Source organism: Emys orbicularis, chromosome 16 (assembly GCF_028017835.1).
Source record: "Emys orbicularis isolate rEmyOrb1 chromosome 16, rEmyOrb1.hap1, whole genome shotgun sequence".
In the NCBI taxonomy this organism is placed as follows: domain Eukaryota; kingdom Metazoa; phylum Chordata; order Testudines; family Emydidae; genus Emys; species Emys orbicularis.
This window is the reverse complement of record NC_088698.1, coordinates 16,385,786-16,456,327: the sequence shown is the minus strand read 5'-3', so window position 1 is coordinate 16,456,327 and position 70,542 is coordinate 16,385,786. Positions and strand designations below refer to the sequence as shown.

General features: G+C 52.0%; 2 protein-coding genes across 3 annotated transcripts; both read right to left on the bottom strand.

Moving 5' to 3' along the window:
• Positions 1-29,796: 29,796 nt before the first annotated feature.
• Positions 29,797-32,638, bottom strand: GP1BB (glycoprotein Ib platelet subunit beta). The gene is made up of 2 exons (XM_065417562.1): positions 32,416-32,638; positions 29,797-31,415 (listed from the first exon to the last, which is right to left on the bottom strand). The coding sequence occupies exon 2, from the start codon at positions 31,405-31,407 to the stop codon at positions 30,793-30,795; it is 615 nt and encodes a 204-aa protein (XP_065273634.1). The 5' UTR covers positions 31,408-31,415; positions 32,416-32,638; the 3' UTR covers positions 29,797-30,792.
• A 6,593-nt stretch (positions 32,639-39,231) lies between these two features.
• Positions 39,232-63,355, bottom strand: SEPTIN5 (septin 5). 2 transcript variants are annotated; one of them, XM_065417794.1, is made up of 11 exons: positions 63,266-63,355; positions 55,287-55,383; positions 54,280-54,366; positions 49,959-50,082; positions 49,333-49,467; positions 48,151-48,268; positions 47,038-47,139; positions 45,725-45,821; positions 43,058-43,193; positions 40,900-41,002; positions 39,232-39,391 (listed from the first exon to the last, which is right to left on the bottom strand). In XM_065417794.1, exons 1-11 carry the CDS (start codon positions 63,353-63,355, stop codon positions 39,335-39,337), a joined length of 1,146 nt encoding a protein of 381 aa, XP_065273866.1. In that variant the 3' UTR covers positions 39,232-39,334. The 2 variants fall into 2 exon arrangements, with proteins under 2 accessions (XP_065273866.1, XP_065273867.1); XM_065417795.1 differs by lacking the exon at positions 63,266-63,355 and having other exon boundaries at positions 43,007-43,193; positions 55,287-55,311.
• Between the last annotated feature and the right edge of the window lie 7,187 nt (positions 63,356-70,542).

The window sequence follows — 70,542 nt, the reverse complement described above, 5'->3', positions numbered from 1 at the left end:
AGGTGAGACAAAGGGTGGAAGGGAAAACAGAGGCATGGAGCAGTGAAGTGACCTGTCCAAGGCTTGTGGCAAAGGCAGCTTTCAAATCCAGGTCTCCCAGCCCAGAGCCTTATCCACTGGTCCATGCAGTAGGCTACAGGGTTGCCAGCTGGACCCACCTACATGGCAGGCAATATCCATCCAGCTTCATCTTCACATACAGCGAAATGTACACAGTACTCCAATGCCTTCCGCCTGCACCCCTGTGTTAACCACCACTTGAATTAACAATCAACACAAACTGCACAGGTAAAATCTTCCTTACCAGGTGGCCAATTTTTGCTCCTCTGCTGCCTGGTGCTTAGACATATGGCACAGCATGTTGTCAGACAAGTGATCAAACGTGAGCTAGGTGTGGGGAAGGGACGTTAGAACTACCCAGTGCCTCTGGCATGGTGACCTTGAAGGAAGTTGCTGTCATTTAACGGAGGACGTGTTAAACACAGTCCTCTCTATCTTATACTGGCTTTGCATTTATGTCTTTCCACTGACTTACTCCCACCTGACACCAGGGTAAGCGAGAGGATAATCAGACTCTGTGAAACTCCCTGGATACAATGGAAGGTCACCAATAGTGAAACACCCGCACTGGATCTGAGCTGCAGCACTGGCAAGTGGACACTTGTCTTCTCGCTGCCTCATCACATGTGGTGGCTCTGTTGCTGCATTGGTGTTGGCCACGAAATTAAGCCAACGTGACTGACTGCATAGTCACTGGTGTCCTGAGTCACATCTTAACCCAGCCCTGGCAAATGGTGCTTCTCAGCCTGTCTCCATGTGTTCAAAACGCCGAAGATTTTCTTACTCTGCTATTACATGCAGGTTCCCTACCTCCAAGTGCTAGGAATTCACTGGTTTCTTTCATAATATAGTGAATGCTGTCTGCAACAATATCACCAACGTATTTTACTTCATGCCAATCTACCACCTCCTGTCATTATGACTGGGTTATTCTTATTCCTTTCCTCCAGTCACTTCTAGTGTCCTCACTGATTTCATCCTTTCCACAAAGGACAACATTTTATGCCTTGGTCCTATTCACCTCTTGCCTTGCCTCATTCTTTACCCCCAACATCACAGTCTCACCATCCAGTGCCTCATCTCCAATTTTCTTTCACCTAGAAAAAACTTGGGAAAGGAGGTCTCTTATCTCTCTCTCAAAATTACCTCTTTGATCATTTCTAGTGTAGCTTTGGTCCCCTTTCACAACACTGAAACTTCCCATCTACGTGTGGCCATAGACTCCTTTCATCTGATCAGGACTCATTTTGGGTCTCATCTTTGACCTCAGTACTGATTATTTGCGACTATCCACCCTGACATCCTCCTGGGTTGCCCAGCACAGCTGTGAGGAGTCTCAGGTTAGATGTAGTGAAACTGGAACAGCAAAATGCCTCCATTTTTTTGACTAGAAATAGTGACTCTTCTGTCACTAGACCCCCCCCCATCATCACTATGGTGACTCCCAAGGTGCCATCTGTGGACCCCTTTTCTTTACATCTCAGTCACATTTGTGAACTCAAAAGAGTTTCACTCCTGTGCAGGTGATATTCAAATCTGTAGGCCCTTCATTGGTTCACTTCTATCTCCACTCATTAAGGAACCTGTTCCTTTCCGTCTACGTTCTCCTTAAATCCCATCTCTCCACACTTCAGACTATGGTAGCGAATCTTCTCTCAGCACACCCAGAGGCAGGGAGACACCATCTTCATTCTCAGAAATCATTGAAGGCTCCCTGAAAACAGTACAAATCCTCCATCTTTAAGGGCTCTATTAGCCTTGGACACCTCCCCTTACATTTCTGACATTGTCTCTTCCTACTGTTCAGCCCACCCCCTCTACTCCTGGAATGGCAGATGGACTTTTCTCTCTTCCTGTCTCTCCACACTGGGGAATAGATCTTTCCTCCAGGTTCTGCCAACTAGGTGATACAGCATCCCTGCCTTTTTGGTCCTAATGCCTATCATAACTCCAGACACTGTACGTATGATGCCAAATACTGTCACCGCCAGACCACTCAGAGGACTGGAAGTTATTTTATGATAACAAAAGACAATGTTAAAAAAATACATAGTGTTGTCTTAGATCTGCTGGTTATTAAATACCCTTTAGGCTCTGCTGATTACTAAATACCCCTTAGGTTCTGAGGAAATAAAGTATTTTCACGTGGAGTCTGAACAGACTCTGGAAGTATAATACTGTGTTCCTGGCTAGGCTGTCAGCAGCAGGCACCACACTTTAGGTCTCACGTTGTGAACTTCTATTCCAAGCTAAAGGGTGCAGATCTGCTAACCACGGCTGGAGCAAGCTCACCAACCTCTCATCACTAGTTAAGGGAGACAGAGTGCAACCCTGAGACAATGTGGGTTACAGAAAGGACCTGGGCCAAGGGGATCAAATCCAACTCCCCCCAAAATCTCAGCTCTCCCCGAGACCCTCAGCTGGTGTAAATCAGCATCACTCCGCTGCAGCCACTGGAGTTACATCCATTTACATCAACCGAGGATCTGACACGTACGAAAACCCCCATGGGAAAACGTTCCAGCAAGTGGGGGTGAGAGGGGTTAAAACCCTTTTCAGCATCTCTCCCCTGGTGACTCTTCTGCTGTGTTGATTGCGGGTTTGCAAATGAAGGCTCATTTCAGAGGCTCAGGCTCACTGGAGGCATTGAAAAATATAGAAAAAGGTTGGGGGGAAGGGGGGAGATGATCTTCCTCTGAGCCTTTGTCTGCCCTGTATAGAAGGGGCACTGTAACAATGCTCTTGTGTTTGTCCAGTTAATTACGGAACAATGTAAGGCCCGGCTGACTGTGATGGATTGTTGATTTACAAGATAGGCGTGTGATAGCCAAAGAATAGTAATTACATGAGTGCTTCCACACTGCCTATACAGCCAACTGTTTGGCCAAGGAAAAGAAGGCTTCGTATCTGCCTTCCCCTACTAGATAAGAGCAGAATGCCACATAGTCCTGGGTAAACAAGGCAGCTCAGTCTCACTCGTCTTGAGTGGATGCCAGCCCTCCTTCCCCCGCCTGTGTGCTGGGGGTTCTTCTCTGGAGCAGGTACAATAGGCTGGAGGTAATGGACTCTCAGCCAGTGGTCACCTTTGCTAAAGGGAGGGCATCTTCAGTGGGGAGATAAGGATCGCCAGAAGTGAGGGCCACAGGCCAAGTGGACAATGGCAGGGCTTAGGCCACAAAGCCATTCATCATATGGGAACAAAGCAGTTGTCAGCTGGGACGGCTGCATCCTCCAGGCATGTCAGCCGGGGAGCGAGTTTGATGACAAGCCAGTCAAGGGCTGAGGAAGCCTCAAGGAAGATGCACTTTCAAGAGAAGAAGAAAGGAAAAGCAACAGTGGAGGGAGCGCTGCAAATCCCCCCACAGAAGGGCCAACCTGCCTCTCAAATGTCTTTCAGGTGAAGGAAACTTAAATGCCTCTTAATATGGGGGTGGGGGGATTTAATGACTTTCTGCCTTGGCCTAGGAGGTAGGCAGGAGTTTGGTTTAGCCCAAGACTCTGCCAATGCTCGTGAATTGCCGTTCAAATACTTGGCAGAGTTGGACTAAAAATTCAGGATCAGAAAATTTGAGGAAGAGCAAAGCTGGATTTGTTTCTCTTCGTTTTAAAAGGAGAGATCCTTCCTCATAGCTGTAGCTTCATGGCTCTGCATGTTCGGACAACAAGCATCCGTAGCAACCCGCCTTTCCATTCCCTGCTTCTCCACAGCTTCGGTTCCCACACTCTGATCATGGCACCTGGAAGAAGTGGACTAGCCACCAATTCGCACTCTGTTCCATTAATAAATGAGAGCAAGGGGGTACTTCATTCCACAGAACTACTTCAAAGCAGGGGGAGCAACTGGAAATTTGGTCAGACACATGGGCCAATCTTTACCCCTCCCCAGCCTGCCAGAATCTCCCCCTTTATCCGCAGTGCAATCACCCTGCAAACCCTTACTCACATGAGTAGTCTTTGACTTCAGTGGGGCTACACCTGTGAATAATCTTGCAGGAGCAGGGGCCTTTCCGGTGGCTTCTGGATAAAAATGCTGCAGGAAGCATCTTTCTGATTCGAATACTGGCCAAAAAGCAGACGTGAAAACCCACCTAGCTGAGCATTTCGAAATCTCCAAGAGCTGTCGGTTGTGAGGAAGGGCGACAGTTTGGAGGGGGGGGGGGGCAGTGCATGTTCTGTTGGAAGTCTGGCTCAAGTCAAACAAGAGCTGACACTCCATCTCCCCCATCCCTGTGTGCAAAAAGGCTTCGTGCATTATGTTACATGGAGACAAGGGCTCAAGGTGCAGAATTTTGGATCAGGATTTTCGACACCCCATCATTTTGGGACTGTCTGGATCTGGGGTTTCTTGCTTAGGCGCATTATGAAGGAAGCGACCGTTCACAGAATGAGAATGCAGATTCAAACCCAAATTTGTGAATCCCCCAGATCTCCAGGACATTTGGATCCAGGGCTCTCCTTGGGGCCCATCTCAAGTTATAAACGGCTCTCTCTTCATTCTTCTCTTTACAGCGCCTGGGACTTTCCTTCTCTGCGTCCTGTTTGGTGACCTTTTTGCTTATTTTTCTGCAGTCGGGAGAGATGCCACGAAGCTGGAGCTGGGCCCTTCCACCTATTAATCAAAAGCTACAAGCACTCTGCAGGGAGACAAAACCTTGGTGTGTTTTCTCCAATATTCCTGGAGCAAGGCAAGGAGGGTAGGGGCAGCTGGGCCAAGGAGCCCCATTTAGATTAACATTTTATTCAGAGGCCTATTAATCAAAGTCAGAAGTAGCGTGAAGCGGCACCAGGGGAGAAAAACGGCTGGACAACCAAGGCTTTTTTTTTTTAAAGGAAAAAAAAGCTCAACTTGTCCTGATTTATTGCAACTCTGTCACACCGCGGGATAGATCCAGGCTGCTGAATTCGCACCCTCCCCCCAGCTTTGGCCATCCAGGTAAACTCTGGCTTTTCTCATGTCAAGCAAACACTGGGGCAGGGAGGTGGAGGGCTGCAATCAAAAAGGTCCCTGTCTATTTCTCCAGAGCGTTTTGCATTTTAATGCAGGCCCATATTTTTTAATTATTAATGTGAGTAACCAGAGCTACTGGATTCTTTCTTTGCATGAAAAGCGATACTCAGCTAACGGTACTGCCCCGTCTCACAAGAGTCTTTTGGAGAGGAGTGACCTGCCCCGTGGAAGAGATAAATGGCCCTGTACAGATGAAGAGATCTGCATGGCACAGAAAGGAATCGGGGATGTACAGGCCTGGGCTGGAACAATCCAGCACTTGTTCGCTCCCAGACTTCAGTGCTCCAGTCCCGAACAGCGAGCAAAAGTCTGTGGCCATGATCCAAGCATGGGGGCTCCGGTTTTACTAACCTGAGAATATGGGAATGCACCGGGCTGGGAGCAATTTAAGAGATCGTTTTTTAAAGACTTTAGACTAGACACGGTGAGGGGAGGAATCAGTCCCCCTCTCTCCATCTGGGCCAGGCCGAGAGCTCAGCCATAGCCACACTGTACGAGATACGGAGTGAGAGTCTAGAACACGACATCCCTCAGCCGTTCCCCAGACAGAGAGTCCAGATGTGGCTCGTGAGGAGACCTCTGAACCTGCAGGGACAGGAAGGGATTTGGGCCTCTGCTCTCAAAGAAGGATAACGCCATGGAGAATATGGTCTCTGTGCTTCTGGCCAGCAGTGCTGTGAAAACCTAACTGAGCCAAGAAGAAAACCTCCTGCTCCTCAGTCTCCCGCTGAAGGCCATTGTCTCAGCTGGAAGGCCAATGCTCTGACTGGTCATGCATGCCTGTTCCCTAAATGGCTATGGGAGGGAGGGGACTGCTGCCTTTCACAAAGACACGTGGCAAAGCCTTCCACTGCCAGGGTTCACGTTGGGGCAGTGTCTCTGTTTGTCCCAGAAGAGCCCGACTGCCAGGAGCGCCTACCCTTACAACACAAAGCAGGCGCAGCGAGTCAGGGTGGCAGGCCAGGAGCCAGAGAGGGAGTCAAGAAGGATCAAGCAAGTCAGCCGGCAGCATGAACCTTGCAGGTGGTAAATGCCCTCGCGAGAGGACATCGGGGCCTCTCCCCTGGGGGAACGTGACCCTCAAAATGGGCAATATGCCGAGATAATTACGGCGAGTCCGTCTCCATGGGACCATCAGGTCTGAGGGTGGGAAGCCATACTCCTGCGGAACAGATTGTGCAGGTTCTCGCAAGGGGGCTCCCCCTTTCTCGGCAGCGTCGGGGTGGCCAGTCTTCCAAGTCTCAGCCTCCGTGGCTGTGCAGGGGCAAGGGCATTGGTGGAACTCAATCCTCCCCGTCCTCTCCGACCCCATCATACAAAGACATGGGGGAAGAGCTGGGTTTGTCCTGTATGGATACATGAGGCGCCAGAAAAACAAAGTGGCCTGTGGAATGGATCTAGTTTCCCATAAAGAATGGCCAGGCCCTAGCAGGAGGTTAATTAAGTCTGGCAGCTGAGGGCAGGAGAAATCTCAGCTTCAGCCATTGGACCCCCTGGCCGTGGTTGGGGAGGGGGAGGGGCAAACCGCAGGAGCAAAGGTCCTTCTGCAAACACATGTGAAAAGCTTGGCTGGGCTTGTGTCATGGTCCCGCAGGAGGAACGTGAGACCGAGTCAGCGCCACGGCGTCCCTCGGGGAGAGAACGACACAGACACAGAGGAGCTAGCAAAATGCAGCCGCACCACATCCCACAGCACAATGGTGTCACTAGGCAAAGGGGAGTCCCGATAAAGCCTGCTCTCCTGCCAGTGCCAGCACTGGGAGTGCCCTTCCTGTCCAGCCTCCAGGGTGGGGAGAGGAGAGGGCCAGGGAGAGGCAAGAGGCACAAAGAAAGGGAGGGCCAAGGAACGAGCAGAGAAGGGCAGAGGGGCACGAGAACAGAAGGGAGGTAGGGAGAGCAGAAAGGAACCAGAGGAGGAAAGATGGCTGAGGGGGCCATGCATGGAGCCCTTAAGGCAGCACTCCTAGCAGGTGGCAGAGGTGGAACGGAGAGCGTTGGGTTATGCCACACTGTGGCCCCAGAGGCAGAACGCAGAGCAGGAGGATGGGCTCTTTGCTCTTCGATGGCATGAATGCAGCACACCTCAGCCTGAAGAACTTGGGACAGATTTTCCCCACTCTAGTTTTGCCGCCCACTGGGAGTGCCAACCTCCTGGTCCTTGCTCCCGTGCTGCTTTGGGATAGGGGCAATGTCAGGGCCGTAGCCCCAATGTCCGGTGCACCTGTACCTACTGCAATTAACTCTGCGTAGTGACCGTTCTGGGGGCAGCATTTCAACTGGGATGAGGCCCAGATGCCCTTTGCAGGTTCGTTGTGGGCGTCGGAGACCAGGCGGAGAGTTATAGACATCCACACCCCTGAACAATTCACAAGCCATTTCGTGCTCAGTGACGCTACAGCTAGAAAGACCCTCCCCACGTCCAATGGCCAGCTCGGCAGTGTGCCACACAGTGTGCAGAGAGAAAGCCCAGCCCCCCAACCTTAGACAACACTTTAATGTTTGTCGGGGGGATGACTGATGGAAAGTGACCTACAGCAGAAACCTGAGTCCCCAAAACATCAGTGAGATGAACTCCACCGGCAACGCCGGTGCTGCAAAGTTGCTACGCGTCTCGGTGACCCAGCATGCTGCAGCCTTATCACACGGCCGCCAAGGTCATGGTGTCGCCCCACGACGACAGCTCGGCGACGTGTCAGGTGACGTTGACACCTCCAGCCAGCCCACCAATGCCACACAAACCGGGGGTGATCGCAGGCACTGGACACCGCTGCTCCTGGGGAAAGCCAAAGGCTGAGCCTCTAATGCCCAGTCACCAAAGAGACCTGGTGAAGTGCAGAGCCTGGCATCCCCTTCGTAAGCCAGCTTTGTAAAGACAGCGGCGAGAAGGAAAGTGCTATAGGAATAACCAAGTGTGGTGGTCTTCCACTATTCCCTCGTGTTGCAGGGAGGGTGGACTAATGGGTAGAGCACTGCACTGTGACTCAGGAGACCTGGGTGCTATTCCTGGCTAAGCTGCTGGCTGACCGGAGGCAAGTCACGCCCCCTCTCTGTGCCTCAGTTTCCCCACTTGTAAAATGAGGATAACGATCCTGACTTCCTTTGTAAAGCACTGTAAGATCTATGTCCTAGGTGTTGTATTATCCTGTGCCCTGCCTGGTTCCCTTAAACAGCAGAGTTATCACAGGGTAGGTAGACAACACATGCTCACAGTATCAGCTCAGCCAACGGCACCTTCCTCATAACCGATGCCCCAGGTGCCTGTAGTAAGCTGTAAAGTATGGGACCACTCAAGAAGTAAATTGGACAAAAATACATTGAGCTCATGTTAGGAAATGATAAAAAAAAAAAGCAGGCAGATGAATGTGTGTGACTCTGATATGGGAAACTTTTGTGCAATGAAAGGAAGGGGAGACGGTAACGAATGGAACTTGTCAATGATTCCTTGCCTCACAGATTAAGTCTGTTAAATATGTGAGGGAGATACTAGAGTAAAACTATTTAAACACCGTGCACAGGGTTCGAATTGAATAGGCTGAATAGAGTAGGGAGGCGAGGGGGAAGGAATAAAGGCAGGCGTCTGCAGCTGGGCCCCCGGAACACATTTTGAGAATACTCTGCCATTCAAAGCAACCAGATACCTTTCAAAAGCCAAGAAATCACTCTTCAGATGAATCTTCAAGAGCCGAGATGTAAGCAGGTGGCATTTCCGCCCGGCTTTGAACAGTCTAAACACAATTGTCACCACACTGAGTTCTTCCACAGGGCATTTCAGCCAGAGATCTCAAAGCACTGAGTCCAAACGTGGCCCATTCCCGAGGCTGGCTTTGTTGGCAACTCAGCTCATTACAACAAAACAAACTTCAGACTCAGCTTTCTCCTAGGCCTTCCCTGCAGGATCTGCTCTGTCCCGCCCATAATTCCCTCTGCCTCTGGATACCCTGATGTCTCTTATAACCAAGGCTGTTGGTATCCTACTACCATGGAATTTGACCCTTTCTCTCCCCCTCTTTCCTTGCTGCAAATTTTGTTCCAGGAACTAAGTTTTCATTTTAAAAGATTATGCATCTAGCCCTAATGGGTGTGAAGATAACCTGGAAAATGTGACAAGTGTAAACCAAAGGTGTTGCCTTCTGGAGTCTGCAAACAGCCTGAAACAACAGCTCTGAGAAATCGGAATTGCCTCCATTCGTCCCAACAATGGGGTTGTTAATTCTGAAACCTAACGATGACAGTATACATGTCCACATTGTTAGAGGTGACACTTCTGATCATGTAAGCAGGAACATCTTAGCTCGTGTGCTTATCTCACAATCCTTAACAGCCATCCATACTTCAACAGGTGCCCCCTCCTAGTTTCCTAAACCCCCAGCTGAGCCACTGACAACTTCATGTGTGTTGTCAGCACAAAACTCTCTGGCATACCAAAACCCCATAATCTGCGGACAACATAAAAGAAATGGAATTTACTATCAGCTGCAACAACATGGGGCTAATGATCTGATTTCATTACCTGTTTTCTTATTTAATTGAAAACCATCATTTTAAAATTGAAATGAAGTTGCCTCTGAATTTCCAGCCTGCTGCACCAGAATCCAGGGCCCTTGCCTCAGACCGTTGGTCCCGTTTGTCGTCAAGCCCAGGGTGCCCTGGTGAGATTCTGATTGGAGCTAACAAGATCCACCTGCCAACAGTAATTATCCCACATCTTTACATGGGCTTCCAGCATCTAAGGGCAGTGTGACTATACAGAGGAGCCCTGCATTGCTGTGCAGGGTTCTGAACCTGCCCCACAAGGCCAAGAATCAGCCCTGGTTTAGCTTTATCCAGAGAGGTGAATGAGCTCCAGCGGAGACAGGAACATCCGGACATCCCCCCTTCAAGTCAAGCGAAGTCCTTTTACCCTTATCAGTCTGGCCACTCCCCTTCCCTCTATAGGAATTGCTCAGTGAATAGCAAACCCTTCCTCATGTGAACAACGTTCAGTATGGAGCTGGTCAAACTACTCATTGCCAATACGTCACCCATCGCATTTAGCCCTCTCTTGGGCTTACCACTGATGCCAATGCCTGCAAATCCATAAAGGTTTGCCCAAAAGCCCACGTGAACACACGTCAGCCTAAGGGGTGTTGCACACTGTGTGCTTTGACTATTGGAGGTGGGGAACTGGACACCCCAGTCTAGGGTGACCAGACAGCAAATGTGAAAAATCGGGACAGGGGGTGGGGGGTAATAGGAGCCTATATAAGAAAAAGACCCAAAAATCGGGACTGTCCCTATAAAATCGAGACATCTGGTCACCCTACACCAGTCACATGATATTGTTTCTGCTCCTTAATTGGGTGATGGAACCTTTTCCAAACAGCAGAACGACTAGTAACAATGGCTGGACAGCAAACAGCGAATGCTCTTGTTTCGGAACCACGTGACTCTAGGGGTATGTCTACACCCAGCCGCTAGTTTGGCGGCTGGCAATCGAAGTTCTGGGTTCGACTTATCGCGTCTTGTCTGGACGCGATAAGTCGAACCAGGAAGTGCTCGCCGTCGACTGCGGTACTCCAGCTAGATGAGAGGAGTACCGCGGAGTCGACGGGGGAGCCTGCCTGCCGCGTGTGGACCGAGGTAAGTTCGAACTCATAGACTCATAGACTCATAGACTTTAAGGTCAGAAGGGACCATTATGGTCATCTAGTCTGACCTCCTGCATGATGCAGGCCACAAAAGCTGACCCACCCACTTTCCCTTAACTCAGCTGTTGAAGTCTCCAGATCGTGATTTAAAGACTTCAAGTCGCAGAGAATCCTCCAGCTTGCGACCCCTGCCCCATGCTGCGGAGGAAGGCGAAAAACCTCCAGGGCCTCTGCCAATCTACCCTGGAGGAAAATTCCTTCCCGACCCCAAATATGGCGATCAGTAGAACCCCGAGCATACAGGCAAGATTCTCCAGCCGGACCCTCATTTTACCAGTGATGACATGTTATTGCCTAATTGACTAAAATCATGTTATCCCATCAAACCATTCCCTCCATAAACTTATCTAGCCTAATCTTGAAGCCAGAGAGGTCTTTTGCCCCCACCGTTTCCCTCGGAAGGCTGTTCCAAAATTTCACCCCTCTGACGGTTAGAAACCTTCGTCTGATTTCAAGCCTAAACTTCCCCACGGCCAGTTTATATCCATTTGTTCTCGTGTCCACATTGGTACTGAGCTGAAATAATTCCTCTCCCTCCCTGGTATTTATCCCTCTGATATATTTAAAGAGAGCAATCATATCTCCCCTCAGCCTTCTTTTGGTTAGGCTAAACAAACCGAGCTCCTCGAGTCTCCTTTCATAGGAAAGGTTTTCCATTCCTCGGATCATCCTAGTGGCCCTTCTCTGTACCCGTTCCAGTTTGAGTTCATCCTTTTTAAACATAGGAGACCAGAACTGCACACAGTACTCCAAATGAGGTCTCACCAGCGCCTTGTATAACGGAAGCAGCACCTCCTTGTCCCTACTAGAAATACCTCGCCTAATGCATCCCAAGATCGCATTAGCTTTTTTCACAGCCATGTCACATTGCCGACTCAGTCATCCTGCGGTCAACCAGGACTCCGAGGTCCTTCTCCTCCTCCGTCACTTCCAACCGATGCGTCCCCAGCATATAACTAAAATTCTTGTTAGTCATCCCTAAATGCATCACCTTACACTTCTCACTATTAAATTTCATCCTATTACTATTACTCCAATTTACAAGGTCATCCAAGTCTCCCTGCAGGATATCCCGATCCTTCTCCGAATTGGCAATACCTCCCAACTTTGTGTCATCCGCAAACTTTATCAGCCCACTCCTACATTCGGTTCCGAGGTCAGTAATAAATAGATTAAATAAAATCGGACCCAAAACCGAACCTTGAGGAACCCCACTGGTGACCTCCCTCCAACCTGACAGTTCACCTTTCAGTACTACCCGCTGCAGTCTGCCCTTTAACCAGTTCTTTATCCACCTCTGGATTTTCATATCGATCCCCATCCTTTCCAATTTAACCAATAATTCCTCATGCGGTACCGTATCAAACGCTTTACTAAAATCGAGGTATATTAGATCCACCGCATTTCCTTTATCTAGAAAGTCTGTTACTTTCTCAAAGAAGGAGATCAGGTTGGTTTGGCACGATCTCCCTTTCGTAAACCCATGTTGTAATTTGTCCCAATTGCCATTCACCTCAAGGTCCTTAACTACTTTCTCCTTCAAAATTTTTTCCAAGACCTTGCATACTACAGATGTTAAACTAACAGGCCTGTAGTTACCCGGGTCACTTTTTTTCCCTTTCTTGAAAATAGGAACCACATTAGCTATCCTCCAGTCCAACGGTACCACCCCCGAGTTTACAGATTCATTAAAAATTATCGTTAAGGGGCTTGCAATTTCTGGCGCCAGTTCCTTCAATATTCTCGGATGAAGATCATCCGGTCCGCCCGATTTAGTCCCGTTTAGCTGTTCAAGTTTGGCTTCCACCTCCGATACGGTAATGTCAACCCCCCCTCCTTTATTCCCCTCTGTCCTGCTCCCTCTATTCCTAAGCCCTTCATTAGCCTTATTAAAGACCGATGCAAAATATTCATTTAGATATTGTGCCATGCCTAGATTATCCTTAATCTCCACTCCATCTACATTCTTCAGCGGTCCCACTTCCTCTTTCTTTGTTTTTTTTCCTATTTATATGGCTATAAAACCTCTTGCTATTGGTTTTAATTCCCCTCGCAAGGTCCAACTCTACACGGCTTTTGGCCTTTCTCACTGCATCTCTACATGCTCTGACCTCAATAAGGTAGGTTTCCTTGCTGATCCCTCCCCTCTTCCATTCTTTGTACGCTTTCTGTTTTTTCTTAATCGCCCCTTTGAGACGCTCGCTCATCCAGCTAGGTCTAAATTTCCTGCCTACTAACCGTTTTCCCTTTCTGGGGATACAGGCCTCGGACAGCTCGTGCAACTTCAACTTGAAATAATCCCAGGCGCCATCTGCCTTTAGATCCCTAAGTATGTTAGCCCAATCCACTTCCCTAAGTAGTTGCCTTAATTTATTAAAGTTGGCCTTTTTGAAATCGTAAACCTTAGTCACAGTTTTAATTCTGTTAATCCTTCCATTTAGTTTAAACTGAATTAGCTCATGGTCACTCGAGCCAAGGTTGTCCCCTACAACCATTTCCTCAACGAGGTCCTCACTACTCACCAGCACCAAATCTAAAATGGCATCCCCCCTCGTCGGTTCAGTTACTAGCATTTGTTCCCCAATCTATATCTGGGAAGTTAAAGTCCCCCATGATTACACAGCTCTTATTAGTTTTTACTTCCCTAAAAACATTAAATAGTTCTCTGTCCGCATCCAGGCTAGATCCTGGCGGTCTATAGCACACCCCAAGCACTATCCCGGGGGAGGCTCTACTAGTTCTTTTACCCAGTGTAATTATTGCCCAGACAGACTCTGTCTTATCCATTCCATCAGTTACTATTTCTTTACAGTTTACCTCATTATTGACATACAATGCCACTCCCCCACCTTTACCTTTTTTTCGGTCATTCCTAAACAGCACATACCCTTCCATACCTGTCCTCCAGTCATGACTACCGTTCCACCATGTTTCGGTTATTCCTACGATATCCGGTTTCATTTCTCGGACCAGGAGCTCCAATTCCTCCATTTTGTTACCTAGGCTTCTCGCATTGGTGTATAAACATCTTACTGTATGCTGTTTATCCTTTCTCCCATTAGTTATGCAATTTGGTACGGACCCCGTACTGTCCATCCGCCCCCTCCTTCTTATGTCCAATCCCTTTCCCCTACCTATATCTGTGCTTATCTCTTCACCCTCCTTTTCAGTTTTGGAATCTGGCGTGGAGATTAACTGGACATCTACCAACCGTCTCCCCCAAATTCCTAGTTTAAAGCCCTTTTGATGAGATGAGCCAGCCTCCCTCCCAGAAGTCTATTTCCTTCCCTACTCAGGTGAAGTCCATCCCATGAGAACAGCTGTCTGTCCCCGAAAGCCTCCCAGTGGCCATACATCCCAAAGCCCTCCTTATAGCACCACTCCCTTAGCCAGCTATTTATCCTCACTATTCTGTCAGCCCTTTGCTGTCCTTCTCTAGGAACAGGCAGAATCCCACTGAAGATAATCTGAGCCTCGACTTCCTTAAGCGTCTTCCCCAGCCTGGCATAATCTCCCTTGATTCTCTCTAGCGAGAACCTAGCCGTGTCATTCGTTCCTACGTGAAGGATGATCAAGGGGTTCTTACCTGCTCCTTTTAGGATCCTTTTCAACCGCAGGTCCACATCCCGTATCTTAGCGCCCGGTAGACAGCACGTAGCTGAAGTTGCGTACCTTAGTTCGATTTGGGGGTTTAGTGTAGACCAAGCCTAGGTCTCTGTGCATTGTCGCCCTGCAAACATTCCTGCCAACTCAAAACTCCTGCCCGAGAATAACAAACAACAGGCTCGGACATGATCGAACCCAGCCATAGTGCAGAATTCGAACCAGCATCTGTGACCGTTGTGTTTGCAGCATTCTGCTGGCTCTGGCTGCATACAAACCCTTCCCACCCACCAGGAGAGGAGGCAGGAAAGGGCACGGAATGACTGAACGGCTCCCCGCTTTAGAACAGCTGGTGGGTTTAACTAACTTGGGTTTCCCAACCATTGCACCCACCTTTGTTGGCCACTGTTATGCTACAGCAGCAGCCCAAACCCTGAAATAGCCCAACGCAGGGTGAATGGAGCCCTTCACTTGCGTACTGATCAACAAGGGGGACTTTGGTGATCGAAGACTGGCGCCCAGCGATTCAGCACCAGGGCAGCAGCAAGGAGAAACAGCTGGCGAGAGTGGACAGCGAGGATCATGGGATTCCCCGTTCCCCCGGTATTTGCTAAGAAGAGGAAATAACGCAAATGCCCTGGGAAATGGACCCACTCCGGGTGGGCAGTGCCCAGCTTTTAACGGCACCCGCTGCACGGCTGTTCGCTCAGGCAAGTCTCCTGGCATCTCTTCTCAAAAGCAGGCCCCCAGTACAGCAGCAAGGGTGAGGCTGATCCGCGGCGACCATTCCGCTTGACGTACGTGTTAGTCTGAGCAGTGACGTCCCCACTCGGAGCCGATTCCCATTCGGTGTCGATAACAAACGCCCCCAGGCACTTGCACACCACGCGAGAGAGCACGTTATCCCCAGTGGGGCTCAGCTCAGTCCCGCTAACACCCCCCCAACACAGGGGTTCAATGAGAATTCGCCTTCCCACCCTCAGACTCACCCTGCAGGGCTCTCCCTGGGGTTGGGGGAACTGGGATAGGGCTCTCCTCTTTATACACTGGATTGGGCTCCTTCTGTCCCAGACCATCCTCCCCAGCGTGGGGGGGAGGACGAGGGGATTCTTGCCACTGTCTGATGTGCCTCCCCCCCCCCCCATCCCAGAGGGACACTCCTGTTTGATGTGCACTCAAGTTGTTTCCTGGCTGGGGAGATGCCCCCTCCCCAGCTGACATTTCCTTTGAAAGGAGAGAGACGCAGCTGGGCCGTGGACACCCAATGTGTCGACATGTGGAACTCAACACCTCCCAGAGCACTGGGAGTGCTTCCAGGAGAGCTCCTGGTTACCCCTACGGTAAACAAGTCCCCTGTGGCTGAGTGACACGAGGCCTCTGCTTTCCAGGGGAGCAGCCCAGGTTGTCGCTGGTCCTGCTGTGGCCCAGATGCACTTAACACCACCCTTCCAAAGGCGAAGGGGACTACAAAAAATAGCCCTGACTTAGGCCAGACACAGCCCCTCTGGGGGATCTATATGCAGCAGGGACATAGCTCCCATGTGGGCCTGTAAGTCCCCTCTGCCATAAGGCCTACACATGGCCAGGCAATGGGGTGCTGGCACTTCTGCTGATTCAGCTAATCAGGGTTATTTCACTGTTTGCCTTCTCCTTCCCCCTATTTGTTCCAGCCACCCCCTGGCGTCTCATCCTATGCACAGACTGTTCCCTGCTCTTTGCAGCAAGGACTGACTTTTTATTATACAGCATATACAGCTGGTTGGAAGTTATTCATCAGAAAATGCCAGCTCATCAAAACCAAGCCTGTCTCTAGGAAGAGGTCGGTGTTGACAAATTTCCCATTTTGGGGGGGAGAAATGTCCTGCTTTGACATTTGCCAAACTAAAAACCTTCATTTTTCCAGCTGAAGCAACTTTTCGTTTAAAAATTTAAGTTAATCGATCGTTCTAAAATGTGTTTAAAAGGTCAAAATCAAAACGAAAAGTTTAAAAATGATCAAAACCAAAACATTGCAATTGATCTGATCCCCAAAAAAATTTGGATTTTTGGTTTGTGAAAATAGTCAAGATTTCTACTTGTCATCCTGATTCAGCCTGGGAAACATGTTCAGGGTCTTGAAAACTCTCATGAGACAGGAAAACTATTCCCCACCCAGCTCTATCTGTAGGAGTGTACAGTGCCTAGGACACAGAGCCCCTGAAGATTTCTGATCATAGACAGCTCTTTAAAGTAGCAGACAAAGGCATAACAAGATCTAATTGCTGGCCACTGAAGCTACACAAATTTGGACTAGAAATTAGGCACAGTTTTTTTCCACAGGGAAGGTAATTAACACTGGAACAACTTACCTACGGAAGTGGTGGACTCTCCGTCACTTGAAGCCTTTTCATCAAGACAGGATGCCTTTCTAGAAGAAATGCTCTAGCTCAACCAGACGTTATGGGTTTGATGAAGGAATCACGGGTGAAATTCTAAAGCCTGCATTACTCTGGAAACCAGGCAAGATGATCACAATGGTCCCTGTAGGTGCTTCTGACACACAAATAATAAATGCTAAGAACAATAAGTAGTAACATACACAAGCTCGATATCTGATAAAACAATAGAGACTGGCAGAGTCTGGATCTGCATCCATGTCTCCTCAAAGCTTGGGTCCTTGGGCTTTGATTCAGGCCCATTGCTACTGAATGGGTTTTGATGCTGTTTGAATCGAAGGGATTGGATGGCTCAAGGGCTTGGATAGCTCTAGACTAATTATTTGAATCCAGCCCAAGTTGGTAGCATCCAGAAAGTCTTACTAGGAGATTAGGGCTGTCGAGTGGAATGAATTCAGTGGTCTCAGTTCAGTATGTAATGGACAAAGACAGATATAAAAAAAAAAACAAGCCATCCTCACAAACCAGGACAGCTGCTGGTCTCAGCAAACCGGCCCAAGGGCTAGCCAGGCCGTGCACATTGAAATGGTCTCTCGGGTTGTCTCCAGGTTTCTTTGGAGGCATTAAGAAAAATCAGCAATGAGTGTAGGAGAGGAGAGGGACACTTCTTGTCCCACTCCCCAGAATAGATACCAGCCCCCAGACTGGCACCGAGATGGGTGCAGGCATTGAGTCAGAACATCCCCCCGGCGCGTGACACTCACTCACCCCATCTGTGCTCCTCTTCCCGGCGCGGGCCCCAGGCAGAGCGCAGGCCTCGGTGCAGCTTGGTCTGTCTCCTTCAGTCAGGGCATGTTTCACATCCCTACCTAGAACGAAGATCCTCGTGGAGTTATTAAAAACCCCGCCCTGCCTTTTGGGACTGGAGCAAAGTGCAGGCCCCTGCTGTTGGGGTGTCGGGGGGGGGGGGCAGCTCCAGATAATAAAATCTGCACCTGCCTGGGCTGGGTTCCCTTCCTGAGGCCCTGTCCTGCAATCCCTATGTAGGCAAAGTGAACGGGCATTAAGCAGGACAGCAGGGTTGGGCTCCTCGTGCCATCTGCCCATGCTCCCATATCCACATTTCCTCCCCTCACCCCCTGCCAGGCAGCGGGCAGTGGGGAGCAAACTTCCAACGTCAAACCTCAGTCCCTCCTGTGGAAAAACCAGTCTGTGCTCCTGGAATTGAAGCCTGTGTCATAACACGGTGCACAAGGGGGCCACGTTAAGGACATTTAGGAAACCTTAACTCTGGCATTTCCAAAAACTTTGGAAGACTGGATTTTGCATTATTCTTTTCACCCAGGTTTTCGGGTAGAGTATATCAGAAGCACACCCCCCCCACACACACACACACACACCAATTTGCTCAGAGCACGATGATAAGGAGAAGCATTTCTCCCCCAGGCCTGGGCCATGATGTTTGAACCCCTATCTGAATCTGACCCTCCTCTCAGACTCAGGGTTCCAGCCTAGGCCACTCGCTAGTCACTAGCATTGAGAGCTCCCAGCTCTTCAGCCGGAGCGAGAAATAGCCCCCAAAGCATGACCATTGCCATCAAGGTTCAGATCAACAAATGCCAACAGCCCAGATATGAAGCCTCCACCGGAGAGAGCAAGAGTGCGCAGTGACTCCCTTTGCACCTGAGCTGAAATACAAAATGGCAGCTCCCCTGCCAGCAGGTAGAGAGAGTCCCCTGCATTTAAAGGTGCAGTGCACAGCCAACAGAATGACGCCTTTTGCATTCTCTGTGCAAAGGGGGAACTGAAGATTAATGAAGGGTGTGTTTGACAAATGGGGACAGAAGGAGCAAACGGGTGCATCAGCGTTTCACCTGCCTTCAAAGCTGGATTTTTGGTCTCAAGGGTAATGAATTTGAAGGTCTCACTCTAGCTTGCTAGCAGTCTCGGTTCAGGAGACGCCCAGGGCTGCAATAACAGGGTATGTTTTAGATAAGAATTGAGGATCACTGGCAGAACTTATGGGGGCAGGGACAAAAGGCTGCAGCTGCGGTGGTGCCGGGAAGGAGGGCGGTCCATTCGCAGGGCTGGGGGTGGGAGGAGAGATTGGAATAGTGCGGTTGAAGTGCACCGGTAGACCTGTTTGGAGGGTCTAGGACTGGAACAGCAGGAGGGCTGTTACAGGTCAGGAGAAGCATGCAAAGCTGTGTGGACGAGTTGTCCACATTAGGCCAGATTTTAATCAGGGCTGTCAGCATCTCACTGAAATGTTTGGGTTTTAAAAAAACCATATAACTGTACCTAATGCCCCGTTCCCTCTGACTGTCATATTATCTCGTGCATCAGTGGAATGTAAAGATTTTGTAATTTATCTCCTCTCTTGCGCGCGCTGCAGGAATCCAGACAGCTGATAAAATATAAAGATTATCATGAGAAAGGTACAAACCGGCCTAGGGAAGTGCCCTCATTTCACTGGCGGGTTCGTACAAAGGGATCATGACATGGCACATAAGGGAGCCATTGTCTTTGGAATAAAATCTCCATTTCAGCTTTCTTCTCTGGCCACGATCAATAGGAGGAAATTAAAGTCCCATCCTGGGAAAAAAATTAGTTTGCTAACACAGTGTTGAAAGATCAGGTAATGGAGAAGCAGAGCTTCTACTGGGTTGCTGGCGCCATCTCTTGAACAGTGCAAGGAGCTGCACTAACCCAGCTCACCCTGCCGAAGTTCAAATGGACAGCACAGCACGGCAGACAAGCCCAGCGCGCTGCACAGAAGGGAGCTAAGGACAGGCACCATCCCAGGAAGCTGGAGTAATTTCTTTCAGGCAAACAGCAGGGGGGCCAAATTCACCCTCAATGTAAATCCTTTGTCTTCAGTGCAGTCCCACCAGAGATGAATGGAACCCCTGGCCTTTAGCTTTTGCCGCCAATACCGCAGCCGGATGGAGCTAAGGCCCAGTAACCAAAGCGAGAGCAAGCCCGACATGCGTGGGACAGGGGGACATGATGCCTAGTGCAAGCTCTGGTGGGTGCTGTGGGCCAAGTGAGCAGCCTGGCTCAGTCCCCCACCTCTCCGGATGGAAATGAGAACAGAAGAGCCACTCTGAAGTGGGCAAGACCAGCCTGTCCGGCTCCTTAATTAAACTGGCAGCACCTGTTGTTGGTACAGTGCCAAACGAGGAGCCTATTGCCTCCAATAGGTGTGAACACAGCATCTCCCTGCTTGGCTGCTAGTCACTTCAGTGCTTGGTTCCCCCCATAACAGCCAGGAAGATGTAGGGTTGTACCCAGAAAGCCAGTCTTGATTTTTGCCATTGACTCCGTTGACTGGGTCCTATTGCACCCATCCCTGATTGGCTTGATAATTGAACAGGGCCAATTTTAATAACATCATTTTCCTCTACACAGGCTTGGTCCTTTGGCTTGGCCATGAAGGTGGCAGAATATCTCAGGCTCAGGTGATCTCTACTGTTGTGGCATCAGATGGGCAGAGAGACAGCCTCTAACAGAGAGCAGGGATTCTTGGGGCTAGGGAAAGGGGTCACAGGGCTCTCAGCTGTGAAATGAGATGGTCTGAGGCCTTAGCGCTAGGTTAGTTTCAAGGGGGTCCACGCTTCCCCGGCAGGCCTCCACAATGCCAGGGGAAAAGGCCTCGCAATTTGTTCAGCAGCTGCCATGGGGCAGATTTTAGCCCTTTGAATCAACACATACATAGAGAATTACCAGCTTGGCTGAATGAGACTCCATGTCTATATAGAACGAATGGAGAGGAGGCCTGGTCCTGGCTCAGTTTGTTCAGTGCTCTGAGATACTTAGAGACAAGGTGCTATATATTTTTGTAGTCAGAAAAAAAAATCTTCCATGTAGCAAGTAAGTTTCAAGAGCTGGCGTCCGCGCGTCTGCCCAGATCAGCCTGGGCAGCTGTCAGGCCCCTTCTTCTGTGTCCACACCAAGCTCTAGCTGGTTAGATGAGCCGTTCGCCAGTGCCCTAGATAAGAGGAGTATCCAGGAGCTTTGGCTCTCTGCTGCCCTCTGCTGAGCACAGATTATATTTCAAGTAGGGACAACAACTACTTTTTGAAATACGATTATTGTTTATTCAAGGATCAGGGCCCCACTACAACGGCAAGTCGGTGCTTATAGAGCACCTTACAGCTGTTAAAGAGTGTGACAGAAACAATAACCAGATACGATGGATGGAATCACTGCTATACAATACAAAGTATTGGTTGTCTGCCAATGACATTCTAGGAACTTCGGCTTCATAACCCTGCATTTGACTTTTCTTCCATTTACAAATAAATATTTAAGCACATTCCATTCTCAGTGTTCCAACTAAACCCATGTATGTATCTGAGCAGCCTCAGGTCATAAAAAAGGTAAAGGGAAGAAAAATTGGCTCTCAGTGTGTTTAGGTAATTTGGCTAATACCAGTTTAAATCTGTGATGGCCTTTAACAGAGGCCGTATCTTTGCAGGGATTGTAGGCCTAGATCCTCAAAGATATTTAGGAGCCTAACTTTCATTGAAGTCAATGTGAGTTAGGCTCTCTCTCTCTCTCTCTATACACACACACACACACACCACCTATGATACACGCAAACCTTAACACTGCAACAAGATGCATTCCAGAAGAGAGATGGCAGATAATATAACAGGTTTCTGGAAATGATTAGAATAAAAGTAGTTCTGAGCCATGTACAATTGGGCTCACAGCCCCCAAGGATCCTGGTGTTGCAGGTGCAGACAGAAAATGGGACCAGGCAATGATTTTAAGCCATGCTAAAACATTTCTCAAATAGTTCTGCTGTGACAAAGAGAATACCTTATGGCGTGGGCTAAAGGCTTTGTTTTTCCTGGCACTCACGTAGGATACCCTGCATAGCTCAGTCATGACTTTGCTGTTCACAAGCAATGCGGCAAGCCCAATCTTAGGCCAACAAAGCCATTACACTACAACAGTGGTTTTCAACCTGTTTTCATTTGTGGACCCCGAAAATTTTTTGAATGGAGGTGTGGACCCCTTTGGAAATCTTAGATATAGTCTGCAAACCCCCAGAGGGCCACAGACCACAGATTGAAAACCACTGCACTACATTAATAATATCTGGCCCGTACATAGTGCTTTTCATCAGTCGATCTCCAAGCACTTTACAGAAGAGCTCAGTATTGGTATCCCCATTTTACAGATGGGGAAACTGAGGCACGGGGACGGCCCTGACTTTCCCAAGCCCAGCAGGGGCAGAGATGAGAGAATAAATAGGATGCAGGTGGCTCATCTGCAGATCAGAATAGTTTGAAATCATTTCCACAGGCCTCTCAGAGCCAGTCCTATGGTCAGTGGGGCTGTAATGGTGTGTCTACATTGCAGCTGGACGGGTGCTTCCCAGAGTGGGCAGACACACTCGTTAGCTCTGCTGGAGCTAGTGCACTAAAAATAGCAGTGTGGCTACAGCAGCCCAGGTGGTGGCTCAGGCTAGCCCCCCCAGAACAAACCCGCCTCGGGTACGGACTTGGCCAAGCCGCCCGAGCTGCCGCCTGTGCTGCCACAGCCAGATTGCTATTTTTAGCGTAATCGCTCAAGCAGAGCTAGCGTGTGTCTGTCTCCATCCCGTGCTGGGAAGGACACTCCAGCTGCAGTGTGGACATCCCCTTAGCTGCTAGATGGGGAGGAGTATGTGGTGTGGGGAAGCATCAAGCCAGGAATTCCACCCCCCTGCTCCACATACACTGTGGCCTGCTTCCAGCAAGGGAAAGAGGTCTGCTTCATGGCCATGTGGCCGACTGGTTTGCTTGTGTGTCTGGCCAATCATTTCACGCCTAGATTTTGCGAGCTGGGTTTGGGAAGCTGCAGTCACGTTGGGGTTAGGGTGATCAGCTAGCCAGTGTGAAAAATCAGGACCGGGGTGGGGGGTAATAGGCGCCTATATAAGACAAAGCCTCAAATACTGAGACTGTCCCTATAAAAATCAAGACATCTGGTCACCCTAACTGGGGTTTGGTTTCATGGGGTTTCTAAACCCAGCCAGCCAGCCCCCACGTTCAGTGACAGAGTCTGGCGAGAAAGAGCGACTCAGGAGCTCTGTGAACCGCTGGCTGGGGGGTGTTTATCAAGCAGACCCAGCTGTCTGGCCATTACAGGTTCAGGTGTTTATCCTCTTATGGCCTTGACACTGGGAACTGATTTGCAAAGGAGCTCTGACCTCTTGCCTATGCCTCTTTTCACAGCCTCCCTGCTTCCCAAGCCCTAACCACCAGCCTTCCCTCGCCCAGGTCACCAAACGGCCCAGGCAAAATCCCTCCCACCAGACTGAAGGCCCATTCTCATCACGGCAGCCCCCGACACAGACCAAAAGCCTCTGTGATGGGACGCCAGGCTCTAGATTTATAGACTAGACGTGCTGTCACGGCCTACGCATTATTCTGGGCTCAGCACAATTCATCATCATGTCACTAGGGCTGGTTACGCTCGTCACAGAAGCAAAAGATGCCAAGAAGGTTTTTTACCGTGAATGTGCCAAGTCTTAACGACACGGAGGGAACCCCTCCTGCCTCCCCAGAGAACTGAAACCTAAGGCAGCAGTTGTCCTCTGTCTACCTGGACATGCTAAGTCGACAAACTTTCTTGGCTCACCAGGGCAGTGCTGACAGGCAGGCAGCCGGGCAGGCGATCATGGGCCTGGGATCATGCCTTCGAAGTCACATGGCTGCTTCCTGGCCAGCCTCTGCCAGTGAGTGACCCTGGGCCTGCTGCCCTGTTTGTGTATGTTCGGATGGATCAGTGACATCCTGAGGTTCCAATGAGCCCCTTCAAGTTGGCTCGTTGGTGCCTTGCAAAGTGAGGAAAAGTAAAAGTCTCCAGCTGACAAGGTTTTGTTCATTTTGCTGCATTATAACGCACTCTGTGATGGTGTTAGGGGAAGAGGGGGACTCTGCATACTTACCAGGGGGCTGCAGCGCACAGAGAGACATCAGCAAGGCACAGACCAGGCTCCTGCCAGCAGGGTACAATAGGAGGGAGACAACTAACAAAAATTAACCAGCCTTAAGAAAAAAGCAGGGAAGGTTAAAGAGAAGGAAAGAAAGCAGAAGAGAACGGGCTGCCTGCTCCTGTTCCCTGGGTCTTAGGCAGCCTGGTTCCGACAGGTTAGACTGAAGGGGCGAGGGAATAAGGACTTTCTTCCATGGCAAATTTCAACTTTTCAGCAACAAAATCAAAATCCAAATATTTTGATTTGGAAATGCTGCCCTGGTGCCTCACAGGAGTTGAAGTTTGGGTGCCTCTTGCTCCAAATAAGGTTGGGCTCCCTGGTCAGACTACATCTCCCATGATGCCCTATGTCTCCTCATGGTGGAGCAAGGCAGTTGTATCATGGAAGTCCCGGTTCATGGGATGTAGCCTGAGAGACGTATGGAGCCCGACCCATAGAGGAGAATGGGGTCGTGAGGAATATGAGGCGCCATGGTGGAATATCCAAATCAAAATATTTCAGGTTTCGGGTATCCAATTTTGCATTGAAAGCAGACACTTTTCATGCAAAATGCCGTTTAGTTGAAAATCCAATTCCTATTAAAACTCAGTACTACCCTTTTTGAGCCAAGTGGCTAACCAAAGATGTGAGGGCTAGTAGGTTGTTCCAGTTAGGCGGAGGAATTGGTCGAGTATTTCTTGGATGCAGTTTTGTTTATTTCCAAAGAATGTACAAAGTCCTGTGCCTCTGAACACAGAAGAAATCAAATGGCAGGAAGCAGCTTCTTTTGCTCACAGCCCCAGGGGCACGCTTTTCAGCCTGCACCTTCGCCCCAAAAATCTCTCCCCAGGTTTCGCCCAGGGTCAGAGTCCATGCGTTCAGCTATTCCTTCAGGCTGTCTTCCTCTGAGTTCAGCCTTTTTCTCCCTCTCATCCAAAACAATATTCAGCAAAGCTCTTCCGCCCACAGAGTCCAAACCCCCTGGGCGGGTTCACGTTACCCTTTGGCTTTAGGTGAGGGCTTGTGATTCATTTAGCCCTACATTATGTTAACTGAAGGGCCCATTCACACAAGCTTTTTAACGCGACCAATAACAAGGTTTCACCCAACTCAAAAAAAAAACAACCAGTTTTGAGGGAAATTTTTCGACCAGCCCTTTTCCTGGGTTCATTTCGCTCTTCTCTCTCCGGGCGTTGAATAAAGCAGTCTAGCTCCATGTCTTAGTGCCACCATCTGTGAAACAACTACAAACATACACACTTGTGAGCATGCTCCTTATTCCTTGGGGGTGGGAGACCAGGGGGTGGGAGAATTACTTAGAGCTAATCAAACTATTATTTCAAGTACAATTCATCATGAATTTAGCCCCTTCCTTGGCTGGAGACCCATTCGCAATCTGACCTCAGTTGCTGAGAATGTCTTTGTTACAATATTCTTCAAATAATTTCCCTTACTAATAGCTCTGTAATTTAACGTCTCGCTGTCCCTAGTTGTGTTGCTGCTCTCTGATTGGCTGCCTGAAGCCAGTTAAAACAGGAGAACAGATAATGAAATTCCAGTTTGAATTTTCAGGCAAACACTTGCAATAAAATGAGGGGAAATGTTGGGATTCGCAAACTTTTGGCTGAATCTCACTGAGGCCGTCCAGATACAACAGAAACTCCCCTGCGAGCCAGCAAACAGAATTCAGGCCAATTCTTCACTAAGCTAGTTGTGACACACACTCTTTGACTATCTAGCCTCACCCTAGAATTCATGTGGGTAAAGATCCAGGCTGACCACAGGCCTCCCCCGCTCCCCGATCTCTCCCTGCCCCTGGCACTCTGGGTTGGGTGAAGTCTGGGTGGGTGAGACCCGCTTTCACCAGCTCTCTCTACTGTGGCTGCATGAAGCCAGCTGCTTTCAGTCTCTGGAGCGTTTGCTGCCATCTAGCAGCCCGGGGCAGCATCACACCAGGCTCCCTAGAGACCGTCCGCCTTTGTTCAGCGCAGGCTTCACACAGCTGCTGGGGGGGATAGAAAAGGGGGGAAACCGCCAGACAGAATGAAGTGGAAAACAGGACTTCTCCACCTCCTTCCCCCCATCCTGAGTCACTGGCACAGCTAGGAACAGCACCTCGGATTCCTGACTCCCAGCCCTGTGCTCTCCCCACTTCTCCTGTGACCGCTGTTATTTCCTGTTCCACCCTTCTCCACAGCCTCTCTGCTGCCTGCTTTGGGCCAGGGCCCATCTGAGACATCACGACAGGGTGTTCTGGTGGCAGCACTGCTCTGCAGTGACATGCAGCTGCCTCAAGTCTATCCCAGAGCCCGTAACCTTCTCTCCTTTACTCACGAGCTCCTATTTCTATTGGCTTCCCGGGCCGTCTGCATTGGGGAAGCATGAAATACAAATGATGGGGGTGGAGGGGCAGGCGGCACCGAGGAGAGAACCCCTCTCTGGCTAATGTTGATTCTGCAGTGAGTTCATCTCACTCCCCAGCCCGTGCCGCGTGGCTCTGTGCTTTCCCGAGGTGTGGCCGGCGGCCCCAGGCAGCCCTGCCTTTCACAAGAGCTGCATTGTGCTGGGTTGAGTTTTACACTGGCAGGCTGAATGCAGGAGCCAACAGGCCCATCACTGTTCGGGACCTAGCAGCACTTGGTAATGTCTGTCAAGAAGGGCGGAGGAGTGGGGTGGCATTTCCACGGTTAACTCCTTTTTGAATGGATCCAAGGGCTTGAGAGAGACAGTGTGACCTCCGATCGCTGCGGACATCGGGCATGACAGTGGCTTGGCCCGAGATGACAATGTTACACCCCTTCTCCAGCACCCCAGTTTGGCCAGGCTTTTAAAAACCTCAGCTGAGTAAGGGAGAGGGACAGTCTCTGTTCACCCATCGAACGGGGCACAGGCTGCAGCAAAGCCAGCTACCCCCACCCTGTGCCCAATGCCAAGGTGCCTCCGGTGTGCTGGATGGACCGCTTCTAGGCTGGAGAGCTGCCAAGACCCAGTCAGTCCCTGGCCGCTCTGCTGACGCAGCCAGCAAGGGGGTTGCAATTTATTTATACATGCATATTGTCACCCTGCAACCCAGCCACCTTCCTGCCCCGCCCCCACACACAACCAATCAGCCTACACTTACAAATAAAACTATCCTCCTGCCCCCCCACCAAGAAACCCTCCCTAGTAGTGAGAACTGGGGCCTAGCAGACCCACGCCACTTGGGAGCCGAACTCTGGGAAAGTGGGTAAAAATGTATAAAGTGTCACAATAATCCATAGCAATAAACGTTGATGGGGAAAGATGCGAAAGGGAGACAGACAGACAGACTTAGTCCAAACCAAAAGGCCTCCTGACCTAATCCCAGGACTGGGTTAAGATCATGCCTGGTGGTAAACGAGAGAAGTGTGGGCCCGGAAAGCAACAAACCAAACCTGGTGTGTTGAGAATTAGGACTATTGGTGAACAAAATAATGAGGGGATGGGATCCGACACTCAGCCCGTCCTTTTGGGGTCCTAAAACAAAGCGACTTTGGGAAGAAACTTGGCAAAGGTAGACGCTGGCTGACTGAGAGACAGGAGAATGGGAAGGAGTGAGCTTTACCATCACGGCTGTCTCCTGAGACCCTCCCTGTCTCCTGGGACCCCCACTGTAACCCCACTGGGCCTGCATCGTCCTAATCCCGTGAGCTGTCCTGAGAAACTGGGCCAGAAACAGGGCCAGCTCCAGGGTTTTGGCCGCCCCAAGCAGCCCAAAAAAAACCAAAAAAAAAAGCCACGATCGCGATCTGCGGCGGCAATTCGGTGGGAGGTCCTTCGCTCCGAGCCGGAGTGAGGGACCGTCCGCCAAATTGCCACCGAATAGCTGGACGTGCTGCCCTTCTCCGGAGTGGCCGCCCCAAGCACCTGCTTGACAAGCTGGTGCCTGGAGCCGGCCCTGGCCAGAAAGATGGGCCACCAGATGACACCACCACCTCCACCAGAATCCCAACCACCACCAGGGCTGTGAGACTTTGTCGCTTCACCTCCACTCCGTGTGTCGTTTTCCTGCCCTACCTTATTTCTTCTCTTTCCCAGCCCTCTCCTTTTGCCTTCTGTCCAGTAAAAGTGTCTGGCTTTGCCAGCCCAAGACTATAGTTTGTAACATCGCTGTAAGCCTGTAAATGCAAAAGGGCAGCTAAAAGCCATGCCCCAAATTAGACCAACCCTGTTACAAGTTTACCTGGCCTCAGAGTGGTTAAGAAGACCGTGTGCTGGGCCTGTTGTTTTTTTTTCCAGCAGGGAGGTTGCAAGAGAGAGTCTGCACCAGAGACAGAAGTTGCATTGTCTGTCTTTGCTGTTGTCTTCTTTCCCTCTTGTGTGTGTTTGTCTTGTTCTGTCTTTTAGGAAACGGCCCTGGACTTTAACTACAACAGTAACAACTGCAGCCTCTCCCACCGACCTTTTCTCTTCTCCCTCCCCACAAGGGCAGTTACTACTTTATATCTTTAACACCATCTACAACTCCCTGAAACAGGAGGGGTTCCTTCTAAAGGCTCTCCAGCTACAGGGAAAGAGAACAAGGGACATTGTTCAAATAAAAGCCTCATGTGATACTTTACATTTCAAATGCTTTAGCTGGCTTTCTTTCTGTTCTGTGTCTTAAAAAGATTGAAGAGGGTTTTAAAAAAAGTTGTTGTTTTTTGTTTTGTTTTGGCCATTGGCCTAAACAGGTTGAGGTCTCTGTAAACCAAACCCCGAAGCTTGTTTAATGTTGGACAGTGACATGCTCATGTTCACATCTTTGACTCTTTGGGCCCATTTCTTCTGTCCAAATGAATACAACACCCCTCCTATGCACTCAGCCCTCTCCCAGGGCCTAATTCAGGGCACTGGAATCCACAGGTTCTTCCCACTGACTGCAAAGTGGGTTTTGGATCAGCCCCCGGCCCCCACAAGGCCCAAGACTTTGGCGTGTGCCCTGAAGGCCCAGCTGGTGGATTGAGTCAGCAGGAAAAACCACGGACGGCCCAAGGGGCCTCTCCCAAGGGATGAAGTTTGTAACTAGAAAGCAAATGATGCTGATCTAAGTGTGGCCGATGCAAGGAAGTTTTGCGCCCTAGGCGAAACTTCTACCTTGCGCCCCCCCAGCCCTGCGGCAGCTCCCCGCCCTGAGGCCCCCCCCCCCCCCCCCGCGGCAGCTCCCGCCCCCGGGGAGCCGTGCGGCAACTCCCCACCCCAGCTCACCTCTGCTCCGCCTCCTCCCCGAGCACACCACCCCCGCTCTAATTCTCCTCCCCTCCCAGGCTTGCGGCACCAAACAGCTGATTGGTGCTGCAAGCCTGGGAGGCGGGAGAAGTGGAGCGGCGACCGCGCGCTCGGGGAGGAACGCTGTAAAAAAAAATTGGGGGCACCGCTTTTTGGCGCCCCCAAATCTTGGCGCCCTAGGCAACCACCTAGTTTGCCTTAATGGTAGCACCGGCCCTGGATCTAAGCAGAAAAGGAAACGACTGAACTCTCCAGCTTGGGATCCAGCCCAGGTCTAGGATGCCCCTGAAAGTGGAGCCCAACCATCCCCAGAACCACTCTTCACCATCCAGCCTCCAAAACAATGTACAGGCCTTGCCCTCAGTGCCTCTGTAAAGGGAGCAGGATCGGTGAGCTGAGGTTAACCCTTTGTGTGCTGAGGAACAGCCAATGCCCTCAGCCCCTGCCAGAGGGGTCCCTTGTGATGGGAACCAGTGACCTAACCCTCCACTGTCCCAGTACCAATCCCCTGAGTTATTACGGGCCCATTGCTTCATCTTAAACGCTCATTCCATCTTGCCAGTTCACCTACCGTCCTCTTCGCCCCTCTCCTGGCAAATTACCAGACACAGGCCTCAGCATAAATAAAAACCAGAAACAACCCAACTCGTCCGTGTAAAACCTGAATTCAAAGAAACTCCACATTAAGAACCAGCAGTGCAGAGTCCAGGGTGAATCTCCCCCCCCCCCCCCCCCAATTCCATTTCCAAGGAACATCCTTTTTAAAATAAGGTCCCATCCCAGACCCTTTCCTGGGCGTTTCCCCTGCTTGCATGGTTTGCAAGGAGTTTAAACCAGACACACGTTTCAGCCTGGGAAGAACCATTTGCATCATCATTATTTTAATACGGTTTTGTTACAGAAATGAAAGAACTGTTATAAATAGCTAAAGCTGCATGATGTATTTCTTGCCATCTCAGTAGCCGTAGAGGCCCCCATTCCGCTGGGCAGCGTACAGACACACAGGAAGATACAATCGCTGCCCTAAAGGGGCGAGGCTTTCAGAAGCACTCGGCATTGGCCTAACTGGGCTCCCGCCTTCATTTAGTGGGAACAGAATTGGGTCAACACTGTGGGCTTTTGAACTGCCCCACCCGAAACAGACAAGGCAAAGCATGGCCAGCAGCAGCCCGATTTTACTGTGTCCCAGTGAGACTGATTGACTTGCCGACTGTGACACAGGAAATCAGAGGCAGAGCTGGGAAATCGAACCCATCTCTCCTGTGTCCTACTCCAGTTACTTAACCACAGGGCCAGCCTGCCGCATTCTGCCCACATTGTAACAAACCAGCAGAATCAGGGACTTTCTAAGCTCAGCCCCCAATGTTTTAGTGTGTGGGCTCAGCCATTGGAGCCCTGGGACCAAATGAGCATGAAGCACATAGCAGCAGCGTTAGCTCAGACTGCCCTGGCCCTTGCCAGCTTTAAGTTAGTTCCTTCTGGTTCTTGGTGTACGTGATGCTGCCCAGAGAATCACAATCTCTGAAGAGACCAGACCAGTAACAGTTTTCACTTCAGCAAAGCAACCAAGTCTGCACAGGTTTGATAGAAGAACAGTTTGTCCCAATCCTGTTTCTATCCCTTTGGAAGAGTGCAGAATTTGAACATCCCAAGATTAGCTGCACTGCAACAGAAGAATAGGCCAAGCCTATGTCTTGCTTAGACAGTGGCCTGTTCCTGATGCTTCAGAGAAAGGCTGGCTCTCAGCATAATGCACCAAATGACCCATGCAACACTACAATCCCAGGAGGAAGGATGTCCTTCCTGGCCCCGCTGTTCAGCTTATGCCCTGAAGCATGAGGACTGAAAGCCCTTGTGACATTAATCAATGTCACTGGCATTCTCTGAAAGGGGAGCCCAGGTATCTACGTGCTGGTGTATCTCCTTGGTGGTCTGCCTGGCTACATTGGCGATCCTCTGGAATCTATGCAGGAACAAGATAATGAAGAGGAGCAGGACAGCCTGGAGGAGGATGAAGAGGAAGAGGCAGATCTGGGAGATGAGCGCGATGCTGCAGTACCAGTACTGGCAGGTGGAGATGAGCTCATCCTCCGACAGGTACGCGATGATCCTGCCCCGCAGGTGTTCCGGGGAGGCACACACCACATTCCTATACAGGGTCCGATTCTGCTGCCACTGGAGCCACGAGCGCAGGTAGAGGATGTTGCAGTCGCATTCCCAGGGGTTCCCCCACAGATAGGCCACTTGGAGGCTCCGCAGGTTGTCCAGGAGCCCGCTGGGGATGCTGGTGAGCTGGTTGTCGTTGAGGTAGATCGTCTGAGTTGAGGGGCTGAAGGACGCAGGGAGGCTGCTTTCAGTCAGCTGCCTCGACGTGCAGTAGACGATGTTGGTGCTGCACTGGCAGGGCGAGGGGCAGGTGGGCGCCGCAAGGGGCAGAAAGCCCAGCAGGGAAAGGAAGAGGATCCAGCAGCTCATCTTCAGCTCTGAAACACACACACAGCCACCTCTGACCCTGAACCCCTTGGGACATTGTGCACAAACCTTAGGCACTCAGCATACAGAGAGCAGCCAGACGCAGCCAGACACCTGACACTGTCAAACTGAACAGAACAAACCCAGGGCTTTTCTTTCCTTTGAGGATTTAAGTTTTGGGTTGAATTTGGTACCCAGGAAGATGAGAGACCCCCCAGCTCTGACAAGGGCATAATTTCAGCATGTATTGGGCAAGATCTCGCTCTCTTGTAATACTAGACAGGCGAGTGCTCCTGCTATTTTAGCCCTGGGTTTGTGGAGGACAGATGGTTTATGATGTGACCAGACATCCAGTAGAAACTGGCCCGAGGCCAGCAAAGCTCATTTCCACTGGTGCCCAGGATGGCGAAGAGAAGCTGGTATTTGCATGATTGCATTCCTGATGCACTATAACAGCTAAGGAAATTTAGCAGAAGCAGTCACACGTTCGCGCACAAAGCTACTCATGCAGTCACAGGCTCTGAATTACCTTTATAAGCAAGGTTTCATTAACAGCAGCTTCAGGTTATTACAGAGGCAAAAAGCTACAGAAGATTCAAAAAAGGATTAGACAGTTGCATGACTAAAAACAGCCAATGCAGTTTCCACAGCTAGAATAAAAGTGACAGAGACGAGCAGTTCTCATGCATCAGGACATATAAAGATCAGGTGGGCTCAGGTAGAAATTCCCCACTCTGGGATTGTATTGCAGCAGTAGGGGGATAATAGGAGGGGGCTACCCTTGTTCTGAAGGATCTAAGCGTTGGTTACTGCTGCAGACAGGCTGTTGACAGAGACAAGCCATTGGACTGTCCTAGTATTGCAATTCTTGCAAAAAATCCCAAGGGTCATCATTGACTGTGACTTGTACAGGGTGTAAGAAGCTAGCGGCTTGGTGCCCAGCCATAACGCAATGCTGTGCAGTGCGAGGAAGAAGGCAACGTTAGCAGGAAGCGCAGGGTCTGGACTCACCTTGGCAGATTGCTGCCCTGCTGGCCTCTGGCACAAGGGAAGAGTGTTGTAAGAGGGCAAGCAGTGCAAGAGCATCTGCAAGCACACAGCTGAGCTCTCTGCTAGTTTCCCACTTGGCTCTGCAAGATAAGGGGAAAGCTAGTCCCAGGACTCCTCCCTGCCACGGTCTCGCCGGAACAGCTGAGGTTTCACCAAGCAACTGTTCTGAGGGATGCAAGATGTGGTGACGCTTCAAATGTGGCAGGCCTGATGACGACGGGTGAATGGCAGAGGGTCTTGGCCCAGAGGAAGGGGAGGGCAAAAGCATTTTGCTGTTATCTGTGAGCGGTCCAGCCCTGCCCTCTTCAAAACAGTGCCCTGTTTTCCCCTGGCACCCTTTGGAAAGGTAGCCATCCTCTTAGATTATAATAAACCCAGATTATTTGCTTTGTTTTCTGTATTGCTCTGCTCAACAGCAACAAGAAAACATGCAAGGAACCTCATGTGAAATCCATGGGAGAGTCCTCAAAACTCCATCAGTCCCTGGGGAAGGGCCCATAATTTCCCATACTCAGCTCCACTTTGTCTGCCTGGCTCTGTCTTAGCAATGGCAAATACCTCTCAGATTGTTCCCCTGCTCCCCAAACTTCTGTTTAGCATGCAGCTCCGGCCCTCTCGAGGCTGGAAAAGACTTAGCAATGGCAACCAGGCAGGATCAGGCGGAGATCTTACTGTCAGCTGAGAGGTTTGTAAGGAAGCTTGGGGAACCTAACACTGATCAGTGTCAGCTTCAGTATGACAACGCTCCAGGTAATTCCCATAATACCCTATGTTACGCCTTTCATCCTCAGGCCCTTTACAAACTACATATGCACAATCCTAGGAGTCACTTCACAGCTGCCTGCAGCTGTTTTAAGAGTGTGCAGCACTGGGACGGGAAGTGAAGGAGACGGGACAAGGAGTCTCAGTCTGGGACAGGAAGTGCTTGGCTTCTGTAATCAGTTGATCCTGGGGGATGGGATCTTCACTGGTTGTGGACAGGTCTCCCTTTAGTGAATCTGTCTAGTACATGGGGACCAAATATGTCGGGGCAGGAAGCGAAGGGGAATACTGTATCCAACTGAAGCTGCAGGTGGATTTAGGCAATTACTCAAGATTCAATTGGACCTGAAAAATTCAGGTTCACAAAATTACCATTGTGAAAAGCACCAGGGGATCTTTCATGACTGTTAAATTGGTTTCACATCTCGTCAGGAGCATTCCTGGCAGCACGGTGTCCCCTAACATCCTGTTAGCGCTATGTACAGCGTCAGCGCGCCTTGGAGGACCTGACTCAATCCCAACCCTTCTGAGCAGCTGGTGACTTCGGATGAGGTGCTCCGGCTTTCAGCTGCGACTTGGGTCACTAGCTGAGTAGGGAGGGAGCAGAAGAGCCGCTCTTCTGAAAACTTGCATTCTCTCACATGGTTGAAGCCTGGGAGAGTGCGATACTTGCACACACAAAAAGGCAAGATCCAGGGGAAAGGAGAAAGCTGCAGGCTGACTCGGCTGGCCAGTGCTGGGAGAGATAATGCTCATGGGAACATCGTGCTCTGGGCATATCTTGATAGTCAGATGACTCAGCAGCTCTAAGCATGTGCAGCTCACAGTTAGCAAGGCGGGTTTACCACATCCTGCCATCGGAATTCGCAGCACTGGGAGATGCTCGAGCCTGAGCAGCAGAGCCAAAGGGATAAAAATAGACAGGCCAGTTGGACACTCTTGGGATGCTGAGATCACATCCCCATTGCACGCATTAAGGGCCAAACCCTGCCCCCGGTATCCCCGTACAATCCCTCTCGTGTAAGCCCATTGGGCCAGATTCTCTCTGCACCCATTTACACAGGGGTGTGAAATGCTACCAGATCAGAACAGGACGGATTGACACCCAGCTGCACTGGTGTCCAGGATGAGCCAAGGAACAGGGCTGGGGAAAACTGGGCCCATTGATTCAGTGGGGCTGTAGCTGAAGGCAGGACTGGGGATAAAAACTCATCTCATATGCTTTAAAACCTTTAAGCTTCTAATAAATCAGAGTGGCTCATTCCGGTTATTACCGTAGAGCAGAAGGCAGGCAGGGGATCTGGGCTCACCAACTGCTCAGCTTTTGCGGTCGTGTTTTTCTTTCAGTTGGGGGGTGCTTCAAGACCCAGGTAGACTTTTCCATGGGCCAGAAAGGACCATTATGATCATCTGACCTCCTGCATAACCCAGGCCAGAGAATTTCATCCAGTGATTCCTGCATCCAGGGGCTGTGGAGTGCCATTTAAAGTAGGAGGGGGCACAGATTTGCCCCCCATGCCTGACCCTCTCCTCTCCCCTTCTCAGTCCCTCCCTCCCCCCGCCCCCAGCATTCTGACCCCTCCGGCCCATGTTCCCCTCCGAATCTGAGTGAGTGGCATTGTGCACAGGGTCGCAGGACACTCAGGTTTGACCCAGCCTATACCTACGTCCAGCCTAACCTGATTGAACTAGAGAACTGGACAGATCACGCCCAGGGGGGTTTTCCAAGCATCTTGCATTTCTGTCCCCACTCCTAACAAGTCCCCCTTCCGCAGACAGAAAACAAATCAGGAAAAGGTCGTCTTGTCGGTTTTTTCATGTATTTATTTCACTGACCAGTTCAGATAGTAAACATTATTAATAATAATAATAGCCATCATCATCATTTTAATAAAATGGATACGTTTCCAAAGAGTTGGTTTCTCTCGTTCACAATGACAAAGTACTCAACAGTAATGTACAAAAAAAACCCAACCAAACTGACAACGGGGAAAGGAAGTGCCTAGGAACAGAGCGAGGGGATGCGCAAATCACGTGGTCACGAGCAAGCCAGGGTTACCAGGGTGGCTGGGTGCAATGAGGGAGCGGGGAAAGCCGTCGCACAGCGTGAAGAATGGAATTCCCCCCCAAAGGAACAGGATGCAGGACAAGGCATGCGGGTGGTCAGCGAGTGCTGGCAGAGCCAATGGCACACAAACGGGTTCATCCCACAACCACCTCCCCAATCAGGCACACGGTTTGAAACGTGGTACCCACAACCCCCAGCGCAGCGACAGCGCCTGAGAACTCAGTGGAGCCGGACTCAGCTCCTGGAGTCGCTAAGAAGTGCAAAAAATTGGCAAAGGCTTACGATGCAGGGGTGTGTGTGTGTGTGTGTAGGGGTGTGTGTGTGTGTAGGGGTGTGTTAGGGGGAAGGAGCATCCTAGCCATACTCTCTACTTCCTTCACTGCCAGAGGGGGATCCAGCCTCCCTAGCCACAGGAGGAACCGCCAGCCATGCTTACCCAGGAACGCCTCTACCAGTCAGAGTGCGGCTCAATTCAACAGGGGGAGACTCCATGCTGAGAACACGCAGGCAGAGGGCAGATCTCTAGAGCATTCCAGGGGTCACCTCCATTTCCAACGTCTTTCCAGGCAGCCAACCCTCCTCCCAGCCTCCCAAGAGGAAGGAAACCTGCTGTGTCTTCTTTGCTGGTGGGTCTCCGTGGTCCTACTTCACCTCTGGAGAAGTTGCAGCTCTAGCTGCCTTGGCAGAGGGTGCTTCTCTCTCTCTGACTCCACGCTACCCCTGCCCATGGCTGAGGAGTTCGGCTCTGGGGGGAATGGGTCTGATTTAGCAGAAGTTTGCACTGAGTTGATGGAGATGTCCTCACCGGGAAAGGGGGCAGATTTCCTGTCCTGCCAAATGCCTCAGACCCACGGCCTTGCCCTGTTTCAATGCCTTGCTTGTGAACTCAGCCACCAGTACAGCTGCAGGCTGCACTCAACCAAGCTGCCAGCTAATGCTAAAGAGAAGATGATCTCCTCTACCTCTTCTTGGGCCAAAACATGCTGGACACAGAGGCTCCCTTAGCGGGTCTGGAAATGTTACCACCTTACCAGCAACAGATTGTTAACTTGTGGAATTCACTGCCTCAGGATAATGCAGAAGCAAGGAACTTATCAAGCTTTACAAAAAGGGAACAGACGCTCCAATGAACAGGAACAGCATTTGCAGTTACACTAGCATGAATAAAACTGACACAAGTTAGCAATCCTCATGCGTCAGGATAGTAGCTGATCACCAGCCTAGGCCTGGAAGGAGCTGTCCCCTCAGGCTACAATACCACACAAGCAGTGCATTATGGTGAGGCGGCTCACACTTTCCCTTTAAGCATCTGGCATTGGACAGAGCTGGAGACAGGAGTAAATGGCCCCTCAGTCTATCCTGGCATGGCATCTCTTACATGCTTCGCACAGGGGGGACGGGACAGGACAAAGGAGCTGGGGAGATAATGACATTGCTCTTCTGGCCTGAGTTTGTCCCCCAGACACACTGCACGGCTCTGCACTTCATTGGGGCAGCAAGAGTGGCCTCTTAAACGAGCCAAAGCTCAGAGGTTCAGTTTGCGCTGGCCTAGCTTAGACATCTGTCCAAGAGGCACCGCTGCCCTTCGTTAGCTTAGCCTCTCCTCGTTATTTCCGAGATCTGTCCCGTCTCTCCTGCACCTACCCGAGACAAAAGAGGCTTGCCTGTGAATAACAGGCACTGCCCCAGCTACTCACCAACAGGCCAAGAGCTCAGGGCCCTGCTGAGAGAAGCCAGCATGACACACTGCTAGCAGAAGCAGCCCTGGCACTTAACCAGACCCAGCCAACACCGCGCGTCACACCAAGAGCCGGCCATCGAGGAGTCAGAGCTGGACAACACAAAGCCACAGGTAAATGGGCACCCACAGGACTCAGAGCGGGAACCAGGGGCTGGGCAGGAAGGACCCACCCCCATGTGCATCAGGCAATCAGCTCCTTGCCAGCACTCCAAGGAGTCTAAGGGAAGACCCAGTTAGAGTCAGGGCCCGTTTTCCCTGGCCGGCCGCTGGCATTACTATCAGACAGGCCACACTTCTGGCTGCTCCTTACTGTGCTTGGTTAAAAATAACCTGGCAAATGACAGCGGCTGCTGCAGACACAGCCCTCGTATCTCTGCCACCAGATGCCACCAGCTTGCCTGCGCTGGAACTCAACCACGCAGGTCCCCATGGCTGAGACCAGGGGCGGGAAACGGGGGAAGCCTAAAGCTACTGCCCAGCAAGGCTGTTGGGTGGAGTCCTGTGTGAAAGGGAAGGGAGGGGGCAGTGCATAGCCAGCAGAGCTGGGCTCTACTAAGCCTCCTCCCAGGGACTCAAATGCTCCCTTGCTGCCCACAACCCGTTCAGCCCCAACCTGCTCCCTACACAGCCAGGACCGGCCTCACGGGTGGGAGACGTGGGCGACTGCCCAGGGAGCCGCCATCCAAGTGCCACAAGATGGCAGGCCTGGGCTGGTGGAGCAGGAGTGAATGCAGGCCAGCTCAGGGCAGGAACCCCTGGCCAGCTGGGCGGGGGGCAGATGATGCCGCCTGGAGCTGCCAGCCTGGCAGGGAGGTGCAGGCAGCAGGGCTCGCCCCTGGGTCCCCCCTTCCTGGTGGTCAGGGACTGTATGGCCAGGGGAGCCCCCAGGCTCAGAAACTCCTCCCTGTGCAGCCGTGAGTGGGGCGGGGAAGGGCAGCCCAGGGTGCCATTTTCCATAAGGCCGGCCCTGTACATAGCCTGTCTTGCCTCCTCTGCCCCGATCGAAGCCTTTCAGCCCCCCCGTGTGCACAGTGAGAACGGTGCAAAGGAAAATGTCCCGTCTCCCCTCAGGGACCAGCAAGGCTGCGAACGCTCAGGGATGAGGAAAGCTCCATCTTTAGGGTTCGTCTCCTGCCCCGAGGCTTCCCCTGTACAGGTACAAACTGGGACACTGCCCTCGGCTCTTTGGTCCCTCTGCCCGGCATGTCACCTTTCCAAGTGAGCCCAAGGGCTATGCACAGGCTGGATGGCGGGGGCTACCCCTCCCCTCACCCCAAAGAGAGCAGGAAGCGAAGGAAAAGCCACCAAGCTTCCTGCTAACTGCTCCCTAGTTCTGCCGGAGACTCAGATCCACAGTGTGGTTTGGCCACAGCAGGGGCATGGCTGGCTGGGAAGATGCTGGCACCTCATGGGCTGCTCCAATATTCCTCGTCTCTGCAAGCCGAGATCTCCCAGTGCCGAGCGCCACATCCTCACCACTATGCTCTAAACCAGAGTTTCTCAACCTATTTGATTCCAGGAGCCAGCTCGCGGTCTTCCTAAGCTGTGTCGGGGAGATCTCAGGGACCGGTCGTTGAGAAACACTGCTCTAAACGAGGGCAGTGGAAGCTGGTATCTTCTAACCTAGTGGGTGGGGCTGATCTCTCCCCTCTCAGTGCAAAAGATCCTGGAGTTTCTCAATAGGAAAATCAGGCAGGAATGTTCAGGCACCTTAAAAATACCCCCACAGGCCAGCGTCCCATGATCAACTCCACCCCCCCACCCCGCTGCTCTCCCATGCAGAGCAGCGGGGTGGCCTGGAGTCCCCAGGGGGAGAGGGGTGGCTGGCTGGGTCCAACTCACGAGCTCTTGGTTCAAAGGGACGTTTGTCCTTCTAAGTGCCTGCCCTGGCCCAGGGGGGGTTGGGGGGGAGGGTCCCAGCACCTTGGTTGGGAGTAAACATTTACGTGCATTTACACAGTCTTCAAGTTCGTACGCCATAGAAACCGTGACTTGGAACAGCAGCGCATTCCCTAGCCAGGGCTGAGTACATCTGGAAGTTGGAACGGTTCTAAAAATGCCTTAGACACTTCCCAGGCTTAAAAGAAACAAAAGAAAAACACACCAGTAAATTGCTAAGTGAAGAGCCTCTTCCGCACTCCAGCTGACAGGAAAGCCAGTGTCACTGCTAATAAATTAGGGGGTGGGGGGGCGCAGCTCTCGCCCACAAGTCTCTACGCAACGGGGAACTTCTTCCTACAACGGCCACTTCTCAAGCTGGGCCCCGGAAGGTCGCCAGGGATTCCCTTTGCCCTCCATCCTCCTGGCTCTCACTGGTCCTGCATCTGCTGCTGCATCTTCTGCAGCATCTCCTGCATCCTCCGCAACTGCAGGAGAGAGAGAGAGAGAAGGTCAGAGAGATCGCGGCTCCGCCCCAGCCAGTGAGATGCTCTAAGAAGGTGGCGGGCATGCTCTGTTACCAGGACGGCACGTTTGTGAGTGGGGTTCTAGCCCCTCCTCGGTGCTGGGGCTGTGCGTGTTGCTTCTCACTCCACTGTCTGCATGGGCTAGCCAGTGACGGCTCACGGGGCGCTCAGGATCGCGCAGCCGGGGTTTGGAGGAGCCCCCTCCATCGAGGGCAGGATGGGAGATGGAGCTCACCCCCACGAGGGCGAGATGGAGGGCAGGATGGGAGATGGAGCTCACCCCCACTGGGGGGAGATGGAGGGCAGGATGGGAGATGGAAGGAGCTCACCCCCACTGGGGGGAAATGGAGGGCAGGATGGGAGATGGAGGGAGCTCACCCCCACTGGGGGGAGATGGAGGGCAGGATGGGAGATGGAGGGAGCTCACCCCCACTGGGGGGAGATGGAGGGCAGGATGGGAGCTCACCCCCACTGAGGGGAGATGGAGTGCAGGATGGGAGATGGAGCTCACCCCCACCGGGGGAAGATGGGGGGAGCTCACCCCCACTGAGGGGAGATGGAGCGCAGGATGGGAGATGGAGCTCACCCCCACCGGGGGAAGATGGGGGGAGCTCACCCCCACTGAGAGGAGATGGAGGGCAGGATGGGAGATGGAGCTCACCCCCACTGGGGGGGAGATGGAGGGCAGGATGGGAGCTCACCCCCACTGGGGGGAGATGGAGGGCAGGATGGGAGCTCACCCCCACTGGGGGGAGATGGAGTGCAGGATGGGAGATGGAGCTCACCCCCACCGGGGGAAGATGGGGGGAGCTCACCCCCACCGGGGGAAGATGGGGGGAGCTCACCCCCACTGAGGGGAGATGGAGCGCAGGATGGGCTCACCCCGATGTTCTGCTCCTGCCCCTTTCCCCAATAAATCAGCACAGCGACTGGCACAAGGAGGAGCTGGTGGCTGGGCAGTGTGCACTGTGTGTCCTGGCCGGGCTGTATAAGGGAACCATGTGTGTTCCCAGCCTGCACTTGGTGCACTCCTGGTCGACGCACCCACTCGACTGACTCTAGGTGCTTCAGGTCACAGGGCGACCATGGCAGGGGTGATCCCTGCCGGCTTTAAACCCTCTGACTCTGTAACCCAATGGTGCTCGCCTTGGCAGTGCTGACTGGTGTTTTGCTCAGCCTTGGGAGGGATGAAGGGGCTTTCAAAGAGACACCTTCTAACTCCTCTCCGAACATGATGGCTGCTGGCATTGGTGTGAACAGGGCCTTGCTCTGCAGTTCACGGGATGGCATTACCACAGCCCGAGCCGGACACAGCCTCCGGGCCCTGCCCTCCTGACTGAGAGCTGGTGAGTGCAGAGGGCAGCAGAAGGGGGAGAAGGGATGGGGGCACCAGCGAACCCCAGGACAGCCTCGCCTGAGGCAGCCCCTCTGCTCGTCGCTGAGGAGGGCAAGGTGCAGTGGGTACTCACCTCTTCATCCTTCATTTTGATCAGCTTCTCCGTTTCAGCATCAGGCGTCGGGAGGGGCAGGATAGGGATGGGGCTTTCTATCCTGTTGTCCTGAGTCAGTTTACTGGGGGGAGAGAGTGGAGAAATTCAGTCCGTTCCAGTGCCAGCACAGCGGGGAACGAGGGCCTGTCACAAACACCCCAGGGCACAATCACAGCCCTGTGCGCCTGGCCAGCCAGTGGGAAGTGGTGCAGACACCAGGCCGCTTGGATGCAGTTTGGGGGAGCACAGCAGATGTGTGGGATCCATTCACACACAGGCACGTATCACACTTGAGATTTCAGAAGAGCGGGCTGGGGGAGCTATAGGGGATAGAGAGTAAACGCAAGCCCTTAAAGAGCTGGCATCTCTGATCACCTTACGCTAAGGCCACATCAGCAAACCAATAAGCCACAAGCTGTGCTGATGACAAATTTAGGAGAGGCATTTACAGATCATGGTCTTGTGGTCTCTCTCACTGTTTATGAGATAAATATACGCACACATACACCCACGCGTAGACAGTGGTCGGCATTAAATATCAACGTTTGTCAAGCGACCGGACCATGTTCACAGGCCTTTTTCAGAAGGACCAAAATATGGAGCCAGTTTAATTACACGAAGCCTAGTAATAAAGTTGGGGCACTACATTCAAGTGGTGAAAAACCCTTGGGGAACAACCGAGAATTCCAAGGTGTCACTGCATCCTCTCTCCACGTGGTGGCCCTGTTGGCTCAATGCACATTTATCTTAGAGTTCAGCTCCATAGGAAACTATTACATCCCAATTCCCTCCTATTTGACAGGTAGAGAATCAGCAAAGACATGAGAATTGGAGGCAAATCACAGGGGTGTTGGATTTAGAACCAAAAAAAATGTGGGGGGGGAGGGGGTAACTATTTTAGTTAAGTAATTTATTCTTCATCTTCTTTGAAATGGTTACTAAATTCTGTATCTAAACAGAGGGATAGCTCAGTGGTTTGAGCATTGGCCTGCTAAACCCAGGGTTGAGAGTTCAATCCTTGAGGGGGCCACCTTAGGGATCTGGGGCACAATCAGTACTTGGTCCTGCTAGTGAAGGCAGGGGGCTGGACTCAATGACCTTTCAGGGTCCCTTCCAGTTCTAGGAGATAGGATATCTCCATTAATTTTTTTTTTTATTATTTAAGTCACTTCTCTCAGCTCTCTAGAGATAATCACTTCATACCTAGCTCTCTTGGGATTCTGAATTCCCTCCGATGAAAATAAATAGGTTTGTCTGTCATAGAAATTTCATTCTATGCACCTGTGTGTGCACATATACATCACACGTATGTATCCACATGCGCACACTCAGATATTTACACCCAGTGTACAAGCGTTACTTGCCCATCAGTGTAATACAGCCACTTCTGGGGTGGAATGTGACAGCACACAGCAACACTAGGCAACAGCTGAGCATAGGAAGGGATGGTCACAATCTACAACAGAAGTGTGCTAGAGATTTTTAAACTTTGACATTTCAAATTTGCATGGGTGGGGGGATTTTTTATGAGATTTCCGTAACCAGCTCTCCCTTCCAGCTGAAACTGCAAGGGAGCGGAATGCAGTGACCCATGAGAGGGGAGGGCAATCTTCGGAGGCTCGTTAAGACTCAGTAATCGCTAATTGTTCCGACAGATGCATTGCCAGAGAAACAGCAGCATCTCAGAGGTGATGTCATGACTAAGACACGGCCACAGCTGGTGAGGACGTGGGAGCTGCCAACCCCCCGCTTCCAGGCTGTTGCTTTGGCAACACATGCCGTTCACAGGCAAATCCCCAGGGGGGTGGTTGCTTCCCTGTTAATGTCGCTAGGCCAGGTCTATTTTTTCCTACCACTGAAAAGAGCTCGTACACTAGGACCATCTATCTTGGTGCCCACAACACTGCGGGGCTGAGTGTGGGAACGTCCAGGCAGTGACCGAGCTTCACAGAGGTCTCCCCACAGTGGTTCTCAGACAGCTGAGACACTGTGATTGTGGTACGTTGGCTAGTTGCATCTGGAATACTCCTCAGCCCCATTAACGAGGAGCAGATGAGAGCTCCCCCACCCGAGAGGCACCAGACACACCCTCCCCCTGACTCTGCACAGGAGAAGAGCACTGCCAACGGGCGCCCACCTGGTCATCTGCTGGATGCACTGAGCTCTGTAGTTCTCATAGTGAACATCACAGGTGACATCCTTCAGGTCGTGCATGTGCGTCCGGATCAGCATGTTCCGCAGCTTCACGAAATCACAGTGTGCCTGGTTTTCCACTGGGGGAGCAGCAACAAACAGCATTTGGATTTCACCCCAACATCTGCCCGGGGCAAGGACGAGCAATGGCCCCGTCAGAGCCTCGCCACATCCAACCCCTGACTAAAACGCTCATCCCTGCAGGGTCCTTCCAAACCCCGCCACTAGCCCATCTCCTTCCCCCCCCATCTTCAGACATGCCCATGAGGCTGCCTCTCTGCTGGTGAGATATCAGAGCACTTGGGCTCAAGCTAACAACACCGTTTTAAATGGGAAGGGGCTGGAGGCAGAACATTCCCAGCGACAGGGTCCTCTGCTGTAGGGCTTGCTTCTCCCCTTGGTCACAAGAGCCTGAATTTGCTGACCTGAAGGCTTTGAGAAGGAAGATTGTGTGCGCGCAGGCTTGGGACCAGGCGGGTTCTGACTGGGGACACTGGTTCCAAGGGGTATGGATTGTATTCATCAAACCGGGCACAGTCTCTGGGACTGCAGCTAGCAATGGAAACTAATCAGAATCAAATCGAAGGGCTTTATGAGCCTGGTCTTTGGGTCTATCTTCATCCTAAATCTAGAGCCTGATCCAAAGTCCACTGAAGTCAATGGGCTTCTTTCCATTGGATTTTGGATTAGGCCCAGAGTCACTTGCTTTTGAAGAGGAGGAACACACAGCAGGGAGGTGAAGTCACAGGCCCACCAGGACTGCGTGGAGGCGTGGGCACAGCCTGTGTGTATCTAACAACAAGCGTCACCCCGTAAAGCCATGCAGCCAGCAGCTTGACTCCTCTTCTGAAACAGTCATCAGCGTGCTTGGCTCAGGATTTTCCAGTTAATTGTTCCCCTGCGTACCTGCGCAATTCAAAGGGCCAGTCCCAGGGGAGGTCTGGTCCCCAATCTGACCTGCCTCTTTTATTATTTAGCTTGCAAAGTCAAGGGCAGCCAGGCCATGTCACCAGGGCCGGCTCCAGGGTTTTGGCCGCCCCAAGCAGCCAAACAAACAAACAAACAAAAGCCGCGATCGCGATCTGCGGCGGCAATTCGGCGGGAGGTCCTTCACTCCGAGCAGGAGTGAGGGACCATCCGCCGAATTGCCGCCGAACAGCTGGACATGCCGCCCCAATCCGAAGTGGCCGCCCCAAGCACCTGCTTGGTAAGCTGGTGCCTGGAGCCGGCCCTGCACGTCACACCAGGGACTTCGCAAGCTGCTTTTCCTCCCAGACGCAAACGCTGCAATGCATTCGCCCCGTCCGAGGGCGCTGAGCAGTCAGTGCATTCCTGAGCAGCCCTAGCACAACAAACTAGTGCTTGTGCAACCCAAGAACCACAAGCCCCCTGCAGCGACAAGCCAGGGGACAGTCAAATCAGTAACTACCCCCATTTCCGGGACACAGGGCCTAGGGGATTTTCTAATCAGGGAGAACAGAAAGTTACAGGCAAAGTGAGGCAGCCCAGCCTTTAGAGAAATGTTCACTCTGTTGGAATGTATTGCTGCTGGTAGGGCTCTCTGAGCACCACTGACTCCCCCAGCCGGAGCAAATGAGGCTTGGGGGTTGGGAGCTGCCTTTGCAGAATGCCAGCATCTCTCTCATTTAAAACAGCTGTTTCCTCCCATCTAAGCAACAAACCCGCCCCACTGTGGGTGTATTGCGGCTACGCAGCAGCTCACAGGCCACTGCCACCAACATCGGCCGGGCCAAAAGCAGAGCAGTGGGGAGATAACATGAGGGGCATTCTGCCATCTAATGTCTCCCCGTACTGTGGGACCTGCCCCTCCGCTCTCCTCCTAGCGGTGCTGGGCTGTGGGTCTCACCGCAGACATTACCATGGCGGCGGCAGCAAAGCCTTGTATTGCTGACTGGGCAGAACATGAAGGGTATAAACCTTCACTCCGATGGGAGCAATGTCTACTCCGGGGCAACCAGGCAATGCCCTGCCTTCCCAAGCAGAGAGCGGCTGTTTCCTAGGCATTAAACACTGAGTCTGCTCCATTCAGAAACAACCAGAAGAGAGAGACACGCGCATGCTCTTCTCTGCTCCTGGTATTTCTAAGGCAGCCATCACGATATCAGAGGAGGACACATCTGCCGTCGGCCCAGCCCTGCAAGCTGCTCCCAGCTGTCCGTTAAACACGCTTGCTCTTCCCCATGAAGGAGCGTGCAGGGGAGCCGTCTGAGGGGGTGACTTCGGGTGGCTGCATCGTTTGGGTACCGGAGCAGAGGAGCCACGGCACAGAGTGCAGGCTAGCCACCCAAGCAATGACCCTTGTACAGCCCCTGCTGCTGCAGCTTCACTGCTACCAGCACCTGAGCTGGCTAGATTAAAGCTGGCTCGGGTACGTGTACATGAGCTGCAGTCACACCCGGTGAATACAGCATAGACACGCCCTCGGTGTGCTGCCAACACGCACTTACCACTAGGGGGCTCCAAAGCCACAGGGGGAGCCCCAGCACAGCACTGAACTGGACTCTCCACCGGCTGGAATTCTGCCCCAGGGCTGCCAGCCCTCACCCCCTCCTCCCGGCTTCCCTGCCAGGCGCCCAGGGACACGCCTTACCTTCCACAATGCCCCACGGGTACAGCCGCCCACGCACTCTCTGGCCTTTGGCCTCCACCACCGTGTTGCTGCCGATGACAGCGAAGGGAGCGCTCTCCTGAAACGAGAGCCACCGAGGAATCAGGAAGCCTGGCGGGAATCACGCGAGGCCCAGATGGGAGCCCTGAGGGCTCGGGTTCTGACGCCCACACAGGGCGATTGTGTTCTCTGGCCCGGCGGTGGGGGTGCAGGTGGGAAGGGCGTGCAGGAACTTCATCCTGTTCCAGGCGCCGAACACGGAGCTCGTCCAGGGAGGGGCACACACTGCCCCTTTCCAGAGCGGCCGTCAGCGGGTCGCCAGCTCACGTTGCCCCTAACCAGGCCGGGCGGCCCAGCGCGTGCCATGCTCAGGGACTCTGCTAGCCCAGCCCCGAGCCAGCTGAGGAACATGAAGGGGCCTGGCACTCCCCGGTGGGTCGAGGGCCATTGTCTGCCCCCCACCGCTTGTGCGCGGTCGCATCGTTTCACCCCGCACGCCCTGCCCTGAGGTACATTCCCGACGACTCATCGGGCGAGAATCGCTGCTCCGTGACGACGAGTGTCACTCAGAAACCAACGCTCAGCACTGGGACACGCCAAGTGGGACGCAAGATACTGCCAGTGGTATTGCTGGATCACACATGCAGATTGGCTGACACTGGGGTATCCTTCCCGGTGGGATGGGGGAAGGGCACCTGGCCCCACAGGAAACACCAGCCTTGGGGACTCTGTGCACCCAATTATTTTTCAGACACCCTGGGTTCACCTGGCAGGTCAGGTATCCCAAACGCTCTCCCTCCCTCAGCACAGGCAGCTCTTGACCTGGTCACATGCACCAGGAAGCCAGGAGGAGAGGGAATAACCCCTCCCCACCTCAAAAGAGAGGAGCCCTCGGTCCCCACATCTGGTTGGTATCTGTGGCTAGGCAACAACGAGGGGAGTCAAGACAAACAGGGCCTGACTGAAGTCCATGGAGTTACACCAGGAATGAACCTGGCCCACTAGACTGCTGTCTTAAAGCCGTGGTGACATGGGACCGCACCCAGGTCCCTGTGCTCCACGCTGAAGCCACTTCAAACTTTGTGACACCAGCAGGAAGAGAACTGAGATCTCCTGCTCCAAAAGCACAGGCCTCTAGCACCTGAGGTAAAGAAGAATCTCCACTGACTGTTCGCAGTATGGGGCCTTTAACACACATGGTATAGCTCTGATTCCACCCACTAGAGGGCAGGGGTGCACACCAGCCAGCTGAGGAGACTACTGAACTGGAAGAAGAGGTCCAGGGCCTTCCTCACCTTCAGCTCCCGGTCTTGCTGTTTGAATTCCTCATCTTCATCAGAGTCGCAGTCTGGGAACTGGTAAACTTTAATCCCAAACTTGTCGATCTCTTCCCGGATCTGCTCCCCCGCAGGGTAAGGGCAAAATGAAAGACAGCACCAAAGAGCCCGTCAGCACGACCAGAGAGTGCACCCAACCGCCCTCGCTGCAGCCTCTCTGCTCTGGTTGCTGGCGAGGGAGGGGCCTCCCCGGGCTGGGAACACCAGTGGGGAAAGCACAGAGCATTGTGGACTCTTCTCCAACCCCTGCAGAGCACTCTCCGGGGAGCTGGCCCTCTCCTGAGATTGCCATGCTCCCGGGAAGGCCAAGGCAAGGAGGAGAAGTGATGAAAGCAGGGAAGCCAACAAGGCCCCGTCAGGGCAGAGAGGCGGGTTTTGGACCCATTTCCCCTATCGCCAGTGGCTGCTGGGGGATTGGATAAATGACCCACCTAAACCTCTCTGCTAGTTTGTCGTTGTCTGTGTTGAATTCAAGGGCAGGGATGCCCCTGCCCAGTGACACATGGGAAGGAGCAAAGGAGAGGAACTGTCTTCTAAACAAGACCAGCTTAGCCCTGGGGACCTCGGCACATCTGTGTGCGGAGGGGGAATAAGGGGGGCACTGAAGCAGGTGACACCCACTGGCAGGAGCAGGAGCTACGGTTACAGCAGTTTGGCTCGTCTCCTGGCTGCTGGGCCCCGCGCCGGAGACACTAGAGGCCACAGAGCGTCACGCCGAGGCGAGCGGTGTCTCTGCAGCAGGAGCAGAGATCTCTGGTAGGCAGGGCGCCAGGCAGGGTGGGGGACCCCAGCCACAGGTGGGGACGGAGCTGGATGGGTCCCCACAGGGGTTATTTTGCATGGGCCCCATGAAACATGGGGAGCAATGGGACAGGGCCATGGGTCAGGCCATTCCGCTCCATCCCTGACACAAAGGGGGGTGCAGGGTCTGCTTGCTCCTGGCTGGCTGTCCCCACTGATCACCTCTCCAGCGGGAGGGGCTCTGTCAAGCAGGGCTCAGGCAGAACCCGGGACCCGTGCGGACCCCTGAGCCCTGCCAACATGTCACGGCCGGACAGCAGCATCTCTCACCCTCTCCTTTAGCTTCCGGATCTCACTGGGGATCAGGCAGTCGGCCTTGGCGATCAGGGGCACGATGTTCACCTTCTCGTGCAGAGCCTTCATGAACTCGACGTCCACCGGCCTCAGCCTGCAGCGGGGGGGGGGGGGGGGGGGAAGTGGCAGGGGTTACCTCACCCTCCTGCTTTTCCTCTGGAGGGGGCACTCCCATTCACCCACTGGGCCAGACACCCTCTTAGCAGTGAGTGTGGGGGCTAGAGAAACTCAGCCACGGGGCCTGGGGCAATGGCGTTTCCAATGTTACAGGCCACAGGGAGAGTTCTCAGCGGGTGCATTTAGGGCATGGAGGGTGGCTTGAATGTACCCTTTCCAGCCTGGCTGCTGTAACAGCTCAGCCTATCGAATCAGAAAGACACCAGACAGGTATATACTCCCCTACAGAATAAACCCTGCCTGGGGCCCCACCCTACCTTGCACAGTATGAAGCTATCAGATCTGGCTCCCTTGGTTATCCCCCTGGGCAAGGACCCTGGGGCTGCCTTAATGTACGCCAGGGAACAGGCTGGCACTAGACTGGGAGGTGTAAAGGCAACTTAAAGCTCTCTCTGCCCTCACCCTGTCCTGCGCTAGGCACAGATCCACCAGACTGAAGATCAGGGGCTGCATGTTGGTTTTCTCCTTCTTGCTCCCCCAGGAGAGCAGCAGAGAGAAATGGGCTTTGGGCCTGCAGGGGATCAGTGCCTAGAGAACAGGCCTTGCTCTCAGCGCCGTGGAGCCAAGATCATGTGACCAGAGTGTGTCACGTCAATGAGTAAACTCCCAAGAGGGGGGTGGCAGAGGGCTAGCCTGGGCAAGAGCAGATATCTCTCTGTTAGCACTTCTAACCCCAAATCCCACTCAGACTCATTACCTGCAATCCCCAACACTGTCACAAGAGGGCGACATTTGGGCATAAGCTCCTCCCACCAGCGTAAGGGGATGAATGGTTTAACAATGACACAGCACCTTCTGGGCAATGCTGCTAAGCCCCCATAGTGGAGAGGGGAGGAAAGCAAAAGAGGCAGGGGTTTAGGGATTTGCTCACATGACTCCTGCTAACACAAGCAGGAGCCCGTGTGCGAGATCCTCGCATGCACCATGCTGAGATGTTGCCCCCAGGCAGGAGCCTGGCTCCCAGCGAGCGCAGCGCCTCACCCGTGTCCGAAGGGCGAGATGAAGTAGAGGCAGCAGTGCACTCGGTTGTCCTGGATGTTCTTCCGGTTCAGGCCGCTCTCGTCACGGAAATACTGTTCGAACTGCTGATCGATGTAATCGGTGATGGGCTTCCAGCTGGGGGAGCATTGCAAACACACACCAAACCCTGCCTTTAACAGGAGACAGCCTCGGAGACATAGAGCACAGGAGGCACCAGCTCCCTGTCCCCTTCCCCAGCCTAAGTCCCTGTCCTGGGCAGTGCTAAGGGCTGAATTTGTCCATCTCTCTGTAACGCGAAAGCAGCATCCCCTTTCCCACCTTAGACCCCCTCTGCTCCCATCGCCCAGGAGGGAAGGAAATGGCAGCTGACAGAGCCTTAGGGTCAGGAGTGGCGCAAGTTCCCTAAAAGCGTGCAGGAGCCATCGGTGCCCTAACCATGGCCCCGCCCCCTTTCCCCAGGCCCCACCCCCACCCTGCTTCTTCCCCCCCCCCGCCCAAGATCCTGCCCCCTGCTCGCTCCTCTCTGTCTCCTCCCCCCAGTTGCTTGCCCTTACAACCAGTAAAAAGTGATGGGGCCACGGACCCCTGGCCCCTTTGTTCCAGCGCCCCTGCCCAGCCCCCCTCACCACTCAGTGTTGTTAACAGCATCTCCAAAGCCCGGGGTGTCGACTATCGTCAGCTTCAGCTTGACGCCTTTCTCCTCGATGTCCACGGTGTGTTTCAGGATCTCCACCGTTTGGCTGATTCGCTCTTCAAACAGAAATAAGTGAACTGAAACCAGTGGTTAGCGCTGGGGGACCCCCTCCTCAGGCCGTGTCTGCACATGGACCGGTTCTCAGCATCAGGCCCACTCCCACAATACTACCCTGCACTGTCACAGGCAGAACTGCTAGGGGCAGGGGAGTGTTTCACTGAAAAGTGTCCTTTTGGGGGCAAAAATGTGAGAAAATCAAAATAGCTGATTCTAAAATGGACAATGCAGTGCCTCATGGGAGTTGTAGTTTGGGTGCTTCGTGCTTTCATTCGCCTATAAAGGCCTGGTGCCCAGCTTGGGCAACATTTCCCATCATGCATCATGGGCTTGGTATGGGGAGCTGGTGCATCATGGGTAATCAAGTGCAGCCAGGGAGCCTGGCCCATAAAAGAAAACAGGCGCATGAGGCACCTGAACCAAAACTCCCATGAGGCACCATGGCAGCATTTCAGAATTGAAATATTTTGGTTTTCAGCTATTCACTTTTCCAGTGAATTTTCCTGCTCAAAGCAGACACTTTTGGGGGAAAATTTCATTTAATCCAAAATCCAATTTTCCATCCAAAACATAAGAACATAAGAACATAAGAAAGGCCGTACTGGGTCAGACCAAAGGTCCATCTAGCCCAGTATCTGTCTACCGACAGTGGCCAATGCCAGGTGCCCCAGAGGGAGTGAACCTAACAGGCAATGATCAAGTGATCTCTCTCCTGCCATCCATCTCCATCCTCTGACGAACAGAGGCTAGGGACACCATTCTTACCCATCCTGGCTAATAGCCATTTATGGACTTAGCCACCATGAATTTATCCAGTCCCCTTTTAAACATTGTTATAGTCCTAGCCTTCACAGCCTCCTCAGGTAAGGAGTTCCACAAGTTGACTGTGCGCTGCGTGAAGAAGAACTTCCTTTTATTTGTTTTAAACCTGCTGCCTATTAATTTCTTTTGGTGACCCCTAGTTCTTGTATTATGGGAATAAGTAAATAACTTTTCCTTATCCACTTTCTCAACATCACTCATGATTTTATATACCTCTATCATGTCCCCCCTTAGTCTTCTCTTTTCCAAACTGAAGAGTCCTAGCCTCTTTAATCTTTCCTCATATGGGACCCTCTCTAAACCCTTAATCATTTTAGTTGCTCTTTTCTGAACCTTTTCTAGTGCTAGAATATCTTTTTTGAGGTGAGGAGACCACATCTGTACACAGTATTCGAGATGTGGGCGAACCATGGATTTATATAAGGGCAATAATATATTCTCAGTCTTATTCTCTATCCCCTTTTTAATGATTCCTAACATCCTGTTTGCTTTTTTGACCGCCTCTGCACACTGCGTGGACATCTTTAGAGAACTATCCACGATGACGCCAAGATCTTTTTCCTGACTCGTTGTATCTAAATTAGCCCCCATCATGTTGTATGTATAGTTGGGGTTATTTTTTCCAATGTGCATTACTTTACATTTATCCACATTAAATTTCATTTGCCATTTTGTTGCCCAATCACTTAGTTTTGTGAGATCTTTTTGAAGTTCTTCACAATCTGCTTTGGTCTTAACTATCTTGAGTAGTTTAGTATCATCTGCAAACTTTGCCACCTCACTGTTTACCCCTTTCTCCAGATCATTTATGAATAAATTGAATAGGATAGGTCCTAGGACTGACCCTTGAGGAACACCACTAGTTACCCCTCTCCATTCTGAGAATTTACCATTAATTCCTACCCTTTGTTCCCTGTCCTTTAACCAGTTCTCAATCCATGAAAGGACCTTCCCTTTTATCCCATGACAGCTTAATTTACGTAAGAGCCTTTGGTGAGGGACCTTGTCAAAGGCTTTCTGGAAATCTAAGTACACTATGTCCACCGGATCCCCCTTGTCCACATGTTTGTTGACCCCTTCAAAGAACTCTAATAGATTAGTAAGACACGATTTCCCTTTACAGAAACCATGTTGACTATTGCTCAAGAGTTTATGTTTTTCTATGTGTCTGACAATTTTGTTCTTTACTATTGTTTCAACTAATTTGCCCGGTACCGACGTTAGACTTACCGGTCTGTAATTGCCGGGATCACCCCTAGAGCCCTTTTTAAATATTGGCGTTACATTAGCTAACTTCCAGTCATTGGGTACCAAAGCCGATTTAAAGGACAGGTTACAAACCTTAGTTAATAGTTCCGCAACTTCACATTTGAGTTCTTTCAGAACTCTTGGGTGAATGCCATCTGGTCCCGGTGACTTGTTAATGTTGAGTTTATCAATTAATTCCAAAACCTCCTCTAGTGATACTTCAATCTGTGACAGTTCCTCAGATTTGTCACCTACAAAAGCCAGCTCAGGTTTGGGAATCTCCCTAACATCCTCAGCCGTGAAGACTGAAGCAAAGAATCCATTTAGTTTCTCCGCAATGACTTTATCATCTTTAAGCGCTCCTTTTGTATTTTCATCGTCAAGGGGCCCCACTGGTTGTTTAGCAGGCTTCCTGCTTCTGATGTACTTAAAAAACATTTTGTTATTACCTTTGGAGTTTTTGGCTAGCCGTTCTTCAAACTCCTCTTTGGCTTTTCTTATTACACTCTTGCACTTAAGTTGGCAGTGTTTGTGCTCCTTTCTATTTGCCTCACTAGGATTTGACTTCCACTTTTTAAAGGAAGTCTTTTTATCTCTCACTGCTTCTTTTACATGGTTGTTAAGCCACGGTGGCTCTTTTTTAGTTCTTTTACTGTTTTTCTTAATTTGGGGTATACATTGAAGTTGAGCCTCTATTATGGTGTCTTTAAAAAGGGCCCACGCAACTTGCAGGGATTTCACTTTAGTCACTGAACCTTTTAACTTTTGTCTAACTAACCCCCTCATTTTCGTATAGTTCCCCCTTTTGAAATTAAAGGCCACAGTGTTGGGCAGTTGAGGTGTTCTTCCCACCACAGGGATGTTGAATGCTATTGTATTATGGTCACTATTTCCAAGCGGTCCCGCTATAGTTACCTCTTGGACCAGCTCCTGCGCTCCACTCAGGATTAAATCTAGAGTCGCCTCTCCCCTTGTGGGTTCCCGTACTAGCTGCTCCATGAAGCAGTCATTTAAAGTATCGAGAAATTTTATCTCTGCATTTCGTCCTGAAGTGAAATGTTCCCAGTCAATATGGGGATAATTGAAATCCCCCACTATTATTGTGTTCTTAATTTTGATAGCCTCTCTAATTTCCCTTAGCATTTCATCATCACTATTACTGTCCTGGTCAGGTGGTCGATAATAGATCCTTAATGTTATATTTTTACTAGAGCATGAAATTTCTATCCATAGAGACTCTATGGAACCTGTGGATTCGCTTAAGATTTTTACTTCCAAAACCAGTGTTAATGGAAAATTTTCACCCGGCTCTAAGCACAGAGCCTTTGTGCACATTTGCCTGGACTGTCCTGCTGGCTTCGCTGAAGTCCACATGACTACGAACAGGCCAGAAAGGAGAGTGGATCGGAGGAAATTTGAACCAGTGAGGAAGATCAGTATTATGCTCGCTTTACCCGAACACAGAGCTATTATGTGATTTTCCCAAGGCCACACAGTGAGCTAGTTGCATTGTCCTGACTCCTAGCCCCTGATCGAACTACCAGGAACGCCCCTCCCAATACTACGGGATGTTCCTAGAAACCTTTTCACATACACAGTCTATGTTGTTGTAGATGACATCATAGGAATTGCCACGCATCATCATATCATAGGCCAGCATCCTGCCACGGGCAGTGACCAGCACCTGATACTTTAGGAGAAACCCCCATATCGCACTAAACCAACTGATCTAAATGGCCAGCCTCTGACACAAATCCTCTAGGAAGGAGATCCTTGTTAATGAAAGAAGCAGGCCCCCTTATGTGCCAGGGACTAAGGCTGTATCCCTGCTTCTGCCCAACTGTCCAGGAAGGAGAAACCAAGCTAAAGATCTAAACAAACAGGCCACTTAGCATCTTTTCTTTGGAGAGAAAACTCTAGTGCTTGGAAATCCCAGGCCCAAACTTTTCTTGCTCTAATCCTAGAGGCTGTATGGACTAGAGGCTGTATGGTTCGCTGGGGAGAAAGGAGCAGCTAAGCAGCAGTGACGAATGTGGGGCAGTTTGTGCTGTGGCTAAAGTGCTGTATTTTAAAAGAGTCCCTGTGGAAACAACTGGCCTCACACATCCCCCTTGTGCTGCACTTACCCTCTGCATTGAGAAGCTTCCTGTCTTTGTAAAGATCGGTCAGGAACAGGCTATTCACCAAGGTGGATTTCCCCAGGCCCGACTCTCCTAATGGACACAGTCAAAGAAAAGCAACACAACCCAGCACCTGGATTAGGAAGAAATCCTGGAGCAAGGCTTTCAATGCTGCCTCCCGAGCCAAGGCAAGCGAGAGACGACCCCTTCGGGGGCCGCACACTGGTGGGCACATCCCCAGCGAGATCCCTCTGACTCTGTATAAATGGGAGAGCCCAGCTCCTCCCTGTTCTCTACCTAGGCTCCTAGCCAGCCCTGTTTCTGCCACCTGCAGTCGCCTTCTGCTGGTGGAGGGACAGGTACACTCAGCTCAGGGCGGCTAAAGGAGGAGCGGGAAGGGGATGGGGCAGGGGAGGGCTGAGGAGTCAAAGAATGTTTGGCTGGGAGACTGGAAAGCAGAACCTGGGAAGGATCCAGCCGATGCAGGAATCTCTGGGGAGAGGGCTGGGCACAGGCCTCCTCCCCACAGTCCCAAAACCTGATCAGGCAATAACCAGAGAGCCCTTGGCTGTGCTCCTGGGTTTCTTCAGTGGGTGTCTGGGGATCGGTTCTGATTAAACAGGGTGAAAGGAGACATTTGGGTTCAACGCAGAAGATGACACCCTGACCTACTGAAATCATTAGCAACACTCCCACGGGCGTCAGTGCCACTCGGGCTTCACCCAGCGGCTTGGCAGGCCTGACAACAGAACGGCTTCAGTTCCTCCAGGACAGGGCACCGGCTCGGGGCTTGACCCACCTCCCTGTTCTCGCTGAGCAGGTCCCCACTCCCCCAGCGGCTGCGGTGATTTCAGTGGGTGCTTGCGCCGTAAGGCTCTGCGCTGGGAGAGCGCCAGCTCCTTGGGACACAAAGGATGTTCTCCCAACGCTAGGCCCAGCAGCACTGAGCCTTATCCAGGCAGGCAGGCAGCAAGGCTCCCAGGGAACCCACTGGGGCGGCAGGGAAGTCTCACCGGCTACCATCAAGGTGAAGTCAAAGCCCTTCTTCACGGATTTCCGGTGCACCTGGTTCGGCAGGGTGGCGAATCCCACATACTGCTTCTCGTGGTCCTGAGGAAGGAGGCAGACAGGGACAGCTCATGGAGGCGCTGTGTGCACAGGGATCTGCTATTCCCACTCTGACCCTGAACACCAAGCGGAGGAGGGAATCAACGGGGAAATCATTCCCCCCTCCCCTCCCGTAAAGCAGCCAGGACAGGGAGGGGGAAGCGCATGGTCCAGCTTCACAGACTGCCCAACCGGCCAGGTGCTTGCAGGTCTACGTTGCACAGGGGAAGTGCAGGGAGCTGTGTTGCATGCCCCACCAGTGCTCACGGGCTGTTTGCCAGCCAACTAGGCCATTTTCACATGTCCGTGGAAGGGCTGGGGCTCTGGCAGGCATGTGGGAGAACTCCAGGGAGACAGCCTCCCCAATCCCCAACTGCAAGAGCAGAGGCAGGCGTCCTGTCTTTCCATAAGCTTCCCAAGCCCTTCTCTTCCTGACCAGCACAACAACAGACAAACCTGCCAGCCCACAGCATAGATGCCAAGTGTGGGTTTTTCTCCGGGTCCCCAGCAGCCCAGGCCACAGGGCTGATATTCCTTTGTCTCTCCAAAGAAAGAGAAAACTTACATTTTTCAATGGACAAGCCTGTGTAATTAACACGGCCAGTGCTGCCAAGACTCTAGTGCTGTGTAACAACAAGGGAATGAGGAACTGGCCTTGGCTGGCTCTCTCGAGGTTTTATCTCTTGCATTCGGGCTGATTAGTGAGAAATTCAGAATATCTCGAGCTGCTTGTTTCAAAAGAGAGTCGTTTCAGGAGCCCGCAGAGTGAAATGGAGAAGTCAAAGTAGCAGAGAACATCTCTGGTGTTGCCCTGGTACAGGCTCTTTCATCCAAGGGATAACAGAGTGCTTTGGGCCTCCCCGTTCCTCTCCATCACTGCAGCTCAGCACAAACCCGTGTTGCTTGTTTGTTTTCAAGCACCTGACCTCTCCCATGCAGGAATACAAGCATGCAGCACGCATCGGGCCTCTCTTATACGCATGCATGTCCCCCTTGTCAGAAAAGCACGCGCTGGACAATACCGCAGGCAGCTCATGCTAGCTGCATCTGTTAAGAGCTGCACACCAGAAGCCATTGGCAGTGCACAGCAAGAAGTTTTATTGGACCTACAAAACCCAGAACCAATACTGCACGTTTGTGAGCACCTTACCTATTCACCAGCTAGTGACATTGATATGGACAGCTCTCTTACAGCATGTAACCTGTGCGATCATACTGCAAGCATGGGGCCCACCCTGCATGCACGCAACACCCTGCATGCACGCAACACACGCACCGCACAAAAGTACACTGCTGTACGCTACATACGCACACAGTGTGGTGCTCATACTGCAGTCAGGCATACTTCATAAATGCATGCTGGAACAAATGGTTCAAATGCTGCATGCATGAAGGAAACACACACGACTTGCAAAACGGTACTGCACGTGACATGCTGCGAGCATGAGAAACATACAGACACACGCTGCATGCCTGGAGCATTCAGGCTGCACAAACACAGTCCCATAAAGGGATAAAACCCAGGGCGGATTAAACTAAAGTTTGTGGGATCTCTACAAGTGAGGCAGGCAGCTCTCCTTTAGCAGGGGCGGATTCATTTCCAGGGCTACCACAGCACACGTGGGCCGAGAGGTAACTCAAGCGCTCCCATCCCCAGCCGAGGTGTTAATGCTGGCTTCAAGATGTGACAGATGGAGATGGCTTTCTGGGGTCTGGAGGAAGAGCCAGTTTGGGTACCTGTCATGCCACAAATACTAGCTCAGCTCAGCAAAAGCCCATGAATACAGTATTCATAGCTTATGTATCTTGGGAGGAACTGTTGGCTGCACACCACAGTTGCTACACAGAGGAGTCATTCTCTTAGCCAAGTCTGCTCCACCATCATTCCCGGTTCCCTAAAGCCCAGCTGCAAAATCTGCCCCACGCACACCCTGGGCTCCACTGCTCGCTTCAATGCTGCATGCACATTCCTATCCCCCGCAACCCCTAGAGAGCGGGGCAGGCAAGTGAGGCAGGTGAGCAAGGACCCTGGCAAACATGCTCCCATCTTACATACTGTTCAAATCTGAGCCACATGACAATTCATCAACCATCAGGACTGGATGCATCCCAAATTCTGCGTTTCAAACCCGCTGCGGCTGGCTTAAAAACAAACCCACCACTGGGATTCATGCCACTCAGACAGACCAGCACAGCTCCAACCCAGCACTGGCACCAATGCTTCCATCCATGGCTTTGGACACTGCTCCCTTCCTGGTTGCCTGCTGCCCGGAAAGTTAGGCCAGTTCACCCCAGCTGAGGATGTGTCCTGGTCCTCATCTTCTCTCTTCTTTGGCCCCAACTGCGCAGTGCCTGGGGAAGCTGCTTGCACCAAAGCTAATATCTGGGGCAAGGCCCCCCCCCCAAATCGTGTGCGTTGTGCCACTGGGGCGAGTCTCCCAATGGGGTTGCCAGACCCGTGACATTTTTATCACTCTAACCCTGACAAGTGGAGTGGCCAGAGGCTCCAATCCCAGTCTCCTGGGCTTGACCCTACACTACATTTCAGCATTGATCCCCACTGCTTCCTTCCCGTCCCTTAGTTAAGACAGACGCCGGGGGGAGGTGGGCAATGAACACATGAAATCACAGAGCAAAGTCAGAAGTGGGATTAGAACCGGCACCCCCAGTGTTCCTCCCAGGCAAGCGTTTAGCTGACTGAGCTAAAAGGTTTTGACGTCCCAAACCGCAGGCCCAGGAAGCAGCAGCAGCGAAGGAGGAAACTCTCTTGATAGAAAGTGACAGATGCTCCAGGTCTGTCACTGGGTTCCACTGACTGGGAAGGAGGGCACGGATCTGAGGCTTGCTGGGCAATGTCAGGCTTCATTACTACGAGGGGAATTTTAACCTCTCCATGCACCGAACTCCCCTGGATCTTGCCGGGAGAGCTGCCTGGGAAACACGCCTCAGCTACGCCCCGGAGTGCTTTGCAAAGGGCAGATGAGAAGCGTGCTAAGAAGGGTAAGAAAAGGTCAGTGTCCGTTTGCAAGAGGGAATGGGAAGACTTAGTAAAAGGGATCCCCTCTATTCGATGAGTGTTATGTGCCAGAGAAATTCTGCTTTCTGGCTGCTTGGCTTGCAATCAAAAATATAACTGTCAATACCACAGGAGGCCCTGTGGTAAATCAATATTGACTTAAACATGCAGCACCCTTTGCTAGTCCCTTTTCACACAGAGACACTGAGTTTGGTGCAGGAGGAAGATGTGGGTCATTCTGAATGGGCTTTGGAAGCAGTTAATCACCAGCTCCTATCTTGGGGGACCTAAGGAACAGGAACGGTGCAGTAATAACTCCTGTCCCATATAGTTTATTCTTTAAAAAAAATCCACCGGATGTGGTAACTCCGCCTCTGACAACGGAGAGATTGGCCAAACCAAGCCCTGGCGTCACTCTGCTAATGTCAATGAAATCAAAACTGGGTGAGTTTGGTCCATTGCGTCTCTGGTAGCTACTCAGGCCAAGCTGGAGAGCTTAGACCTATTGTAACACTGGTTACTTCCTTATATCTACACCTCAGAGGAGACTGGCTGCTCCATTTCATATGGACAGATCCTATTGGGCCCAGGCCGCTGCCTTTAATCAATAGCTAGCCTCATTCGCCTGACACGCCTTCCCTTCGGCGTTTTTCATTTCATCCCTAGTCCGGGGCCAGGGTGAGAGCGAGGGCAGGAGCTCCCCTCCCCCTGGCTGGTGCTGCTTGATGGATAAGGAGAGCTCCCAAGCTGATGTGGCGAGAGCTCCCCTGCCAGTTGCATTGTATTTTAACCCTGGTCTAGAATGGCTAATGCAAAGGCCGCTCAGCCTCCGGGAAGGGGAGCCCCTCCCGTTGCTCCCCAGCAACTCCTCTCACCAATTCAGGGATCGACTTGCCGAAGGGAATCCCAGCTGGCCCTCTTGCACTGGGAGGCTGGCTGAGTGTACACGCTCCAGAGGGTGTGTGCGGGGAGGTGGGGTGCAGAAGCAGTTTCCCCCAGAGGAAAAACGGGGGGGGGGAGAAGGGGGAAGATCTCATTGCTCTAATGGGGCTTCCTCCCTTCCCTTAGGGTGACCAGATGTCCCAATTTTATAGGGACAGTCCCGATTTTTGGGTCTTTTTCTTATATAGGCTCCTATTACCCCCCACCCTCTGTCCCGATTTTTCACATTTGCTGTCTGGTCACCTTCCCTTGAGGAACACACTCTTTTAAATACTTTAATCTATTTAGGGTTTTCATATTAACGTAGCTCGCCTACCCCGCCCCACTGTGGTCCCAGACACGACGACCTGGAAGAGAAGTTCAGAGCGAACAAGGCCAGGTCGAAGCGGTCGATCACAGGACACATATCATGGCTCAGCGTCTGCCCAGAGACATGTGTGCACGTTTCCCACCCAGTGGGGGCTGCGCATGCATGTCTGAGGGCAGAATTTAGCCCGCCCACAACCTCTATCTCAGCATGGACGGACTAGCTGCACACGGGCCCACCAGACGCTATGTTACAGGTCAGATTCCTGCTGGGTGTAATACCACAGCCTCCTGTGGAGCACTGGGCTCAATGGAGGGCAAATACGGCTTCTAAGTCACTACCTTAGCCCTACATCCGCACGGCAGAGAGGGGATGATGTACTCAATCAAGAAAACCCACAAGGCCTAGAGGTGGGCAGTGCCCTGGGCATACGATAAATCCAACATGTTTATTAGGTTTGATGATTTGTTTGTGCCTTTTTCGCTCAAACTGATGCTGCACTAATAGTCGTATTCCTTAATACCCAACACTGAGGCTCTCGGGTCAGCCGTCTGGGAAGAGCAGCGGACACAGTGTTGGGGGAATGGTGGGCTCCATGATGTCTGAGCACGGCTGGTGGAGGAGAGCAGGTGTCTTTCCCACCCGCGGATCGGGAGTAGAGGTAAAATCCCGCTGTCCAGCCGGCTGGGGGCTTGGACCTCGAGGACGGGTAACACTGCAAAAGCTCCCTCTCCCCCCGCATAGTCCCATTGGCCAAGCCTCACCTAACACAGCCCATGATATCCAGATGTCTAAACGAGCCCCACTGGCCCCAAGTAAAACAGCAGCAGCAGGCAGGAAGCCAGCCTTGCACAGAGACAGGTCAGTCACATCCTTCCAGGCAGAGCCCTGCTGCCTCCTTTGCGTGCATGTCCTTTAGGGTCAGCCTCACACCCGCACGAAGGCCTCGGGATGTCACGCAACCCTGGAGGAGTGACCCTGGCACTTGGAGGAGAGGAAGGTGATCAGGAACAGTCAACGTGGATTCACCAAGGGCAAGTCATGCGTGACCAACTTGATTGCCTTCTGTGATGAGATAACTGGCTCTATGGATATGGGGAAGTGGTGGACATGATATATCTTGACCTTAGCAAAGCTTTTGATATGGTCTACCAAAGTATTCTTGCCAGCAAGTTAAAAAAGTATGGATTAGATGAATGGACTATATAGGATAGAAAGCTGGCTAGATCTTGGGCAAAACGAGTATTGATCAATGGCTCGATGGCTAGCTGGCAGCCAGTATCAAGCGGAGTGCCCCAGGGGTCGGTCCTGGGGTCGGTTTTGTTCAACATCTTCATTAATGATCTGGATGATGGGATGGACTGCACCCTCAGCAAGTTTGCAGACGACACTAAGATGGGGGGAGAGGTAGATACACTGGAGGGTAGGGATAGGGTCCAGAGTGACCTAGACAAATTGGAGGATTGAGCCAAAAGAAATCTGATGAGGTTAAACAAGGACAAGTGCAGAGTCCTGCACTTAGGATGGAAGAATCCCATGCACTGCTACAGACTGGGGACCGACTGGCTAAGCGGCAGTTCTGCAGAAAAGGACCCGGGGATTACAGTGGATGAGAAACTGGATATGAGTCAGCAGTGTGCCCTTGTTGCCAAGAAAGCCAGTGGCATATTGGGCTGCATTAGTAGGAGCATTGCCAGCAGACTGAGGGAAGTGATCATTCCCCTCTATTCAGCACTGGTGAGGCCACACCTGGAGTATTGCATCCAGTTTTGGTGCCCCCACTACAGAAAGAATGTGGACAAATTACAGAGAGTCCAGCAGAGGGCAACTAAAATGATCAGGGGGCTGGGGCACATGACTTACGAGGAGAGGCTGAGGGAACTGGGCTTATTTAGTTTGCAGAAGAGAAGTGAGGGGGGATTTGATAGCAGCCTTCAACTACCTGAAGGGGGGTTCCAAAGAGGATGGAGCTAGGCTGTTCTCAGTGGTGGCAGATGATAAAACAAGGAGCAATGGTCTCAAGTTGCAGTGGGGGAGGTCTAGGTTGGATATTAGGAAAAACTATTTCACTAGGAGGGTGGTGAAGCACTGGAATGGGTTACCTAGGGAGGTGGTAGAATCTCCATCCTTAGAGGTTTTTAAGGCCCGGCTTGACAAAGCCCTGGCTGGGATGCTTTAGTTGGGGTTGGTCCTGCTTTGAGCAGGGGATTGGACTAGATGACCTCCTGAGGTCTCTTCCAACCCTAATCTTCTATGATTCTATGCCCCACAGGCAACGGCTGAAGCCAGCCAGAGTGAAAGCAGAGGCATCACCGACCTTCGGGGCCCTGTTTATAAACCAAAGTGCTTACAGCAAAGCAAACGGGTCTAATCTCTAGTTCGGGACATGCTGCCCGGTTCGCCGAAGGTCACGACCATACATCGTATCTTGGGGAGATCCCAGCATTAGCATACTCCGCAGTCAGCCCTATCGAGTGCTGATGGTGCACAAAGGGTACAGACGGTAACAGCAGCCTGCAGGCTGAGATCTATCCAGTTCACACCCTACCCTTCTGTTAGGAGTGCTGGCACTTGGGTGTCTGGTAAAGGGAAGAAATCCCTCGTACTGTTGTGGCACTCGGCCAGGGGCCGTCTACGTATGTACGCTGGAATTTAAGGTGTGTGGCACAATGGTGCTGCGTGAGCAGTTTGAAATGCGCACACACTGGCTTCTCCCCATCTCCTTTACAACCGACCCCCCTACACTGGCAGACCTGCGTTTCACACAACGGGATCACTAACCCAGTGATTACCCTCGGGATCAATTTGACCCATGGGTTTAGTTAGACCTAGTGACTAGTTAAAGGCCGTACGATGGTGAAAATCAGCCAGATGCCAGACGGCAGGAAACGATCCATCCCAAGCCAGGATGTTGACGGCTCCCCTGCCTGCACCCCGGCTCGCAGCGGATGCTGCCCCGTACACATTGTCCTGGCCTCTGAGTGGTGCCGAGAGTGCTCCAACCAGGTTGGTCAGTGCTCAGTGCCCCTCCCAATGGCCAGATAAACACAGTGCTCCGTACAGGGGATATGTGACACCACGTCTCTGCCAGGGCAGCGAGCGTACAGCGACGGACCTGTACTCCCCTTCCCTTTTCAGAAACCGGAGCAGACAAGAGGCAAAAGCAACTGCCTGGATCAAAAACCGCAGCTTCCACAGCCTGCTCCCCTCACACCCCCTTCCCAGGCCAGACCTAGCAGCACAGTGTGTGGGTGAACTCGAGACACGGTCACCAGCCCGGAACAACAGCAAGAAAAAAAGCTGGTTGGTGAAATGCAACGTTAACATGGTAACACAAACCAGGCAGTATGTACACGTACACACCCACCCCTCCCCCTCCCTCCTCAGATGGGCAGTCACTGCGGGAAATAACACACAACACTACTCTGCCATGTGTCTCCCAGCTGTCCAACACCTCGCTGCAGCCCCTCACATCCAACCCAGTCCTGCTGTCTGCTTCCTGACTCTTCCCCTTCCCAGCGTCTTTCCGCTCCCCTGCCCTCAGAGGTCCCTTCCACAGTTAAACCCTTCTCCTCGGGCAGCATTCCCCCGCCACACAGTGCTATAAATACACCCTGTACCTTCAGCTTGACCGGGTAGCTTCTCTGGGCCTGCGTCCGGGGAGAAAGCAGCCGCTCCGCTAACAGCTCCTGAATAATGATTGAATCCATAACCCCGGCAGGCGAGTCTGACAGCCGCCGTGGGCCAAAGAAACGCAACAACAACAACAACCCCCACCACCCATGTGTTCACTCCCAGCCTTGAACAAATCCATAAGGCAGCCACCCCCCGCCTGCGCGCACGCACACACACACACTCACATACACACACACACACGCACAGCCCAGCCCCTCTGCAAGGGAGAGAGCTCCCATGACAGCCAGCGGGTTGGAATTTCCTGTGCTGCTGCGGCTGCCTGGCCTGCAGATGGTGCGTGCGAACAAGAATAGGACCAAAGCGACAGTGACCGGAGGGGGGGGGGGGCAGAGAGCACTCACAATAGCCCAGGCCAGTTTCGTTCATGCGAGGATGGCCCCGCGGGGCGCTTTAAGCAAACACAGCCCCAGCCCGGAAGCCAAATCCAGTTTTTCAATTGGACTCTTCATTTGGTGTCTTGCTTAGATACGCTGACTGGTGGAGCTGAGCAAAGGTGAAACGTGCCCTGCGCACCCCCGACAAGAGGCAATCCTGTGTCTAAAGGTTTAAAGGGTCCACAAAGATTTCAGGAGACGTGGGTTCAGACCACACCTCAGCGCCAAACAGCTCCGGATTTGCCCATCTCCGGTCACTAGCACAGTTTTGTTTGACCTTTAGTTACCGACCCACCTCTATTGGCAAGTGACCTTTGCTGGACCCTAGGGAGGTCACTTAAGTTTGGATGGAGGTACAAAAAAGTGGGGGGGGGACGGGACAGGAAACAGTATTGCCAAGCCCAATCATTCAAAAATCATGTGTTAGTCCCCTCCCCCAACATCAGGAGATTAGCTTAAAAATCAAGAAATTGGCTTATCAACAATGCAGGATTTTTGCTTGTTTTTTTTAAAATAATCTACACGGGGGTTGTTTTTATTTATGGTCTGGGTTGGAAACCTTCAGAGGGCACTCGGGCCATGTTTTCAGGCTCTTCTCTGCCACCACAAGGGGTAGAAACTTACTTTAAAAAAAAAAAAAAAAAAAAAAAGAATGCTGAGATTCCTCTCCAGGAGCTGGGGCTTTCAGAAATACATCAACTATCACGAGAGTTGTGATACAATCGCAAGAGATGCCAACACTGGTGGTGCGGGGCGAACCTCCTCCTTGTTGTACCCCGCTCAACGCCATGGCCTCGGAGTGTGTTCCAGGCTGGGCCCACAGAAGAAAGTTCCTTGTCACAGTCCCCTCCTCCCAGGTCACCCCCTGTTACGCCCCAGTTCTCGTGCTGTGGATCATTGATCGGTAAGGCTCCCGCTGAGTATTCCCAGTGTTCCCCACTGGGGACCGCGTGTTACAAGTCCCCCTCGATGCCAATACACAGAAGATACGAGTGGCTCCAAGGCCTTGACTCTTTAGCTCAAGCTGGTTTCAGCTCATGCTTTTAGCTGTGGAAGTCCCCCCAGTTCAAACCCCAGTGTGTCAGCCCACAGGGCAACTGTCACATAAGCACTTGCAATCCCGGGCCCCACCCGTGCGCTCCGTACACTGCTATTAGCAGGAGCCCTGGTTGCTGTAAATTCTACTGCGCTGTGTCTCTGAGGGTCCTCCACAGAGCAGCCAATGGCTTGACGCCTAAGGGGTTAATATCAAAGCAGGGAGGAGTTGGAGAACATGCTCTCAGAGGCCTCATCTGATACAGAAACACAGGCAGAGGAGGAAGCAAGAGGAATCAGGCTAGACACCCTACAAGCCCTGGGAAAGCGAATGCAAGTCCTACCAACCTGACCCAGACGGATGAACCTGGAAAAGGAGGAAAAAAATGTGTCTAGGCAACATTGGTCTGAAACAGCCCCAAAATGTCATGCCCAGTTTCCCGTCCTTCCCTCTGATGGAGCCTTATTCCTAGAGATGCATCAAAACACCGAGTGCCCAGGTGGCCTACAGCTGGCTCAAACACAACATCTACAGGGTGGTGGGTGGATGGATGCTGCTTACATCTCATCCTCACCCAGGCCTGATTCCTGGAGGACCCATTTCCCAGACAGTTCCCTATTGGCTGGCAGTGCCCCTGGCCACTGTGTAAAGTGCTCCAAGCCCCTCAGATAGACAGGGCTGTACAGGTGCAACGCCTTGCTGTGTTCACAGGTCACCGAGTGACTAGTGGCATGAAAAATACTCAATAAATACAGAGAGTTGCAAAGTGAGCCAAGGCAGGATTGTTAAGGAGCACCAGGATTGGTTCCCAACACTGGGGAATGATGTTACATATATGTACAATGCCTCCTTCAACTGCAGCCCCACCTCTGAGGCCTCTTGTGGGGGGCGGGAGGGAATCAGGGGGGCTGGCTGGATTTGCAATCTGGTGAACCGCAGCCCCTCTAACCGTTGAGCTGTGACAGCCCCCGTCTGTGACGCGGATGCTCCCACCGCACACGACAGGCCCCTAATAACGACCGCTGCATTCAAACTAACCACAGTGGAATCTGCCACAGATGCGTATGTTACAGCCCCTGAAGTTCAGAGCGAGGGCTGAGAGTCCAGGGCTTCATCTCAGCCTGAGCCCGCACACTGGTGCTAAAAAAGGCCCCACTGTGCTTCACTTGTTTGCTCTTCAGGGAGGGAAAAGGGAGTTTACCCAGATGTGAGTCAAGGCTGAGTTTGGATTTTTGACCCTTCACTGCCGCTTCAGACCAGGCTCTGACTGTTATTTAAAGACACAGGGGGAGGATTCGGTCTGTTGCAAGTTCCCTAACTTTTGCTTCTTATTCCTTTTTCCAACGTGGGTCATTATCTTTCCAATCAAATGCCTCAGTGCTGTTGTTTTAAAAAACTCTCCCCCTGCTAGTGCTATCCTAATGAGCCAGCAAGGTGGATGGGTGTAGGAAGGCAGGAGATTTCAGCCTCCAGCTGCGGAGGAGCCATCGTAATGAACAGCGAGGAACACAACTCCATTCCAGCTGACGGGGAGAAGAATGTGTTATCAGCTCTGCTCCCCGCTCAGCTCCATCGCTCCAGAGCGTCATTTCTGATCTCTCCTCTGGAATATTTGGCAGTAACTTTCCATAGCTGAAGTGCTTTAGCAGAGGCATTAAAAGGAGTCGTCGTCGAAGGTCATCTGATCTTGCTCTCTCCCCCATGTTCCCGTCCCTGAAGCTGCAACCCGATTACACAGCCCGTGCCAGTCTCTCTCTCTCAGTCCTAACTGGCATTCCTGCCCCTCCCCTGCGGAAACAGCTTCAGCTGGCTCTCCTGGGCTCAAGGAATACTACCTAGCACGTGCATGGCGCTTCCCACCCCTGGATCTCAAAGCACAAAAGTGCTTTGAGGCACAAAAGGGCAACTGAGGCACAGAGCAGGGAAGCGACTGGCCCATGGGCACAGCAGGGCTTCAGCCGATGGAACCGCCCCTTCCCCAGAGAAGAAAACTAAATTCATTGGATCTTTATTGTTGCAATAGGGAGAGACGGAGGGATGGACAATAGAGGGAGGCAGAGGATGCAGAAGCACAGCAAACCCGTCGTTAAGGGAGTTACAAAGAGACGTTATGGTTGTTCAAAAGGGGGAGGGGAGGAGAGCTGGGAAACATTCCCAGAGCAGGAAAACTCCCTCCGTACAGCAGCTGTCATCACACGTGAGTAACCCTCCCGAGCCTCCCTGCCAACAGCTTGTGCCAATTCCAGCCGCTGTGTTTCGCTCCCTACCAGTGCTGAGCTCTGGCAGCCAAACATCAAGGCCTGATCCTGAGATGTGTTAAACCACCGCAACTGCTGTGTGGTGCTGTGGGGGCTCAGCCCCTCTCAGAATCAGGCCCACCGATTGTAATTCACTCACATGGTACCGTCGCTAATCAGAAGGCCGCAGCTTTCTCCTGAAGGCAAGATTTCTCCCCCCACCCACCACTGAATGGAGGATTCCACAGCTAGAGCCTGGCGCTCGTTCGCGGGTGAAGAGCAAGAACATTCCCACAGCTTTCTGCACAAGAAACCCGTACGCTGAGACGCCGAGGCAACGGCCCGGCCCCGGGACACAGGAGGAGCCATTGCCTCAGCGTGTTCCCTCTAACCCAGGGGTTTCTCCAACTCTTCCATTCTGTCAACCACTTTGTAAGCAAATCGTCCCCTCTTGGACCACTCGCCCGTCCCTGCTTGGCAGACCATGGTCTGAAGACACCCCCACCACCACCATAGACCACCAACCAGGAGTGCCTGTCTTAGCAGGAACTGGTGTGGCAGGCATAGATTGGTGCAGCAGAATCATGAATGTGATTGGAGCATTTTTCCTAGCTGGGAAGCAACACTGGTGGGTTGCAACTAAGCCACTTTGCTGCCAGTAAGCCCAAGGAGGAGTGCTGACAAAAACAAGGAGCTACTGCATCATGAAAGGGCATTGAATTGCACCCAGCATTATCTGGAACAGCGACCAGAGTGGAATCCCAGCTAGGAGGACGCGCCTTGGAATGCAAAGGAGAACAGAGGAAAAGGGAAACGCAGAGGGGCAGGTTTTGGCTACAATGTGCCTCTTAAAGCTGCAGGGTTTGAGCTACAGTATTGAAAAATGCTTTAGGGAGAGTGGCTACCGGTCACAAACCCAGCCTCTTTCTGCAATTTTAAGGGACGTCATCCTGGCTCCTGATCTGGCACAGCCACCAAACCAGAAATTATGGGGCAAAGAAACAGGCATGTTTTGTGCTTTTCAAACACGCCCGTCTACAGACCCACCCGTTAGCCCGAGATGGTCGTTGAGCTGGGTTCAGCCACACTGACTGGAATTCCCAGGGTTCCAGGTGGAAACTTGCAGAGGCCCATCAAAGCCCAGCCTTACCCTGCTGGTGCCCTTCTAAACCCCTCACTCCGTCACCGTGGTAAAGCTCACCCTGCCCCACAAATCAGAAGTCAAATGCATGACGACTGTGACAAGGGGAGGAACACCACATTCTATCTCAGCTCTCTGGGGGCAGTAGCTTTTAGACAGGAGCTCAGCAGGGACATAGGGTCATTTCAGGATCCAGGGCCCTCTTTTCTTCCAACAGCTCCTGGACTTGGTCTCTCTCTCACCTCTCCTCCCTGCTCTGTCCTCTCACCTGGCCTGTGCCTCTCCACTTCTTGATCTCTCGCTCCGATTTAACGATCATTGGGATTGAGCTGGACGATGGTACAACATATAACTGAGCTTGACAGACGCTGTACAAACCCAGAGGGAGAGACAAAGACCAGGAAGGGAAGGGACTGGGCCAAGGTCAGGCCAGCGGTAAAACTGGGCCTAGACCCCAGGACTCCAGTCCCAGCCCAGGGCTCTACCCACTGGGCCACGCAGCCTCTTGCCAAATGTTCTCGGAACAGAATGTGACATTACACTGTGTGGTATGAACTCCGGTACCAAGCGGATTCCAACTCATGTGTCAGTTATTCTTCTAGTAATATAGCCCTTTGCCCTGGTCACAGAAACTTGCAGCAGCATTGCCTGGCACAGTCTGGTCTTCCTGAACTCCGGTTCTCTTCCACGGGTGTACCCATTAATAAAGGAATAACATCAAGCCATCGTCCTCCCAGCTCCTCGTAATCAGCGATCCCCACCACCGCCCTCTCCTGCACTGTGTCTCTTGGCCTGTCTTGTTTAGATTGCAAGCTGCTTGGGGCAGGGTGTATAAGGTGTGTATAAGGTGCTGGGTAATTGGTAATACACCTCTACCGCGATATAACGCTGTCCTCGGGAGCCAAAAAATCTTACCGCGTTATAGGTGAAACCACGTTATATCGAACTTGCTTTGATCTGCCAGACTGTGCAGCCCCGCTCCCCCGGAGCGCTGCTTTACCGCATTATATCCGAATTCGTGTTGTATCGGGTCGCGTTATAGCAAGGTAGAGGTGTATATTGTTTTCTCCTTACTAGGATAAATGCCCAGGCTGCCGAGCGAACGCTGGACTACCGTAGGGGAGACAAACCGTTGAAAGAATTTGTTTAAGGTATAAACACAAAGAACGATGGGTGAAATTCCCCTCTGGGCAGCAGGCCAGAGTACAAGGGCCTTGCACTAAGTGGCACATACGTCTAGTGAGGACTCCCTGGACAGAGGTGAATTTCCTCCTCTATGCACTTTGCAAGCACATATGGGACAAAGAGGAGACTCCGATTTGGCTGTACTGACCACGACGAGGTCCCTTTAATTAAAAACAGACATGGGCTATGCCGTCACACAGCCGCCCAACCTAAAATTATACCCTGGAGAGAAGGGAATGCACAGCTTTGGCTTGGGTTAGCTGGCAAAACTGAAGACCACAGCTCAGACAAGCAGAACATGAGTACTCCAGTGAACAGCAAGGCGTTAACAGGACAAATGGGGAAAGGAAACTGCAGCAGAACGAACGAAGACAAAATTACATAGTTTAGCACACAAGTCGTGGGACGGATTCTGTCCTTGGCTAAGACTGCACAATCCAGGCCTGGTTTCAGCTGCCATGGGAAGAATCCAGCGCATCTCCCCCACTGCACACCAAAGCATGGAGCAGAGGCAATGGTCAACCTTCTCCATCATGGTCAGTGTAGGGCAGAGGGTCCTCTCTCCAGGGTCTACAACTGAGCACAACTTACGGATCCCTGTAAAAGCCCCTTTGGGCGTGAGCCTGATATTCCCAGCAAAGTCTCAACTCACAGCCAAACCAAAGTAACTCGTGATGTCAGCCGAGCTCGCTGGTGCCACAAGATGGAGAGAGAACCAAACAGCGCGGCTTTCTTCAGCACCACAGGAGCGGCTCTTCTGAAGGCAAGTGTCACCCTGTGCCAACTCCTTGTAGTAGGCCTCTTGCCTGAGCCTTAGCTAATGAGATCAAGCCTCCCTGATCTGCCTAGTGGAAACACAGATGGGCTGCCAGCACTGTCACTGCCTGGATGCCGTTCTGAAGGCAGTAAAACATGGGCATTCAGCTCTGATCACAGGCCTCTCGTCAGCAATGGGCGAGCAACACCAAGAGCCTTGTTTGTAAGAGCCCATGATGTTCGGCTGGCTGCAGGGCTGGGCAGCTCAGACCACTCGCTTTGCTGCCAACACCACCATCCAAGCATCAAGGGAGCTGAAGCCAGAGCACTTGGTATCTGCACGCTCACCCCACTTTGACCAGAGTGCCAAGTGGAAAGAGAAGCTAAGGGAATAGCTAGTGAGACAGGCTCACAGCAGGCTTCACTTCCATATTTGGTGAGATGGGAGAGGTGGACTCAAACCATGTTCTCA

Coding starts and splice junctions, on each gene's coding strand:
- SEPTIN5 (XM_065417794.1), bottom strand. CDS start 63,355: ATGGATTCAATCATTATTCAGGAGCTGTTAGCGGAGCGGCTGCTTTCT. Junction 54,367..55,286: donor CTTCACCTTGATGGTAGCCG/GTGAGACTTCCC, acceptor TGTGTCCATTAG/GAGAGTCGGGCCTGGGGAAA. Junction 49,468..49,958: donor GCTGTTAACAACACTGAGTG/GTGAGGGGGGCT, acceptor ATGCTCCCCCAG/CTGGAAGCCCATCACCGATT.
- GP1BB (XM_065417562.1), bottom strand. CDS start 31,407: ATGAGCTGCTGGATCCTCTTCCTTTCCCTGCTGGGCTTTCTGCCCCTT.